Source organism: Adiantum capillus-veneris, unplaced genomic scaffold (assembly GCF_014529385.1).
Source record: "Adiantum capillus-veneris isolate H3 unplaced genomic scaffold, ASM1452938v2 Hic_scaffold_970, whole genome shotgun sequence".
Lineage (NCBI taxonomy): Eukaryota > Viridiplantae > Streptophyta > Polypodiopsida > Polypodiales > Pteridaceae > Adiantum > Adiantum capillus-veneris.
In genome coordinates this window covers 1,999-74,087 of record NW_028221925.1, presented here as the reverse complement: position 1 = coordinate 74,087, position 72,089 = coordinate 1,999, and the positions used below count along the sequence as shown (strand labels likewise).

Sequence of the window (72,089 nt, the reverse complement as noted above, 5' to 3'; positions counted from 1 at the left end):
TAAGGTCGACCACTTGTCCAACCTATAAGGGTATATCTTAAAGGGTATTCTTTCTCACCACTTGAAATGTCCATGATATGTTTTACATGGGGGTTTGGCTCCAATGTCCACCACTTGTCCAAGCTAACTCTATTGAAACAATAGAGAGAAGCAAAGGTCCACCACTTGTCCAAGCTAGGCTCCATTGAAACATGGAGAGAAGGATTCTACCATTTGTAGAGCTAACTCTATTGAAATCCATGGGGGTTTACATTCAAGGTCCACCACTTGTATTAACGCAAGTAGCATGAGTGGTTTGGTCTCAAGATTCACCACTTTTTCACTCTATGTCATTATATTAAGACTATTTGGGTGTTAAGGTCCACCACTTGTCCAAACTATAAGGCTATATCTTAAGGTTATTCTTTTCTCACCACTTGAGTGACCAGCATAGGTTTTACATGGGGGTTTGTTTCAAGGTCCACCACTTGTCCAAGCTAACTCTATTGAAACATAGAGAGAATCAAAGGTCCACCACTTGTCCAAGCTAGGGTCCATTGAAACATGGAGAGAAGGATGCTCCACCATTTGTCCAAGATACGCTCCATTGAAACATGAAGAGAAGCAAGCTACACCATGTCTCCAAGATGCTAGGCTCCATTGAAATACCTCAAACCCATGATATTTTGTACATGGGGGGTTTACATTCAAGGTCCACCACTTGTCCAACCTATTATCTTTAGTAGCATGAGTGGTTTGGTCTCAAGATTCACCATTTTTCCACTCTATGTAATTCTATTAAGAATATCTGGGTGCTAAGGTCCACCACTTGTCCAACCTATAAAGCTATATCTTAAACTTTATTCTTTCTCACCACTTGGAGTTACCAAGATAGGTTTTACATGGGAGTTTGGTTCCAAGGCCCACCACTTGTCCAAGCTAACTCTATTGAAACATAGAGAGAAGCAAAGGTCCACCACTTGTCCAAGCTAGGCTCCATTGAAACATGGAGACAAGGATGCTCCACCATTTGTCCAAGATAGGCTCCATTGAAACATGAAGGGAAGCAATATGCACCATGTCTCCAAGATTCTAGGATCCATTGAAATACCTTAAACCCACGATATTGTTTACATGTGGGGTTTAACGTCAAGGTCAGTCACTTTTCCAAGCTATTATCCCTAGTAGCATGAGTGGTTTGGTCTCAAGATTTACCACTTTTCCACTCTATGTCGTTATATTATGAAGATCTAGGTTTTAAGGTCGACCACTTGTCCAACCTATAAGGCTAGATCTTAAAGGGTATTATTTCTCACCACTTGGAATGACCATGATATGTTTTACATGGAGGTTTGGTTTCAAGGTCCACCACTTGTCCAAGCTAACTCTATGGAAACATAGAGAGAAGCAAAGGTCCACCACTTGTCCAAGCTAGGCTCCACTGAGACATTTAGAGAATGATGATCCCCCATTGGTGGAAGATAGGCTTCATTGAAACATGAAAAGAAGCAAGTTGCACCATGTCTCCAAGATTCTAGGATCCATTGAAATACCTTAAACCCACGATATTGTATACATGTGGGGTTTAACATCAAGGTCAGTCACTTTTCCAAGCTATTATCCCTAGTAGCATGAGTGGTTTGGTCTCAAGATTCACCACTTTTCCACTCTATGTCATTATATAAAGAAGATCTAGGTGTTAAGGTCGACCACTTGTCCAACCTATAAGCGTATATCTTAAAGAGTATTCTTTCTCACCACATGAAATGTCCATGATATGTTTTACATAGGGGTTTGGTTCCAAGGTCCACCACTTATCCAAGCTAACTTTATTCTTCTCATAGAGAGAAGCAAAAGGTCCACCACTTGTCCAAGCTAGGCTCCATTGAAACATGGAGAGAAGGATGCTCCACCATTTGTCGAAGCTAACTCTATTGAAACATGGAAGGTTTACATTCAAGGTCCACCAGTTGTCCAACCTATTAACGCTAGTAGCATGAGGGGTTTGGTCTCAAGATTCACCACTTTTTCACTCTGTGTCATTATATTAAGAATATTTGGGTATTAAGGTCCACCACTTGTCCAACCTATAAGACTATATCTTAATGGTTATTCTTTCTGACCACTTGGAGTGACCATGAAAGGTTTTACATGGGGGTTTGGTTCCAAGGTCCACCACTTGTCCAAGCTAACTCTATTGAAACATAGAGAGAAGCAAAGGTCCACCACTTGTCTAAGCTAGGGTCCATTGAAACATGGAGAGAAGGATGCTCCACCATTTGTCCAAGATAGGCTGCACCATGTCTCCAAGATGCTAGGCTCCATCGAAATACATTAAACCCACGATATTTCGTAGATGAGGGGTTTACATTCAAGGTCCACCACTTGTCCAAGCTATTATTGGTTATAGCCTGAGTGGTTTGGTCTCAAGATTCACCACTTTTATTAAGAATATGTGGGTGTTAAGGTCCACCACTTGTCCAACCTTTGAAGCTACATCTTAAGGGTTATTATTTCTTACTACTTGGAGTGATTATGATAGGTTTTACATGGGGGTTTGGTTCCAAGGTCCACTACTTGTCCAAGCTAACTCTAATGAAAGATAGAGAGAAGCAAAGGTCGACCCCTTGTCTAAGCTAGGGTCCATTGAAACATGGAGAGAAGGATGCTCCACCATTTGTCCAAGGTAGGCTCCATTGAAACATGAGGAGAAGCAAAGTGCACCATGTCTCCAAGATGCTAGGCTCCATCGAAAAACATTAACCCACGATATTCGTAGAGAGGGTTTACATTCAAGGTCCAACACTTGTCCAAGCTATTATTGGTAGTAGCCTGAGTGGTTTGGTCTCAAGATTCACCACTTTTCCACTCTATGTCATTATATTAAGAATATGCGCGTGTTAAGGTCCACCACTTGTCCAACCTATAAGGCTACATCTTAAAGGTTATTCTTTATTACCACTTGGAGTGACCATGATAGGTTTTACATGGGGGTTTGGTTCCAAGGTCCACCACTTGTCCAAGCTAACTCTATTGAAACATAGAGAGAAACAAAGGTCCACCACTTGTCCAAGCTAGGGTCCATTGAAACATGGAGAGAAGGATGCTCCACCATTTGTCCAAGATAGGCTCCATTGAAACATGACGAGAAGCAAGCTGCACCATGTCTCCAAGATGCTAGGCTCCATCGAAATACATTAAACCCACGATATTTCGTAGATGAGGGGTTTACATTCAAGGTCCACCACTTGTCCAAGCTATTATTGCTAGTAGCCTGAGTGGTTTGGTCTCAAGATTCACCACTTTTATAAAGAATATGTGGGTGTTAAGGTCCACCACTTGTCCAACCTATAAGGCTACATCTTAAAGGTTATTCTTTCTTACTACTTGGAGTGACCATGATAGGTTTTACATGGGGGTTTGGTTCCAAGGTCCACCACTTGTCCAAGCTAACTCTATTGAAACATAGAGAGAAGCAAAGGTCCACCCCTTGTCTAAGCTAGGGTCCATTGAAACATGGAGAGAAGAATGCTCCACCATTTATCCAAGGTAGGCTCCATTGAAACATGAGGAGAATCAAGGTGCACCATGTCTCCAAGATGCTAGGCTCCATCGAAAAACATTAAACCCACGATATGTCGTAGATGAGGGGTTTACATTCAAGGTCCAACACTTGTCCAAGCTGTTATTGGTAGTAGCCTGAGTGGTTTGGTCTCAAGATTCACCACTTTTCCACTCTATGTCATTATATTAAGAATATTAGGGTGTTAAGGTCCACCACTTGTCCAACCTATAAAGCTACATCTTAAAGGTTATTCTTTATTACCACTTGGAGTGACCATGATAGGTTTTACATGGGGGTTTGGTTCCAAGGTCCACCACTTGTCCAAGCTAACTCTATTGAAACATAGAGAGAAACAAAGGTCCACCACTTGTCCAAGCTAGGGTCCATTGAAACATGGAGAGAAGGATGCTCCACCATTTGTCCAAGATAGGCTCCATTGAAACATGACGAGAAGCAAGTTTCACCATGTCTCCAAGATGCTATGCTCCATCGAAATACATGAAACCCACGATATTTCGTAGATGAGGGGTTTACATTCAAGGTCCACCACTTGTCCAAGCTATTATTGCTAGTAGCCTGAGTGGTTTGGTCTCAAGATTCACCACTTTTATTAAGAATATGTGGGTGTTAAGGTCCACCACTTGTCCAACCTATAAGGCTACATCTTAAAGGTTATTCTTTCTTACTACTTGGAGTGACCATGATAGGTTTTACATGGGGGTTTGGTTCCAAGGTCCACCACTTGTCCAAGCTAACTCTATTGAAACATAGAGAGAAGCAAAGGTCCACCCCTTGTCTAAGCTAGGGTCCATTGAAACATGGAGAGAAGGATGCTCCACCATTTGTCCAAGGTAGGCTCCATTGAAACATGAGGAGAAGCAAGGTGCACCATGTCTCCAAGATGCTAGGCTCCATCGAAAAACATTAAACCCACGATATGTCGTAGATGAGGGGTTTACATTCAAGGTCCAACACTTGTCCAAGCTATTATGCTAGTAGCATGAGTGGTTTTGTCTCAAGATTCACCACTTTTTCCACTCTATGTCATTATATTAAGAATATTAGGGTGTTAAGGTCCACCACTTGTCCAACCTATAAGGCTATATCTTAAAGGTTATTCTTTCTCACCACTTGGAGTGACCATGATAGGTTTTACATGGGGGTTTGGTTCCAAGGTCCACCACTTGTCCAAGCTAACTCTATTGAAACATAGAGAGAAACAAAGGTCCACCACTTGTCCAAGCTAGGGTCCATTGAAACATGGAGAGAAGGATGCTCCACCATTTGTCCAAGATAGGCTCCATTGAAACATGACGAGAAGCAAGCTGCACCATGTCTCCAAGATGCTAGGCTCCATCGAAATACATTAAACCCACGATATTTCGTAGATGAGGGGTTTACATTCAAGGTCCACCACTTGTCCAAGCTATTATTGGCTATAGCCTGAGTGGTTTGGTCTCAAGATTCACCACTTTTATTAAGAATATGTGGGTGTTAAGGTCCACCACTTGTCCAACCTATAAGGCTACATCTTAAAGGTTATTCTTTCTTACTACTTGGAGTGACCATGATAGGTTTTACATGGGGGTTTGGTTCCAAGGTCCACCACTTGTCCAAGCTAACTCTATTGAAACATAGAGAGAAGCAAAGGTCCACACCCTTGTCTAAGCTAGGGTCCATTGAAACATGGAGAGAAGGATGCTCCACCATTTGTCCAAGGTAGGCTCCATTGAAACATGAGGAGAAGCAAGGTGCACCATGTCTCCAAGATGCTAGGCTCCATTGAAAAACATTAAACCCACGATATTTCGTAGATGAGGGGTTTACATTCAAGGTCCACCACTTGTCCAAGCTATTATCACTAGTAGCATGAGTGGTTTTGTCTCAAGATTCACCATTTTTCCACTCTATGTCATTATATTAAGAATATGTGGGTGTTAAGGTCCACCACTTGTCCAACCTATAAGGCTATATCTTAAAGGTTATTCTTTCTTACCACTTGGAGTGACCATGATAGGTTTTACATGGGGGTTTGGTTCCAAGGTCCACCACTTGTCCAAGCTAACTCTATTGAAACATAGAGAGAAGCAAAGGTCCACCACTTGTCCAAGCTAGGCTCCATTGAAACATGGAGAGAAGGATGCTCCACCATTTGTCGAAGCTAACTCTATTGAAACATGGGGGTTTACGTTCAAGGTCCAACACTTGTCCAAGCTATTAGTGCTAGTAGCATGAGTGGTTTTGTCTCAAGATTCACCACTTTTTCACTCTATGTCATTATATTAAGAATATTGGGTGTTAAGGTCCACCACTTGTCCAACCTATAAGGCTATATCTTAAAGGTTATTCTTTCTCTACCACTTGGAGTGACCATGATAAGTTTTACATGGGGGTTTGGTTCCAAGGTCCACCACTTGTCCAAGCTAACTCTATTGAAACATAGAGAGAAGCAAAGGTCCACCACTTGTCCAAGCTAGGGTCCATTGAAACATGGAGAGAAGGATGCTCCACCATTTGTCCAAGATAGGCTCCATTGAAACATGAGGAGAAGCAAGGTGCACCATGTCTCCAAGATGCTAGGCTCCATCGAAAAACATTAAACCCACGATTTGTCGTAGATGAGGGGTTTACATTCAAGGTCCACACTTGTCCAAGCTATTATTGCTAGTAGCATGAGTGGTTTGGTCTCAAGATTCACCACTTTTTCACTCTATGTCATTATATTAAGAATATTGGGTGTTAAGGTCCACCACTTGTCCAACCTATAAGGCTATATCTTAAAGGTTATTCTTTCTCACCACTTGGAGTGACCATGATAGGTTTTACATGGGGGTTTGGTACCAAGGTCCACCACTTGTCCAAGCTAACTCTATTGAAACATAGAGATAAACAAAGGTCCACCCCTTGTCTAAGCTAGGGTCCATTGAAACGTGGAGAGAAGGATGCTCCACCATTTGTCCAAGATACCCTCCATTGAAACATGACGAGAAGCAAGCTGCACCATGTCTCTAAGTTGCTAGGCTCCATCGAAATACATTAAACCCACGATATTTCGTAGATGAGGGGTTTACATTCAAGGTCCACCACTTGTCCAAGCTATTATTGGTTATAGCCTGAGTGGTTTGATCTCAAGATTCACCACTTCTATTAAGAATATGTGGGTGTTAAGGTCCACCACTTGTCCAACCTATAAGGCTATATCTTAAAGGTTATTATTTATTACCACTTGGAGTGACCATGATAGGTTTTACATGGGGGTTTGGTTCCAAGGTCCACCAGTTGTCCAAGCTAACTCTATTGAAACATAGAGAGAAACAAAGGTCCACCACTTGTCCAAGCTAGGGTCCCTTGAAACATGGAGAGAAGGATGCTCCACCATTTGTCCAAGATAGGCTCCATTGAAACATGAGGAGAAGCAAGGTGCACCATGTCTCCAAGATGCTAGGCTCCATGAAAAACATTAAACCCACGATATGTCGTAGATGAGGGGTTTACATTCAAGGTCCACCACTTGTCCAAGCTATTATCACTAGTAGCATGAGTGGTTTTGTCTCAAGATTCACCATTTTTCCACTCTATGTCATTATATTAAGAATATGCGGTGTTAAGGTCCACCACTTGTCCAACCTATAAGGCTACATCTTAAAGGTTATTCTTTCTTACCACTTGGAGTGACCATGATAGGTTTTACATGGGGTTTGGTTCCAAGGTCCACCACTTGTCCAAGCTAACTCTATTGAAACATAGAGAGAAGCAAAGGTCCACCACTTGTCCAAGCTAGGCTCCATTGAAACATGGAGAGAAGGATGCTCCACCATTTGTCGAAGCTAACTCTATTGAAACATGGGGGGGTTTACAGTTCAAGGTCCACCACTTGTCCAAGCTATTAGTGCTAGTAGCATGAGTGGTTTTGTCTCAAGATTCACCACTTTTTCACTCTATGTCATTATATTAAGAATATTAGGGTGTTAAGGTCCACCACTTGTCCAACCTATAAGGCTATATCTTAAAGGTTATTCTTTCTCACCACTTGGAGTGACCATGATAGGTTTACATGGTTTGGGTTCCAAGGTTCCACCACTTGTCCAAGCTAACTCTATTGAATAATAGAGAGAAGCAAAGGTCCACCACTTGTCCAAGCTAGGGTCCATTGAAACATGGAGAGAAGGATGCTCCACCATTTGTCCAAGATAGGCTCCATTGAAACATGAAGAGAAGCAAGATGCACGATGTCTCCAAGATGCTAGGCTCCATCGAAATACCTTAAACCCACGATATTTCGTAGATGGGGGGTTTACTTTCCAGGTCCACCACTTGTCCAAGCTATTATCGCTAGTAGCATGATTTGGTCTCAAGATTCACCACTTTTATTAAAAATTTGTGGGTGTTAAGGTCCACCACTTGTCCAACCTATAAGGCTACATCTTAAAGGTTATTCTTGCTTACTACTTGGAGTGACCATGATAGGTTTTACATGGGGGTTTGGTTCCAAGGTCCACCACTTGTCCAAGCTAACTCTATTGAAACATAGAGAGAAGCAAAGGTCCACCCCTTGTCTAAGCTAGGGTCCATTGAAACATGGAGAGAAGGATGCTCCAGCATTTGTCCAAGGTAGGCTCCATTGAAACATGAGGAGAAGCAAGGTGCACCATGTCTCCAAGATGCTAAGCTCCATCGAAAAACATTAAACCCACGATATGTCGTAGATGAGGGGTTTATATTCAAGGTCCAACACTTGTCCAAGTTATTAGTGCTAGTAGCATGAGTGGTTTTGTCTCAAGATTCACCACTTTTTCACTCTATGTCATTATATTAAGAATATTAGGGTATTAAGGTCCACCACTTGTCCAACCTATAAGGCTATATCTTAAAGGTTATTCTTTCTCACCACTTGGAGTGACCATGATAGATTTTACATGGGGGTTTGGATCCAAGGTCCACCACTTGTTCAAGCTAACTCTATTGAAACATAGAGAGAAGCAAAGGTCCACCCCTTGTCTAAGCTAGGGTCCATTGAAACATGGAGAGAAGGATGCTCCACCATTTGTCCAAGGTAGGCTCCATTGAAACATGAGGAAAAGCAAGGTGCACCATGTCTCCAAGATGCTAGGCTCCATCGAAAAACATTAAACCCACCATATGTCGTAGATGAGGGGTTTACATTCAAGGTCCAACACTTGTCCAAGCTATTAGTGCTAGTAGCATGAGTGGTTTTGTCTCAATATTCACCACTTTTTCACTCTATGTCATTATATTAGGAATATTAGGGTGTTAAGGTCCACCACTTGTCCAACCTATAAGGATATATCTTAAAGGTCATTCTTTCTCACCACTTGGAGTGACCATGATAGGTTTTACATGGGGGTTTGGTTCCAAGGTCCACCACTTGTCCAAGCTAACTCTATTGAAACATAGAGAGAAACAAAGGTCCACCACTTGTCCAAGCTAGGGTACATTGAAACATGGAGAGAAGGATGCTCCACCATTTATCCAAGATAGGCTGCATTGAAACATGACGAGAAGCAAGCTGCACCATGTCTCCAAGATGCTAGGCTCCATCGAAATACATTAAACCCACGATATTTCGTAGATGAGGGGTTTACATTCAAGATCCACCACCTGTCCAAGCTATTAAATTTTATAGCCTGAGTGGTTTGGTCTCAAGATTCACCACTTTTCTTAAGAATATGTGGGTGTTAAGGTCCACCACTTGTCCAACCTATAAGGCTACATCTTAAACTTTATTCTTTCTTACTACTTGGAGTGATTATGATAGGTTCTACATGGGGGTTTGGTTTCAAGGTCCACCACTTGTCCAAGCTAACTCTAATGAAAGATAGAGAGAAGCAAAGGTCGACCCCTTGTCTAAGCTAGGGTCCATTTAAACATGAAGAGAAGGATGCTCCACCATTTGTCCAAGGTAGGCTCCATTGAAACATGAGGAGAAGCAAGGTGCACCATGTCTCCAAGATGCTAGGCTCCATTGAAAAACATTAAACCCACGATATGTCGTAGATGAGGGGTTTACATTCAAGGTCCACCACTTGTCCAAGCTATTATCACTAGTAGCATGAGTGGTATTGTCTCAAGATTCACCATTTTTCCACTCTATGTCATTATGTTAAGAATATGCGCGTGTTAAGGTCCACCACTTGTCCAACCTATAAGGCTACATCTTTAAGGTTATTCTTTATTACCACTTGGAGTGACCATGATAGGTTTTACATGGAGCTTTGGTCCCAAGATCCACCACTTGTCCAAGCTAACTCTACTGAATCATAGAGAGAAGCAAAGGTCCACCACTTGTCTAAGCTAGGCTCCATTGAAACATGGAGGGAAGGATGCTCCACCATTTGTCGAAGCTAACTCTATTGAAACATGGGGTGTTTACGTTCAAGGTCCACCACTTGTCCAAACTATTAGTGCTAGTAGCATGAGTGGTTTTGTCTCAAGATTCACCACTTTTTCACTCTATGTCATTATATTAAGAATATTAGGGTGTTAAGGTCCACCACTTGTCCAACATATAAGGCTATATCTTAAAGGTTATTCTTTCTCACCACTTGGAGTGACCATGATAGGCTTTACATGGCGGTTTGGTTCCAAGGTCCACCACTTGTCCAAGCTAACTCTATTGAATAATAGAGAGAAGCAAAGGTCCACCACTTATCCAAGCTAGGGTCCATTGAAAAATGGAGAGAAGGATGCTCCACCATTTGTCCAAGATAGGCTCCATTGAAGCATGAAGAGAAGCAAGATGCACGATGTCTCCAAGATGTTAGGCTCCATCGAAATACCTTAAACCCACGATATTTCGTAGATGGGGGGTTTACCTTCAAGGTCCACCACTTGTCCAAGCTATTATCGCTAGTAGCATGGTTTGGTCTCAAGATTCACCACTTTTATTAAGAATATGTGGGTGTTAAGGTCCACCACTTGTCCAACCTATAAGGCTACATCTTAAAGGTTATTCTTTCTTACTACATGGAGTGACCATGATAGGTTTTACATGGGGGTTTGGTTCCAAGGTCCACCACTTGTCCAAGCTAACTCTATTGAAACATAGAGAGAAGCAAAGGTCCACCCCTTGTCTAAGCTAGGGTCCATTGAAACATGGAGAGAAGGATGCTCCACCATTTGTCCAAGGTAGGCTCCATTGAAACATGAGGAGAAGCAAGGTGCACCATGTCTCCAAGATGCTAGGCTCCATCGAAAAACATTAAACCCAAGATATGTCGTAGATAAGGGGTTTACATTCAATGTCCAAAACTTGTCCAAGCTATTAGTGCTAGTAGCATGAGTGGTTTTGTCTCAAGATTCACCACTTTTTCACTCTATGTCATTATATTAAGAATATTAGGGTGTTAAGGTCCACCACTTGTCCAACCTATAAGGCTATATCTTAAAGGTCATTCTTTCTCACCACTTGGAGTGACCATGAAAGGTTTTACATGGGGGTTTGGTTCCAAGGTCCACCACTTGTCCAAGCTAACTCTATTGAAACATAGAGAGAAACAAAGGTCCACCACTTGTCCAAGCTAGGGTCCATTGAAACATGGAGAGAAGGATGCTCCACCATTTGTCCAAGATAGGCTGCATTGAAACATGACGAGAAGCAAGCTGCACCATGTCTCAAGATGCTAGGCTCCATCGAAATACATTAAACCCACGATATTTCGTAGATGAGGGGTTTACATTCAAGGTCCACCACTTGTCCAAGCTATTATTTGTTATAGCCTGAGTGGTTTGGTCTCAAGATTCACCACTTTTATTAAGAATATGTGGGTGTTAAGGTCCACCACTTGTCCAACCTATAAAGCTACATCTTAAAGGTTATTCTTTCTTACTACTTGGAGTGATTATGATAGGTTCTACATGGGGGTTTGGTTCCAAGGTCCACCACTTGTCCAAGCTAACTCTAATGAATGATAGAGAGAAGCAAAGGTCGACCCCTTGTCTAAGATAGGGTCCATTGAAACATGGAGAGAAGGATGCTCCACCATTTGTCCAAGGTAGGCTCCATTGAAACGTGAGGAGAAGCAAGGTGCACCATGTCTCCAAGATGCTAGGCTCCATTGAAAAACATTAAACCCACGATATGTCGTAGATGAGGGGTTTACATTCAAGGTCCACCACTTGTCCAAGCTATTATCACTAGTAGCATGAGTGGTTTTGTCTCAAGATTCACCATTTTTCCACTCTATGTCATTATATTAAGAATATGTGCGTGTTAAGGTCCACCACTTGTCCAACCTATAAGGCTACATCTTAAAGGTTATTCTTTATTACCACTTGGAGTGACCATGATAGGTTTTACATGGGGCTTTGGTTCCAAGATCCACCACTTGTCCAAGCTAACTCTATTGAATCATAGAGAGAAGCAAAGGTCCACTACTTGTCTAAGCTAGGCTCCATTGAAACATGGAGGGAAGGATGCTCCACCATTTGTCGAAGCTAACTCTATTGAAACATGGGGGGTTTACGTTCAAGGTCCACCACTTGTCCAAGCTATTAGTGCTAGTAGCATGAGTGGTTTTGTCTCAAGATTCACCACTTTTTCACTCTATGTCATTATATTAAGAATATTAGGGTGTTAAGGTCCACCACTTGTCCAACCTATAAGGCTATATCTTAAAGGTTATTCTTTCTCACCACTTGGAGTGACCATGATAGGTTTTACATGGCGGTTTGGTTCCAAGGTCCACCACTTGTCCAAGCTAACTCTATTGAATAATAGAGAGAAGCAAAGGTCCACCACTTGTCCAAGCTAGGGTCCATTGAAACATGGAGAGAAGGATGCTCCACCATTTGTCCAAGATAGGCTCCATTGAAACATGAAGAGAAGCAAGATGCACGATGTCTCCAAGATGCTAGGCTCCATCGAAATACATTAAACCCACGATATTTCATAGATGAGGGGTTTACATTCAAGGTCCACCACTTGTCCAAGCTATTATTGGTTATAGCCTGAGTGGTTTGGTCTCAAGATTCACCACTTTCATTAAGAATATGTGGGTGTTAAGGGCCACCACTTGTCCAACCTATAAGGCTACATCTTAAAGGTTATTCTTTCTTACTACATGGAGTGACCATGATAGGTTTTACATGGGGGTTTGGTTCCAAGGTCCACCACTTGTCCAAGCTAACTCTATTGAAACATAGAGAGAAGCAAAGGTCCACCCCTTGTCTAAGCTAGGGTCCATTGAAACATGGAGAGAAGGATGCTCCACCATTTGTCCAAGGTAGGCTCCATTGAAACATGAGGAGAAGCAAGGTGCACCATGTCTAGAAGATTCTAGGCTCCATCGAAAAACATTAAACCCACGATATGTCGTAGATGAGGAGTTTACATTCAAGGTCCATTACTTGTCCAAGCTATTAGTGCTAGTAGCATGAGTGGTTTTGTCTCAAGATTCACCACTTTTTCACTCTATGTCATTATATTAAGAATATGAGGGTGTTAAGGTCTACCACTTGTCCAACCTATAAGGCTATATCTTAAAGGTCATTCTTTCTCACCACTTGGAGTCACCATGATAGGTTTTACATGGGGGTTTGGTTCCAAGGTCCACCACTTGTCCAAGCTAACTCTATTGAAACATAGAGAGAAACAAAGGTCCACCACTTGTCCAAGCTAGGGTCCATTGAAACATGGAGAGAAGGATGCTCCACCATTTGTCCAAGATAGGCTGCATTGAAACATGACGAGAAGCAAGCTGCACCATGTCTCCAAGATGCTAGGCTCCATCGAAATACATTAAACCCACGATATTTCGTAGATGAGGGGTTTACATTCAAGGTCCACCACTTGTCCAAGCTATTATTGGTTATAGCCTGAGTGGTTTGGTCTCAAGATTCACCACTTTTATTAAGAATATGTGGGTGTTAAGGTCCACCACTTGTCCAACCTATAAGGCTACATCTTAAAGGTTATTCTTTCTTACTACTTGGAGTGATTATGATAGGTTCTACATGGGGGTTTGGTTCCAAGGTCCACCACTTGTCCAAGCTAACTCTAATGAATGATAGAGAGAAGCAAAGGTCGACCCCTTGTCTAAGCTAGGGTCCATTGAAACATGGAGAGAAGGATGCTCCACCATTTGTCCAAGGTAGGCTCCATTGAAACATGAGAAGAAGCAAGGTGCACCATGTCTCCAAGATGCTAGGCTCCATTGAAAAACATTAAACCCACGATATGTCGTAGATGAGGGGTTTACATTCAAGGTCCACCACTTGTCCAAGCTATTATCACTATTAGCATGAGTGGTTTTGTCTCAAGATTCACCATTTTTTCACTCTATGTCATTATATTAAGAATATGCGCATGTTAAGGTCCACCACTTGTCCAACCTATAAGGCTACATCTTAAAGGTTATTCTTTATTACCACTTGGAGTGACCATGATAGGTTTTACATGGGGCTTTGGTTCCAAGATCCACCACTTGTCCAAGCTAACTCTATTGAATCATAGAGAGAAGCAAAGGTCCACCACTTGTCTAAGCTAGGCTCCATTGAAACATGGAGGGAAGGATGCTCCACCATTTGTCGAAGCTAACTCTATTGAAACATGGGGGGTTTACGTTCAAGGTCCACCACTTGTCCAAGCTATTAGTGCTAGTAGCATGAGTGGTTTTGTCTCAAGATTCACCACTTTTTCACTCTATGTCATTATATTAAGAATATTAGGGTGTTAAGGTCCACCACTTGTCCAACCTATAAGGCTATATCTTAAAGGTTATTCTTTCTCACCACTTGGAGTGACCATGATAGGTTTTACATGGCGGTTTGGTTCCAAGGTCCACCACTTGTCCAAGCTAACTCTATTGAATAATAGAGAGAAGCAAAGGTCCACCACTTGTCCAAGCTAGGGTCCATTGAAACATGGAGAGAAGGATGCTCCACCATTTGTCCAAGATAGGCTCCATTGAAACATGAAGAGAAGCAAGATGCACGATGTCTCCAAGATGCTAGGCTCCATCGAAATACCTTAAACCCACGATATTTCGTAGATGGGGGGTTTACTTTCAAGGTCCACCACTTGTCCAAGCTATTATCGCTAGTAGCATGGTTTGGTCTCAAGATTCACCACTTTTCCACTCTATGTCATTATATGAAGAATATCTGGGTGTTAAGGTCCACCACTTGTCCAACCTATAAGGCTATATCTTAAATGATATTGTTTTTTACCACTTGGAATGTGCATGATATGTTTTACATGGGGTTTTGTTCCAAGGTCCACCACTTGTCCAAGCTAGATCTATTACATATATATTATACATACAATATTCAACTAGATTCCCTACCTATCATGTCCAGTAGCATGGATGCTCTAGCTTGAAGGTCCACCACTTGTCCAACCTATACTCTCTTATGTAAGGGAGATCTCGCTATAAATTCAAAACCTTCCCGCCTAAATTTAAAATATCCCTCCCAAATCTTAAATATCCCGCCTAAATTTTAAAATATCCCGCCCAAATTTTAAAATTCAAACTTTTTTATAAAAATTTAAATTTTACTACTTAAATTTAAAATATTCCACGCGAAATTGATTTTAAATTCAAGTTTACCACAAAAAGATATCATTATACCACCTAAATTCAAATATGCAAACCTCAAATCATTATATTGTACATAAATTCAAATAAATTCAAATTAACAAGCCTAAACTGATATTAGTTTGCATAGATATGAATTTATCACACCTAAATTATGTCACCATGTTAGAGAGAGTGGTTAGAGAATTTGAACAAGGTCCACCACTTGTCCAACCTAGATACCAAGAAGGATTGAGTGTACAAGGTATTGTTTGGAGGTCCTTGTAGTCCACTGGTCTCAAGGTCCACCACTTGTGGTAAGGGTCACCAAAAAGTGTATATATTCATCCAAAGAAATACACGTATTTTTGGTCTACATGTCCTAGTTTAAACCATTTATGTCCATTAGGTGTATCACTAAACAACACTACTATTTTTGAGAAACAGAAGTTACAATCATATCTACAAATGGATTAGAGGAAAATCAACTCAGCATACATCCAGAACTCGCTACAAGAATCGACTTTAACAGATCACGCAAGTAAGTCTTCCATTCAATTTTACTAGTATTACAATGTGTTAGTTATTTGTGATATTTATGTATGTATATATACTATGTGTGCATATCGTAATTAAGTGTAATTGTGTATCTACATTATGTATGAGTATTACAATGAAATAACACAAATATACATACATACACATAGATAACACAGACGCACACATACATGAGCATGTATTTTCAAGAGAGAGATAGCAAGATACAGAGATAGATAGAGAGAGAGAGAGAGATAAATACCTGTTTTTTAGAGAGAGGAGAGAGAAAGATAACAGATTTCACTGTGTTTATGTATGTGGAAGAGAGGAAGACGATGTATGGGAATATGTGCACGTATTTTCAAGAGAGAGACAACAAGATAACAGATTTCATTGTGGTTATGTATGTGGAAGTGAGGAAGACGATGTGTGGGAATATGTGCATGTATTTTCAAGAGAGAGACAGCAAGATAACAGATTTCACTGTGGTTATGTATGTGGAAGAGAGGAAGACGATGTGTGGGAATATGTGTATGTGTGCGGAGATACTTTTAAACTATGTATCTCTGTCTTTTGACGAGAGAGTGTGTGTGCAAGAAGAGTTACAGAGAACCATCTTCTCTATATGGAGAAAGACAGAGAGTGAGAGAGAGAGAAATACCTATTTTTTCTCTATTCGTGAGGTGTGCAATGTCTCCTGAGAAGACTGCCCGATCCTGCCCTTCTGGAAAGCGTTGTGTACGCTGCTGTTTCTTTATCTTGTGCGCGAACTTTCAATCCTGTGCACTCCACCTGTGTGTTGTGTACGATGCCGAGCTTGCTCCTCTACGCGCGCGTATACTCCAACTGTGTGCGATCCGTGTGCGCTTTCTGTGTGTTTGTTGCTCGCCTGCTTTCTCTGTGTGCGTTGCTCGTGCGCTCTCTGTGTGCCTAATCTTGATAGGGTTTATTAGAATGCCACGTATGCTACAAGTCCATGTTTTATCATAGGATTAAAAAAAACAAAAGCAATATAAAAAATTAACCAATTCACACGGCCAAAATTAAAGAAATCATGGTTGAAAATATGAAAAACATGCGTAACTCTATACTAGGAATTCACTTTTAAAAAAAAAAAATCTTTGGGCGCTGCCCCTAGCCCCGCGGGGGCGCTGCCCCTCGACCCCGCCCGGCAGTCGCGCCGGGAGGCGACAAGGGGCTGCCGCCCCTTGACCCCGCCCGGGGCGCTGCCCTAGGACCCCGCCCAGAACAATATCCCAAAATCAACCTCCCAAGCCCCGCCATCGAGAGCGCTATATTCCACATCCCCATCAAGAGCGCTACCCCCAAACCTCACGTGGAAGCGCTGCCTTGTCACCCCATTGTGGCATTGCCCTAAGACCCCGCATCTGGAGTGCTAAATGGGAACATTCTTCATTAGTGAAATTTTGAACATAAATTATATTAGCATATACTTAAATATAATACAAATATTAACATATTAGCTATACTACTAATTTACTATAGCAGTTCTAGATTATGTCCCATACTATATTTAAGGTGCCAAAGGTTTGGCCTTATGGTCCTAGATTTAGCCAAGTGGTCAACACATATAGGACCAAGTGCACACTGTGCCACAAAACTTGGCCACCACTTCACTTGCCAAAGTTTAGGCCACATGGTCAATCCTAAGTTTCCAATGTTCTTATTATGTCACCTTTTGCCTCGTGGAAAACCTAGGCTTGTTTTCACATACTCAGGCACTTCAAGCCACAATAAATTGTCATTACTCTTCGACAACCCTTTTGTTCAAGTCTTTGAAAAAACATTGTTTAAGGCCACCCTAAACCATTTTCATTTAGGGGTGTCTAAAACTAGCTTTTTGGCAATTCGAGAAGAAAATGGTCAAAGTTTTATACTTAGTTTTAACCACTTGACCAATTCAAATATTGGAAAGCAAGGTCTTGTAATACTTTTCTTTGGACATCACACATTAAAACTAGGTCCCTCACTTGTCCAAGCTATGCTCTAATACAATAAAGGGCTTTTGGTTTCAAGATGCACCACTTTCCCAACCTTGATTCCATTAAAGAAGCTAGCTCTACTTAGACATTTAATAGCAAGGTCCTGCAGCAGTTCAGATTGAACATTTTCCATGGCAGCTAGGTCCACCACTTATCTAAGCTATGCTCTAATAGAGTAAGGGGGTTTTGGTTTCAAGATCCACCACTTGTCCAAACTTGATTTGGAAAGCAAGGTCCTATAATAGTTTGCTTTGGACATTCACCATTACAACTAAGTCCACCACTTCTCCAAGCTATGTTCTAATACACTAAGGAGGTTTTGGTTTCAAGGAGAACCACTTGTACGACTTTGTTTTTGGAAGTAAGGTCTTTACATAGTTCACCTTGGACCTTGGACATTGGATACTACAACTAAGCCCACCACTTGTCCAAGATATCCTCTATATATAGCCAAAGGGTTTGGGTTTCAAGATTCACCACTTTTCCAACCTTTCTTCCATTAAAGAAAGGAGGGGCATTATAACTAGGTCCACCACTTGTCCAAGCTATGCTCTGATATAGAAAGGGGATTTTGGTTTCAAGGTCCACCACGTGTTCAACCTTGCAAGACTCAAGGGATACTTGGACATTGGAAAGCATAGTCCTATAGTAGTTGATAGGTGGTAGTGGGTATTACAACTAGGTCCAACCTATGCTCTCATATAGCAAAGAGGCTTTGCTTTCAAGGTCCACCACTTGTCCAACCTTGCTTCCATTAAAGAAATGAGGGGCTACGTAAACATTGGCAAGCAAGGTAGCAAGGTCCTAAGGTGTTTCACCTTGGATATTGGGCATTATAACTAGGTCCACCACTTGTCCAAGCTATGCTCTGATAAAGAAAGGGGATTTTTGTTTCAAGGTCCACCATGTGTTCAACCTTTCTAATATAGAAAGGGGATTTTCGTTTCAAGGTCCACCACGTGTTCAACCTTGAAAGACTCAAGGGATACTTGGACATTGGAAAGCATAGTCCTATAGTAGTTGATAGGTGGCAGTGGGTATTAAAACTAGGTCCAACCTATGCTCTAATATAGCAAAGAGGCTTTGGTTTCAAGGTCCACCACTTGTCCAACCTTACTTCCATTAAAGAAATGAGGGGCTACGTAAACATTGGCAAGCAAGGTAGCAAAGTCCTAAGGTATTTCACCTTGGATATTGGGCATTATAACTAGGTCCACCACTTGTCCAAGCTATGCTCTGATATAGAAAGGGGATTTTTGTTTCAAGGTCCACCACGTGTTCAACCTTGAAAGACTCAAGGGATACTTGGACATTGGAAAGCATAGTCCTATAGTAGTTGATAGGTGGCAGTGGGTATTAAAACTAGGTCCAACCTATGCTCTAATATAGCAAAGAGGCTTTGGTTTCAAGGTCCACCACTTGTCCAACCTTACTTCCATTAAAGAAATGAGGGGCTACGTAAACATTGGCAAGCAAGGTAGCAAATTCCTAAGGTATTTCACCTTGTATATTGGGCATTATAACTAGGTCCACGACTTGTCCAAGCTATGCTCTGATATAGAAAGGGGATTTTTGTTTCAAGGTCCACCACGTGTTCAACCTTGAAAGACTCAAGGGATACTTGGACATTGGAAAGCATAGTCCTATAGTAGTTGATAGGTGGCAGTGGGTATTACAACTAGGTCCACCACTTGTCCAACCTATGCTCTCATATAGCAAAGAGGCTTTGGTTTCAAGGTCCACCACTTGTCCAACCTTGCTTCCATTAATATAGCAAGGAGGATTTGGTCTCAAGGTTCACCACTTGTCCAACCTATGCAAACCTTTTTCATGTTGTAGCATGATTTTTTGTTTGAAGAGTATTTTTCTATAACTATGGATTTAACAATGTAATCTTTTTACTTACAGGATGGACTTCGAATCTGGGGAGAAAGTACATATGATACTTGACAATGAAATCGTTGGTATTGGTTGTGTGTGTAGAACAGATCCAGATTCCACTTGTGGTGGTACAAAGATAGGGCTGGGAAATGTCTCCATACTAGTGGAGGAATGCTTGAAGGATGTGGTCCTACCTTTTCCTACAATGGATACTTCATCTCTCCAAGGCTCATTATGGAGTGTTGTTCGATGGTCAAAGCTTCTTTTGCAATCTTTTGTATTAAATGGGAACTTAATTGATCCACACGAAAGCTACAATGGTGATGAAGAACATGATCATTCTGATCCTCTAGTTACAGATGCAATACCTATGACAAGCCCAGAATTTGAAGCAATGATTCGAGAGTCTTGGAGAAATCAGAGGGTCCTTTTAAAAGATGACACAATGATGCAAACCATGAATGAAGGGACCATCTTATATGTATTTTCACATGATTATGTCAACTTTCAGGAACTTGGTCCTGATTGTGTGGGTGTGGGTATTGAAAGAGAAAATGCAAGCATTGATGATGTGGTTGAAGTGGGTAGCATCACTTTGCTAAAGTGGCCCATCAAGCAGACAACAATGTTGAATGGGAGCCCATTACAACGCTTTGTTCATGTTGATGGCATGCATGCTACATATGAGGATGTATCCAACGATGGCAATGTTGGAAAAAAACTTGATGGGAGTAATGTTGTCCAGTTGTCAAGGAAGAGACGATACACTTTCATGAACAGGACTCAAAAATCAAAAGCAGCACCAGCTTCGACTTTTTACCTTTCAAACAAATCAATTCAAAGGGTATCATGCATTGATTGTTGTGCACAAAAATGCTGCCAATTTGCAGATCGTGATATGGTGACAAGGTTATGACAACAATTTTGGGGAGAGTCTCAAAAATCACGCACTAATTATGTTTATGATGTTCTTTCTATATGTTATCAGAAAGATGAGAAGTCACGATACCAATTCAGGCTAAATGGCTCTATTGTTTGTTGTAGAGCATGGTATGAGCTACATGGAATACCAAAGACATCATTTTATCGATACAAGGAGAACTTTGAAAATGGTGTGCGCCAATATGTACATGGGAACACATGTACATTGAGAAGGGGACTTCAACATACTAGTTTAGCAAGAGCACTACTAAATGAGTTTGTGGAAAACAACTCTGAGAAGATGCCACATAGAAGTAGAACACTGCTAGATGGCTCAAGAGAGACTCAATTGGTGATTCCATCAACATACAAACAAGTGGATATTTTATGTGAAATCAACACGACACTTGACCAAATGGGCTATGAGAAGAAGCTATCCCAATCTTCTTTTGGTAGAATTTGGAACAAAGAGTACCCACATGTCACTTTAACAAAGACGAGTGAGTTCTCTAAGTGCAATATTTGTAGCTCATCAAGGCAAGGTTAGAAGCTAAACCTTCTCTTGAAGAGAGAGCTCTTCTCTTGAGGGAGAGAGAAGTTCACATGGCACAACAAAAGAGTTGCAGAAGCCTATATTATGCATGGCGCACGTATTCAGAAACTCAACCACAAAAATATGTATGCATAATCCATGATAAGATGGATCAAAAGAAGACTGCCATTCCTAGATTACGCATTGTTCCCAAGGGTGTGGATTCAGGATATAATCTGCAGGTGGCATTGATTGGCATGATCACTCATGGACATGGAGAAAGTCATTACGGACACTTTGTCTTGAATGGTTTGTGGCCAGCTGATCCAAATCTTACAATTGGCTCAATTGCTAATTGTTTACATAACCTTGAGAGGATAGATAAGCATCCTCTTGGTGATCTAGTAACAAATGGACTTCCAAGGAGCAATATTTCACTACTACATGCTTTGAACTCAAGGGATGCTTTGGACTACCATAACTTGAGTGATGGAAAAGAGCCCATTGTGCAGTCGTCAGAAATTGCAGAAGAGGAATTGGGGTCAACATTTCGCAGATTGCCAGAGAACTTGTTGCTACAATTGGATAATTGTGCAGGGGAAAACAAAAATCGATACTTATTTGCCTATTTGTCAATGCTTGTTGCAAGGGGTGTTTTCAAAACCATCCAGCTGGGATTTTTAATGGTTGGGCATACACATGAGGACATAGACGCCATGTTTAGTAGGTTTTCAGAGAAGTTGAGAGTTACACAAACCTATACTTTGCCACATTTGATGGATACATTACGAAACAGCTCATCTTCATCTCCAGCTCCATTTTTTCTCACAAAGATCCCCGATTTCAAGCAATATTGTGATGGCTATCTTTGTGATGGACAAGACATGCTTGTTGGACATTCCAAACCGCTTCAGTTCAGGTTCTTTATGCAGGATGAGACACCAATGATGCAATATAAGGCACATGTAGGTGTATCAAGTTGGAGTGGAAGTATTCGCCTTTGGAAAACAGACACAGAAGGCAAGCCAATGTTACCACATGGAGATCCACCTCTAGTACAAATGGCGGAGTATGTCAAGGCCCACGAAGAAGTCATTTTGGGGCTAAAGAACTATATAAAATTTTGGAAAAATTTAGGGAATGGTTCAAGTATTCCGCGATATTATAGACCCGTGATAGATTATTGGAGTAAGGTAATTGAAGAGATTGGAAAAGCAATCATATCAGAGGGAGTCTTGTATGAAATGTTTTGGCCAAAAACTCAAGAATATTCTCACCTACAAAGCACTACAATGAATTTGCAACAAGGAGCAGAAAGATTCCTAGGCCTTGAAGAGTTGAACGATCATTTTTGTGGGCCTCAACGAGATAGGCCAAGGGAAGAGTTTGACCCTATGTCTGATGTGCACCAAGGTGACTTTCTTATGCTTGTTCCGAGTGACACAGAAATCTATCCAGTGTGGCTTGCAATGGCTTTATCTGACATTGATAATGAGCCTACATCACCAAACTACAGAAAACTCTTGATTCAATATTGGGCACCTTGCGCGAGAAAAAGTGGGATGACAGATACTCAAGCTTACAGTAATTGTTGGAAGGGTTATTGGGCTGTCAACTATAAGGACCCACAAGTGTGGGAAACTATAGATGCAATTGTTTGGTCCTGGAGACCCAACAAAGAAGGACCATTTTCTAGAATAAAGATTCCAGAAAGACATGCTCTAAAAGCCAAAGAAGGCCTCACTCGTGCACATCAGCCACACTTGGATCAAAGTTCAGATATGGTATCAAATGTGGAGTAGAATTATGTGGAGCTTCTATTGTGACTATACTAGTCAATTTGTAAACAAAATCTTTTTTGTATCTTCCTTTGTTTTATGTAATTTATAGTTATTATTCAAATCCATGTGTTGTACATCCTCTTGACTTTTGGTGTTTATCAACACCACAATCCTATGAGATTTTCACTTTATTTACTAGCCACACACCTCAATTTTTCCCACTTTAAGTGGAAAATTCCCAAATTACATGAATTCGGTCGATTTGGAGATTCCCATAATGTGAGATTTTTACCAAAATACCTAATATCGTCTTTTCTATCTTGAATGAGGAAATCGGGAGGAAAGCAAGTGGAGAGAGGGAGGGAGGCAGCTCTGCCAACATGGTTAGAGGCAGGACAGAAAAGAAGAATGCTTATGCACAAAGGAGTAAGGGTAAAAGTAAGGAAAGGGGAAATTCCAGCAAAGGCAAGGGTGATGTGACTTGCTATCAATGTGGCAGGAAAGGTCACAAGAAACCCGATTGCAGGAATTACAAAGCCTAGTTAGAACGGAAAAAGAATGGCGGAGACAAAAAGAAAGAGAAGAAGGAAGTAAGACAGATGCACAGGATAGCTCAAAGGACAAAGAGAAGGCCAATGTGGCTTCTAGTGTTGTGATTGAGGAGATGTCAGATGTAGAGGACATATTGTGTGCCACTTTGTCAAATGATGATGCTTATGACTTTGATGCCTCTCTTAATGTTCATTCATAGGACATGCAGATCACCATGAGTGATCTTATTGATACTTTGTTGACTGTCAATGATGCATTATCCCAGACTTGGATTGTTGATTCCGGTGCTTCATTTCATGTGACTTCTATCAAGGAGTTTTTCTCTATTTTTGATGCAAACAAACGCGGCCATGTATACCTTGGAAACAATCATGCATGTTCCATTGAGGGTATTGGCATTGTGCATCTCTCCATAGATGGCACAAATGAGCTTGTCTTGCATGATGTTAGATATGTGCCGGGAATCAAGAAGAGTCTGTTTTCTGTTGGTCAGATGGATATGCATGGTTACAGCATCTTGTTTGAGAGAGGATCATGGAAAATGACTAAAGGCTCAAGGCTGATTGTAAAGGGCACAAACAAAGGGACACTTTACTGCATGCATGGAAAGGCCGTGTTGGGCAGGCTGAAATTAACTCTCACATGGAGTTGTGGCACAAGAGGCTTGGTCATATGAGCCAAAAGGACCTTTCTAAGCTTTGTACTTTGAACAAGCTTGATGCTAAAGGCACAAAGCTTGATTTTTGTAATGAATGTCAATATGGCAAGCAAGTAAAGTGTTCTTATTACTCTAGTGTCTCTCGTAAATCTTGTGTGCTTGATCTTGTACATTCTAATGTATGTAGCATGCCTACTAAGTCTATGGGAGGTGCATGCTATTTTTTCTCCTTTGTTGATGATCATTCTAGAAAAAATTGGATTTATTTGCTTAAATCTAAGGATGAAACCTTTGCTGCGTTTAAGAGATTTCATGCATTTGTGACCACCCAAACAGGTAGAAAGCTAAAATGCCTGCGTACAGACAATGGGGGGGAGTTCACAAGTGCTGAATTTAACAAGTTTTGTGAAAATTTGGGCATTAAGAGGGATCTTACTGTGCCATACATCCCCTCTTCTAATGGTGTGGCTAAAAGATTCAATAGGACACTTTGTGAGAGGGTGAGATGCATGCTGTCCACAGCTAATCTCTCTCATGGATTTGGGGAGAAGCTTTGAAAACTACAGTCCATATATGCAATCAATCCCCTCACATGTCTTTGAAAGGTGACATCCCTGAAGAGGTTTGGTCTAACAAGCCTGCTTCATATGATCACTTACGCATTTTTGGTTGCGAGGGTTTTGTGCATGTCAGACCCGCGTTCAAGAGTAAACTAGATGCCAAATCCACTAAAGGCCTTTCCATGGGATATGGTGAAGAAGGTGAAATGGGTTACAAGATTTGGTTACCTCACCTCAAAAGGGTTGTACGCAGCCATGATGTTGTTTTTAATGAGGCAAGGCTGCTTCAAAACAATTGTTCCTCAAAGCATGACCATAAAAGGGTCAAATTTCAACATGACCAGCCACTTGTTAGGCCTATTTTTGACCCTCAGAATGCACCACATATGGCTGAAAATGTAGATGATCCAGTGGTGTTTGAGCCAGATGATGTTGGACAACAAATTGAGGCTCCTAAAGGGCATCTGCAACTACGAAACAATGTTGAAAATGATGTACAGCAGCCCATTGTTGATGATTTTATTATGCCACCTGATGTAGACCCATTACCGGATAATGTGGATCATTGGGTGAGGCGGTCTACTCGTCCAAGACGGACTGTGAGTAGATATGATCCCTCTTTGCATTACATTATGTTGACAGATGAGGGAGAGCCTCTTATGTATAAAGAGGCAAAGACATGTGAGTCAAGCAGTAAGTGGGAGCTTGCAATGCAAGAGGAAATGAAATCCTTGTATGCAAATGATACTTGGGATCTTGTGCCATTACCTAAAGGGAGAAAGGCTCTTCCTAACAAATGGGTATACAAGATTAAGATTGTGGATGAAAAACCCAAGTACAAGGCAAGATTGGTTGCAAAAGGATATGCACAGAAAGAAGGAATTGATTTTCAAGAAATCTTTTCTCCCGTTGTAAAGCTTACAACTTTACTGTCCTTTTTGCTCTCGTTGCGGTGCTTGATTTGGAATTGAATCAAATGGATATAAAGACAGCGCTTTTGCATGGTGACATTGAAGAGGACATATACATGAAACAACCTGAAGGTTTTGTAGTTCCTACACGTGAGGAACTTGTATGCAAACTGAAAAGGGCTCTGTATGGTTTGAGACAATCATCACGGCAGTGGTATAAGAAGTTTGACACTTTTATGTTGTCTCAAGGTTTTAAACTCATCCATGCAGATCATTGTTTGTATATGAAAAGGGATGAAGATGGTAGTCCCATCATACTTGTTCTCTATGTTGATGACATGCTGCTTGCCGGAAAACATAAGACTAGTCTTGATGCTCTGAAACGTACGCTAAATTCAACATTTGCTATGAAGGATTTGGGTGATGGAGAGCATATTTTGGGCATGCATATTAAAAGAGATAGAAAGCTGAAATTGCTCTTTTTATCTCAATCAAGGTACATTGCAAAAGTACTTGACAGGTTTAATATGGTTGATCAATGCTAAGCCTCTTGGAGTACCTTTACCTCCATACACTAAGCTTAACAAAGCAGATTGTCCAAAGTATGAGGTGGCATTGAAAGCAATGAAGGGAATCCCTTATGCATCAGCTTGTGGTTCTCTTATGTGCTATGGTTGCCACTCGTCTCGACATTGCTTATGCAGTGGGAGTTGTTAGTCGATACATGTCAAATCCTGGCAAAGCGCATTGGGAAGCTGTCAAATGCATTCTGAGATATTTGAAAGGTACACAATCAAAGTGTATCTGTTATGGAAAAAGTGACTTAAAGTTGCAGGGATATTGTGATGCAGACATGGCAGGTGACATGGATACCAGGAAATCTACGAGTGGATATGTATTTTCCATTGTTGGTGGTGCAGTCTCTTGGTGTTCTAGGTTACAGAAAATTGTGGCATTGAGTACTACTGAGGCTGAATATATTTCAACCACAGAGGCTTCAAAAGAGGCCATTTGGTTGGGCAGACTTGCAAAAGAACTTGGCATGCCTGCTCATACACCCGTGTTGGGTTGTGATAGCCAGAGTGCTGTCTATTTAGCCAAAAATGCCATGTTTCTTGCGCGTACCAAACACATAGATGTGCGATACCACTTCATACGACAGGTATTGGAGGATGGTCTAGTCAGCTTAACTAAGATCCATACACAGGATAACCCTGCATATGTTCTCACCAAGGGTCCTGGCTAAGGCTCAACATGAGCATTGCATATAGCTGGTGGGAGTTGATTAACTTAAAGGCGTCATTTATGTCTTTAAGTGAGAGGTTGTTGGGTTAAAGGCCTAAATAACCCCTTTTTGTACATTTTTATACTTTGTCCAGGTAATATGAACCTGGACACATTTTTTAACGGTCACTTGTAATAAAAGTGGGAAAACCCAAAACTCACTTATTGAGTTTTTCCCAAAAACGTGAGCTCTCTCTCTCTCCCTCTTCGTTCTGCTAGCGCTTCCCTTCTCCAGCACAATGCCTCCGCTTCAAGCCTCAAGGCCTGCACATCTTCGCGTGCTCTATCACTTGCACACACCGCCGCGCCTTCAAGAGTATGACACACATGATTTGCATGATGATAAGCATGATGATTTGAATGATGATAAGCATGATGATTTGAATGATAATGATGAGCATGATGATTTGGATGACAATCACAAGCATGATGATTTGCATGATCACGATGTGATTTCGCACGAGCATGATGATTAGCAGGGACAAGATGTGATTGTTCACAAGGATGATGGGTTAGTTGATGCTTTTTCTAGTGAAGCTAACCTCATTGTAGATTCGATCAATCACGACGAATCGATCTTGGCTCTCGAGTCGAGGTCTATAGAACCCCCTCAGAAAGAAGCGATCTTGGCTCTCGAGCCTAGGTCCAGAGACCCCTCACAGGAAGTATTATGTGTCCACAGGATTAGTCAGCCAGCAATGTTCAAGTGTTTCATTCATGATTGTTTCCTGTATTTTAGTCAACGTCTTTATGCGATCCCTTTTCATAGGCATGCCATATTGTACATTGAGCACGATTCACTCATGAATGAGCACGGATGTATGCGGATTTCTCATGAAAAGTATGCATTCAAGCAAGTCACATTCCATGTCTCTTCCTTGGCACGACACAGCCGTAGAAAGAGCACAAGAAGGATAGAGCATATCAAGCATAGGAATTTCCATTGTGATTTGCCACAGTTGATTGATTAAAATCAAAAAGACAAGATCTGATCTCATTGTTTGCGTATGTTTGGTGAACAATTTGGCACTCCGTCTATTTGTTCATCTACATTGCATGCACGGTCTTTGAGGAAGACGAGTTTTGCTCCACTCACTTTACATGGAATGGATATGTTCATGTTTTTGTGTTGGAAGTGGTTTCAGGAATTTTCAGCCTTGGAGATTCTTGAAGAAGGTGGACTTACGTCGTGGAAGCATTGAAGCAGTCTCCGATGACTTTGTGTCGCTTTCGGCGCGGCCCATAGAAGCAAGTGTTGCAGACCTTTATGAAGTTCAAGCATCGCACGACCCACACATCAGAGTGGGCCGGCGAAGAGTCCTTTCAAGGATTCCGGATGTTGTTGGCGATCTCCCTCAACGCCATACAGTTCGGTTGCAGTACCTCACTTTGAAAAGGAGGAGATGTCACGTGACACATCCAACCCTATGTGTCCGTGGACAAGCTACAGCATGACCAGGGTTCAGTTCAGTCAAGTTAGTCTAGAATAGGAAGTGATTTGGCACTTTTGTGAGTCTGTTCGCAAACCGTGCATGTCCAAACACTTAGATTAGATGCATATCCTCCGGTTACACCCAGCATGATCATCAACATTCCCATCAGATTCCATCAGGATCGTTTTAAAGAGCAAAAATCTATTTTTCCTATTTTTGATATTTTTTACTTATAATTTTTAATTGACTTTTATTGGGAATTGTGTAGGACAATTTGCATAAGATAATATATAAGGAAACCAGAGCTAGCACTTTCTGGCAGAAGAGAAAGGAGAGCAACAGGCACCCAGTGCAGCAAGCCCTCTGGAGAACCTTCTCAAGCAAGAACCACACCTTCAAACTTGGCGTTTTTCAGCTTTATGAACAGCGTTTTTCAGCAGCCTTGTACCAGCGATTTCACCCCTTGAAGACCTGTGATTTCAACCCAATGAACCAGCAATTTACATCAGCATGAACCAGCAAATTGCAGCAGAGACATCGTTTTTTTGCAGTAGCATTTTCAGCGTTTTTGGCAGCAGATTTAGCAACCCTATCAGCGTTTTTCATGGGCTGATATTCAGCGTTTTAAAGGGCAGCAAACCAGCGTTTTTCCCCAATACCATAATAGCGCTCTTTTCTCCAGCAGTAAGACAGTAGCAAGGCAAGGAGACAGTGTTTTCAACCTTCAAACCACAGCCGTCGTCACCATCGTCTTTGAAGCATTCAGTTTTCAGCCATAGTCTCGTCATCGTCGGCACCACTGTCGACCTCGGCATAGCAGTACTTAGACTCATTGCAGATTTCAGCCCCTTAGCTTTCTCAGATTCAGCCCGTCTTGTCGTCGTTGTCGACATTGTCGGCAAGTCCAATCATTGTGGAGATTTGTGCAATCAATAGCATAGACCTCTCGTCGTCGAGAGAGGGGCCTTCGGAGGAGGGTTTGACAACATTCTAGTGTCGTATTCTTCTCTCTCTATCTCTCAGTCTCAACACCTTCATTCACAGTGTTCATCCACTTGTTTGTGTCCATTGCACTCTCTCACTAAAGGAACGAAAGGCTCTTCCTTCCGTAAGTGAAAGGAACCTTGAGCACAGTTTGGAGCACTCATCTTTAGCACAGTTCAACATTCACTTCCGTTGCACCTTACACTCATGTCCTCCGTGTATAAGATCCTTGCACGCATGATCAGCATGCACTTAAAACCCTTTATCCCTGATCTCATCCATACTTCACAAGCAGGTTTTGTGCAGGACCGCTATATTTGGATAACATCTTCACTTTCTATGAGGCAATTGAATGGGCTTATGATGGAGTAAATTGGGGTTTCTTAGAGGCCGGCACTATTCAGATGATGGGGTTCCCCTTGCGGTGGATCAAAGGTGTATCTGCATTTTACCGTGCTGCTTCTAGCAATGTCACGATTAGAGGCCACATTGGATGGTGCTTTCCTCTGTCTCGTACAGTTTGATAGGGATGTCCCCTGGTAGCCTACTTCTTTCTGTTTTTTGGTAGCCATATCTCTCTTCTTGCACAGCCAGAACTCCATAGCTAAGAGGCCTTGTTGTGCCTTTAGCAGACTCGCCAAATTTGCTGGATCAAGAGTATGCAAATGATACTATGCTCTTTGTAAGATATGGCACACCTACTTTGGACAATCTACCATGCTCTTGCTACCTTTTGATTGGCCAGTGGTGCTCCCATAAATTGGCACAAGTCTTTTAGTTTTCTTGTAGGAGTCGATGTAAATTGCCAATGGGGTGCGCATTATAATTTCACTTGGCTACCTAGAGGGCAGACTTGCAGATATTGGGTTTCCATGTCGGCATTCTGTGTCGGTTGAGCAACACTTTACACCCGTGTTGCAGTCTATCAAGAAGAAACTTTGTCGTTGGTCATCCTTGCATTTATCTCTGGCTGGTAGAGCTCTTGTGGTGAATCAGGTTCTTCCTGCACGGCTTGGTTCACGACATCCTACATGACTCTTCACTCAAGCATCATGGCGCGTTTGAAGCACCTTGTACACAACTTCTCGTGGGGTGGCCTAGATGGCTGACACTCGTCGACCACGAGTCCATTGGGACAAAATCATTTTGCCTAGGAAGGAGGGAGGATTGGGGATTATTGACCCAAAGTTGCAAAGCAAGGCATTGCTTGCAAAGTTAATAGTTCTCAGTATGTTTCCGAGAGCCAAGACTTGGCAACAGTTTTTGCACCATGCTTTCTCCAATACATCTCCATGCGCTGCTTGCAATAGATTTGGAAGGAATTACATCTTGCTTTGATTTGCCACCCACCTTCATGTGTCGAGGTGTCACCAGGATGTGTATTACCTATTGCCTTCTCTAAATATGTACTACATATTTTTATTTATTTATATTTTTACTTGTTTTCCTCGGAACCCTTGAAAAGGTGCAAGTGGACATTGCATGGCCTATGTGAAACGGCTACTGCCGAACAGGTTTCTCACATCGAGGGTCCAGGTCGGTTAGTCTGGGACTGGTCGGGCCAGTTAGCAATGAATCCTGATGAGTATGGAAGCCTGTGTGCGCCAAATGAAGTCTGGGCCACTCGAAAAGTCACTTACAACTTTATAAGTGAGTGAGAACTAGGGAATTGACTCAAAGGGGCAAACTGGACACTTGGCAGAAGGAGAGCCATCTACAAGATACCTCAGCAAGAGGGGGCGCCCATTTTGAGGGTGGGGCGTTCATTAAGTGCCCTACAGAGTGTGTATGAGTAGTGGGTGTTGGGTGCAAGTTGACAGCTTTAATGGAAAGCTTGCCTTCTCCTCTGTCTCATGTAGCACGATGATTTGCTCACGTGCATCTCTCTCCCCCCTTTGGCACATATGGTAATGCCCCACTAGTTGGGCTACTCAAATAAATATGTACAGTTCTGGGGGTTTATGCGCGTTTGCCAAGGCAAGAGCCTTCTGAACACGAACCGGAATAGCTAACTGCTAATCCCCCACAGGTACACACAATTCCATCACAGAAGATTGCGAGTTTGGAGAGTTTTCTCACGTGAAAACTCGTCCAATTCACAGGGGAACTGTCCCATTGCGTGCAAGAGCCCTTGGAGCGCGCATAGGCATGTTCGCTCCGCTAAAAACGATCTGAAACAGGCACCTAAACTGCAAGGGAACACCAAGGAAGCTACGTTAGAGCCTTGGGATGCATGTACAAGGTTTTGGAACCCGACAACAGAAAAACAAAAAATTACAGCACGCTGGAATTCTGTAACAGCTCAACCAGAAAGCTCCCAAATTGCAAGGGAATCCGTCCAAGACAAGTGTTTTTGACCTACAAGGGTTTTGCCCGTTGTGCTGCCGAAATCAGGTCAAAAACCTACGTTTTCAGCCCTCGCCAGGATTGGACAGCTTTGTGAGAGTTTCGTCTAAGTGTACGGATCATCTACTATTAATTGAATAAAGAAATACCGAAAGGGGCGCCAACTTTGGGGCTTACAAGGTGTCGGTCTCGTGTGCGCAGTGACATTCTAGTCGTTGGACGCAATTATGTTCTGTTTTCTTCACGGTGCTCTGTGTAAAGTTAACAGGTAATTGAAATAGTACTGCCCTCTACGTTGTACAAGCCGGTTACACAAGGAGATAGCGAGGTAGCCACTTGTATGGAATGCATATGTGACATACAAAGATGGCCGTCAGCAAGGCGAGAGGAGACACATTGATTGGGCTGGTTGGATGATGGGACAATAGACTCTTTACACCGTTGGTCAAATGTATCCTTGGTTGGGGCACAGGTGCTTGGAGCTACCTACGAGATCCACAAAGAACTTGCTGCCCGTATGAGAGAGAGTGATAAGGCTATTCCACCCGACTAGCACGCCCTCATTGAGGGACAGACTCTTTTACCTTCTCATCCCGGATGATGGGTGTACTTTCACTCAAGAGACGCAATTGTCTCTCATTAGGAGAATCTCTTCTTTAGCATTGCGGAGATTGGCAATCATGGAAATCACATCAGACTAGAGTTTCAAGGTGAGGTTTCGCTTGATCAACAGTTGACTGCCCATTGGCAACCTGTTAGAGTGATACGCTCTTTCCAGAGGAGGTCCTGTGTTGACCCTATTTTCACTACTAAGGAGGCACCACTTTGGAGACTGTGGATTTGGCCACTTGTTCAGTTGGAGTGGGATCCTAGTGAATGGAAGTGGCCTTCGTTGAGCGATGATGGATCCCCTCTATCCTTTTTTGAGTACTTTGTCTCTCTTGGGAGGAGACTTCTTTTGCTCAGCACCCTCCCCACCATACACGCTAGTCAAAAACCACACCCAAGCGATTCAATCGCTTCAAAATGCATAAAGACTCTGAAATATGAGATTTAAAATCTGACTAAAATAGCCTTATAACATAATCAAAGTAACCACCTATAGATCAAAATAAATCTTATTTTCTATATAAATAAGACTACATGAATCTTGATGTATGATGCTTACTAGCATACCTGCAGGCTACTAGCAATCCAATCCTAATAATACATAGGATAAGTTCCTAATTTTTGCCTTGCTAAAACAAGCCATAGGGAAGAAACCTCAAAGGTCATGCATCTCCCAGTGTTGGAAATGTGTCAGGCTTCGAAGTGATGAAGACTAGCCGTGATCTTTTCAATAATTTGAAGTGTGGGGCCTTGATTTTAAGAGCTCCCTCCCAAAGTTTCAAATACTTTTTTGATTTTTTGTCATCTGTTTTCTTTAGCTTAGCCATGGTAAAAAACATTTTCCAAAGCATGCACCCTTCCCTTTGAAATTTCTCCTTACAAGAAATTCAATTTTTTCTGTTTTGAAGTTTCTCCTTACATACCTCAGTTTGAAGTTTCTTCTTACCAGAATAACAATTTTTCAATCATTCTTTTTTGTAACCTCACACGTTTAAGGATTCACAAAGGGACCTTATATTCATTCTCTTTGCATCTAGGAATTTCACCTGCAGAGCCAGCAGAATTCCATGCATCACCACCTACAGAAACAACTGCACCTCAAATGCCACTGGACCTTACATTATGAGTTGCCAAGCACCCTCCAACAAACTGAGACCCCCGGAGTATGACAAAAATGTACATTCCCTCTTAAAGGAGGCTCCCCCATAGCTGCTGTCATCTAACGGTCGCCCTGCGGGGTCGCCTACTTAATGGGGAAAGGGCATTGTCCTTCCCCCGTGCCACAACTCTGCCGGGAACCATGGGGGAGCCTACTTCATGAGAATGGACACTGTGTCCTTTCTCTACTCCCATCTCCGCATCAAGATCCATTTAAAAAATCTCACTTGCTCATTTGTGTGAGTTAAGCTCATTTACTTTCATCTTCTGTTGAGCTATAGGCCTGTTGAGCTTTAAGTTCAGCAATGATACAAAGGCCCAGGCTCAATTCCCGAGGACACTCTAGTTATTTATTTCTTATTTTCTGAGGTATGACCTCGACTGTCCTAGGATTCCCACAGGCCCAAAGCAGTCGATCTCAAGCTTTGTCACTGGTGACACTTCAAGGGTATCTGGGAAGAACGCGGACTGTTTTTACAGCTTGATAGACACAAATCAAAGCATACTTAATAAGTAGCTGCTCACAGCTACACAAGATTCTACTTATTGCTTTATGACAATTTTGCTTTAAAACACTTGAATAGATAAAAAATCCAGTCAGGCCAAAAGGAGGCAGGTGAAGACAAAGACCCAACTGGATATAATGGCTCCTTCACTTTCGATTGGAAATCGCCCAATACAAAAATACCAGTGTTCTCTATTCCCCACCCTCTTCCCAATTTACAGCTATGTAAGCCTTGACAAAGAGCCGCTCAGCTGCCTGACAAAAATACTGGTTGTGGCACAACTTAGCCACGTACATTTGCGGGACATTTAATAATGGCAGCATTCTCTTCTAGATGTGCCAACTTTGACATTCCAGCGATGGTCGTCATGACACCTGGAGTTGTACGGGTAAACTGAAGAGCACATTGAGCTGGTGTTCTGGAGTCTCCAAGCTCCGGGAACTTCTCCCTCGCCTCAGGGGCAATACCTTTGACAAGCCCTCCCTGCATCAAAGAAATAGCAAGAATGTTACTTTTTTTAAGATAACTTCACCTTATCAGACATAGAAGTGTTCAAAAGAAAAAACTTGTCACCTGAAATAGTGGCGAAGAAATAAGCACGTTGAGGTTAAGATGGGCTGCAGCATGTAAGAGTGGGAGTCTTCTTCCCTTGATATTCTGAACCGGGTTATTAGCAACATCTTGCAAAGCCAAGTTAAAGGGTACCATGATAGCTTTGAAATGGTGATTGTCACTTCCTGCAACAGATAAGCAAAAAACAATATAATAATGCCGCTAGGAGCAAACCCATAAAAACACATACAAATGGTGGCATGCAAGGAAGTACCAGCGGCCTCTTTGGCAAAATTCACCATCTCTTCACATGAAATGAAGTTTTTTGATCCCGACGTTACTCTGAAAGCATTCCAAGTAGAGACGCCATACATTGATATCTTCCCATCTTTTGCAGCCTGCTCCAGAGCGGCAAACAAGTTTCTCAAACGAGAGAGCACTGTCTGCCGAGCTACAATGCCAAGCTCAATCTCTGGATTATGTATCAAGTATATGTCAATTGTCTGCAAACCGAGATTCCTTCTGCTGGTCTCCAGCTGAAAAACAAGTACTCTCTCTCTCTCTCTCTCTCTCTCTCTCTCTCTCTCTCTCTCTCTCTCTCTCCTTAGTATATTTATTTTGTTATGTTATGTTGTTATTGCTGTTATTTTTCTTACTTTGACTTTGTATCAAATCCACCACATTGTAACTTTCCGGTCTCATAGGTCACTTTGGCCTTTTGAAGACGTTAATATAACAATTCATATACCTAGATGAATCCAGGATAAGCCCAGATTCACCCTTGAAGGAAAGTGCAAGGTATAGACCCATGGTAGTCACCCACAAGACAATATAACCATCAGCTCCATCATGCATAGTATTGACTAAATACGTTAATATAACAATTCATTTCAACTCTCTCTCTCTCTCTCTCTCTCTCTCTCTCTCTCTCTCTCTCTCTCTCACACACACACACACACACACACACACTAGCAAAAGTCTAGTAAGAATCTCACAATGCATCAAGAACAGTCTGCACAAGTAAACTGTCATAAATGACTCAGTTTTAAAGTATTCATTCAATCAATCAACACACATTCAATCTCTTGAGTCTCAATTTGATCTTCAGTATGAAGTTTTAAGTCTTAATTATAGGATTAGCGTGTAAGAGGTAGGGCAGATTCTAGGTTTCCTAGCCGAGCTCGCTACTGCTGTACGTTTGCCCCCCCCCCCCCCCCCCCCCTCCCCCCCCCAACTCGCTGCCTTCAGCTCCCTATCCCGCTTCTCCCTCGCCCACCCCCCCTTGGGCCGTCGGTTTCTCCTTGCGCCTTGACCTTGAGGGCCTGTCCTTAGCAGTCAAAGCTCCTCATAAGTCATTTGGTTCTGGTCATTCGCCCCACTCACAGCAGCAGACACAGATGGAGGCTCATGCTCCGCCCCAGAGGGACTCTCCAGAAGCCCCCTCGCCCGACCCTGCAGAGCCCACCATCCGACTTCCTCCCTCGTCGACAGAGCAAGCGAGCCTACACGCAGAGGTGGAGTGCCTCCAAGCGACTTCTCTCATCTGCAAGATCAACGGCAGCCAACCTAGAAGAGGAGAGGTGTGTGATCTTCTCCAGGCCCGCCTTTTAGCAGAGGTGGGCAAGATTCTTGATCTTCAGTTTCTTGGGTGTGGCTACTACCAGAGTTTGGGACTCCCAAGATGGCGTCCAAGGTCATTGCGATGAGTCCCCCTGGCCATCTGAGCAATTCGGGCACACTTTTGACAATGGCGCCATGGTTTGGACCCAGCTACCGACGTTCTTGTCGACGAGGCAAACCTACCCATCTCAGTCTGCTTCCCCGGCTTGAGGAGGGAGTACCTTCCGTTCCTTTCAAGGATAGGCTTAGAGATTGGGACTGTCCTGAAGACACCTCGCACGGCAGCCTTTGTAGCTGCCAAGGCGGCTGGCATCCCCACAGTACGTGTTCTGGTTCGAGATACCCACACTCTCGCGAAGGTCATCCTACTACCTCGGGTGAGTGGCGGTTGGTTCGTCAGAGCGTGGAGTATTTGGGCCTCCCGAATCAGTGTTTTATTTGTCGTCAGATGGGCCATCTTGCGAAGGCCCGTTCACAGAGGAGACCCCGACCTTCACCGCAAGCTTAGCCGTAGCCTTCAAGGGCTGGCCAATTGCAACAGACAGTCACAAGGTACGCAAGCAGAGCCACCCTCCGAGCTTGGGGCTCAAGCGGAGGAGGGCTGGCAGCAGGTTCGTAGTCGGCGTCGACACGGGCCACCATGCCAGCCTGACACTCAGAGTGGTCCCCCGGCTCCAGTCCAACAACAGTGGGTTCCCATAGGAAACCGTTTCAACCCTCTTCAGCAAGACGAGGTCCCCGCTCCACCTCAGCCTCACCTTCGACAGCCCCTCCCCCCCCCCATCCCCATGTTCCTCTTTGCCTCCCCACCGCGCCCTTCTCCATCTACCGCTCCCCGCCCTCCCGCTCCTCCTCCTCCCGCTAGCCCCCCTGCCTCCACATCTCCTTCCCGCTCCTACCCTGCAGCTGACCGAGGGGGCAAGACCATCCTCGGCTGCTAGGAGATCTCTTGGCAGCACTTTTGCCACGAGTTGCTTAGCAAGAGAGAGATAGCCTTTCTTGCAAACCCCCGTTTTGGTGCAGATGTCTCTCTTTGCAACAGTTCCTCGTGGACTGAAGAGCTTCCACATGCATCGTCGTTGGGACTTCTTTGCCTACGACTTCACACGTTTGCTCGGCGACCATTCACCAAACTTTGAGGCAGCTTTCTTCAGAGTTCATGTATTGTTCCTTACACCTAGACAGATAGAGGCCCTGGACTCAGCAAGAGAGGATGAGAGGATGGGTTGGCCGCTCATTCGCAGCTCGCAACTCACTGATGTGCTGCAATGCCTGCATAACAGAGTCAGCAACCCAACTCGCACGGCCAAAAAACTGCAGGTAAAAAAAATTTGCCCCAAATTTTTTGTTGAGTACGGAATCACTTTCCATACTCGTTTTACGCAGGGCAACCACACGGGTACGAAAAAAACTATGACGTCAAGAGCTTCAGCGATGCCTTGTGGGAGGAGATATTGATCTTCTTATGCTACAAGAGCATCATCTGTGTGATAGTCGCATTAGACGATGTGGTCAGCTTTTGCGTGGGCGGTATGAGACATTCTAGTCAGCATCATTTGGACCTGGTGGCATCAGGGAGGGGTATGTATTTGTATTGCAGACTCTTGGCAGCATGCCATTGTGGACAGAGGTCTTATTGTGCCTGGCAGGGCTCACTGGATTACTATGCAGGTTCAGGGTTGCCTCTTGGGCTTCCTGAACATCTATGCACCCAATCTGGCGAGTGTACGTGCAGAGTTTTGGTCTCATGTTGTAGAGTCTCTGTCGCAATGGTGCATTGGGGGTGACTTCAACATGTTGGAGGACCCCTCTGACACGATTGGAGGTAGCCATGCTATTGTGCATTGAGTTGAGTTGATAGCTTGGGAGAGGCTATGTATGACTTTGTGGGTTTCAGATGTTTGGCAGCACTCTAGCTTTGTGAGGCTCCCAGATAGCCTGGCCTTCTCTCGTTTGGACCGCAGAGTGGGAGCAGTGAATCTATCTCGGATAGATCGCTTCTACACTAGTGACCATTTCTCTAACTTAGGTGGGACAGTTTCCATTCTAGCTGGGACATCTTTTTCGGACCATGCACCAATGATCCTCACAGTGACAGATAGACAGAGGAGGGAGAGCAACGATGATACGCATCCCTGAGAGTATCTTGCTAAACTCTGAGCTCAGAGAGCCAGTGGTGGCTCTTTGGACAGAGGGCTTAGACACGGAGGACTCTCCTGCTGACAGAGTGACCACTGGACTTGCTCAGCTTAGTCGGTTCTTTCTTCAAGAGTCTACGGCCCGCCTGGCTGCAGTGAGAGAGGAGCAGCAGCATCTCTGACAGGGCGTTGCTTCCTTGCAGAGGATGTAGGAGTAGCACCCAGACAATCCCTGGTTGAAGGAGCATTTGCAACAGACTCGCCAAGAGCTTGCCAGCACACAGGAGAGGCGTCATGAGTTTCCTTTCCATCGATAGGCATCTCAGTGGACCCAAGTCGATGACAAAGTGACGGGGGTGTTCTCAAAGCAGTGAGACCCCGACATGCGCATGCCAATGTCAGCCAGTTTAGGAGGCCTGACGGGTCAATTGCTTCAAAGCCAGAGGACATGCGTGCAATTGCTATTGACTTTTACCATGACGTGTTGTTAGGAGAGCCTCCGTCAGAGCGTCAGGATGCATGCAAAGAGCAGGTTTGGACACAGATGCCTTGTCTTGTGATTGAGGAAATGCACCAGAGGCTTGAGCTGCCTCTTCAGCTAGAGGAGCTTCACGCGGCCCTCAAAGCACTTCCCCGTGGTAGTTGTCGAGATGAGGATGGTTTGAAATTGACTCCAAGTTTTTTCTTAGAGTATTGGGACTTGCTTGGCTCAGACCTCTGCATCGCTTTTCAGTACATCTTACACACAAGAGAGATACCTGACAGCATGAGTGAGGGCTTCATCTACCTCATTCCCGAGGAGGGTGGCTCCTTATATGAGATTCGGCAATGGTGGCCCATCGCCATCCTCAACTCGGCCTACAACAATCTTGCCAAGGCTCTGAGTTTGAGGATTCAGCCACTTCTAGAGAGCATTATACATGGGACCCACACAGGTTTTGTCAAGGAGCGCAGTATCCTTGACAACACCTTTACCTTTTGGGAGGCATCAGCCCTCGCCCCCTTGGTGAGGATATGGTGATACTTCTTCTCGATTTTTGAGAGGGCCTACAATAGAGTTGGCTGAGACTTTTTGGAGGGCACTCTACGTAGGATGGGCTTCTCAGATGCCTTTATCAGAGGTGTGTCAGCTCTTTACAAAGGTGCACACAGTCAGGAGCTTTTGGCAGGAGGTAGAGGAGATCGTTCCATGCTTAGACGTTCGGTCAGACAGGGCTGCCCTCTTGCCCCCTTCCTCTTTCTGTTCCATGCATTGGCGATGAGCAGATTTTCGATTTCACAGCAGGTTGATTTGCGTGGCTTAGTGCTCCTTATTCGGGGTGATGAGCTACTGGATAGTTTGTAGACGACTCAGCTTTGTACTTGGAGGGCCAAGAGGCCAACCTGCACAAGTGTGAGCAAGCTCTTGATACATTTTGTTGTGCATCAGGTGCACTGATCAACTGGAGGAAGACAGTGCTCCTACGCCTAATTGGCTGTCACGTGAGGGTTTTAGATGGATCCCCCCAAGGACTACAGTTCGATACTTGGGTTGTCAAGTAGGCTTGGACTAGTCTCCTGAGCAGCACATTGCTCCCCTCCTCTTGTCCATCAGGAGGAACATTGGAGCTCGGCACGACTTTCTTTGGCAAGGAGGGTTGTAGTGGCCAACCAGGTATTGTTGGCTATTATACTTCTTGTTGGATCTTTTTGAGCTCCTCCATCAGCCAGGTAGAGAGGCTAATCAAGAACTTCCTTTGGTCATGGCGTGACACTCAGATAGTCCGGGCCAAAGTGGCCTGGCAGGTCATCACTCTACCTTGTTCTCAGGAGGGGTTGGGGATCATAGACCCAGCACAGCACAGCAGAGCCCTTCTTGGGAAGTTTGTTGTCAAAGGACTGCTTCCAAGGACGGAGTCCTAGAAGGAGTTTTTGCCTCAGTGGCTCAGAGCTAGAGTGCCTCAAGTAGGAGGCGAGTCAGCAACACCCAGATGGATGGGGGCCTTCACGAGACTACAGGTCCTCATCGCAGTTCTGGCTTGCTCAAAGAGTGTACCCTCCATGTTTTTCGAGCTACAGGGTGAGGGTCGATTACACAGTCTCAGTAGATGCCCCATTGGTTGCAGAGTGTTGTTTTCAGAGGATCCGAGTTGTGGGCATTTGTGGGAGGACTTGTGTCATAGATCCTAACCCAACAGCTCTTGAGACAGGCCACTGGAGGATGTGGGCTCGAGTGCAGTAAGATCCTGGAGAGTGGTTTTGGAGGGACCCTTTCTCCTCAGCCGACCGCCCAAGGGTCCCTTTCTTTCAGTACACTCTTCGATTGGGACGTCACATACTGGCAGCACGGAGAGAGGCTCGTCCTGCTGCAGCACCTCATTGGCAAGAGGAGGGTCTCACGCTAAGTTCTTGTCAGCTTTTTGGGCGAGGTTGTGAGACGCCAGACAACCGCAACGAGTCACATTGTTCCAGTGGTTGGTTGCACATAGAGCTACAACAGTATGGGGAGTTGGCTTATACATAGTGGCCTCTCGGCAGCATGTACAGCTTGTGCCCATCCTTTGGAGAGTCGGCGTTATTGTCTTTGGGACTGCCCTATGGCACAGTAGGTGTGGCTTCGGGTCCGTCGGCTGATGCCAGCTCTTTTCCACAGCACGACAGTACACCTGGGGGGCAGTTGCTTGGTCCACTCTCACGGGCCCTGCACTGCAGTTTGAGCTATCCTCCACCAACAAGATGATAGTGATACAGGGAGGTCGACCTAAATTCCAGCCTGCTACAGAGCTTACTCCACAGGAGTGGTGCAGTGAGAGAGAGGTGTCTTGGGAGCTAGTCTGTGGCTTAACACTCTGGTTCATATGGCGGGCCCACAGCTTCCGCATCTTTGAGCGGAGACTATTCGAGATTTTTGGCTTGAGCTAATCCATACACTCGGGGACAGTCGAGAGACTCCAGGGCAGCTTCGTCCGCATGCGGGAGCGTAGAGAGGTGTTGCTTCGACTCTGGCACCCTCGCCTTTCTTCACCATGGTGCAGGGTGTGCTCAGATGGCACTACCATCCACCTATCTCGCTTTTCCATCCTCCCATCTCCTGATTTATCCCTCATTATACATATGATGTTTTTCCATTGGGAGAGTCTCCTTGTATGATTGTTGTAGCCCTCTCTAGTAGAGGTAGTTGTAGCCCCATGGGCAGTTTCAGTAACTAATAGAAGGATCGTTTTCTCGGAAAAAAAAAATTATAGGATTAGCACCCCTAATCCTCACAAGCCCCAAGCCAAGTACATGCACTTCAACAAAGACGACCCTAGAAAACACATGAGATAGGAAAGATTGGTAGTGGGTGGCCAAATTTGGACAAACACTAGCCATACAAGCACCCTAAGTGGCCCGCGCCCTATGTACCATGCAAATTAAGTGGCCAACCAAGGACAAATCCTAGCATAAAGCATGCTTAGTGTTAGTCCCTCATCGGATCCATCCTGCACACATGACATGACACAAGGCAAACTCACACCTAGACACATGTAATGAGCGAACATCAAGCTCGCCTCCCAACCATAGAGCCAATACGGGCGCACCCTCGAGCCTAGGAGCCTGCAGCCAAGCGGGCTAGCCTCTACCACGAGGGTCGGTGGCCGGTGTCCCATACCACCGAGTCCAAACCAATACGGGTGTACGGGCAGAGCTGCCAAGGGCCAAGAGTCCAAGTGTGGTGATCACACAAGATGTCTCACAAATGAGACCCAAGTCCTACATATAGGACTTCATAACCTAAGGGTCAGATTCACATTGGCCGGACATACTACAGACACCCATCCTGATGTCTAGGGGCATAACACTTCCCCCTTATTTTTAATTGTTGTCCTCAGCAATGTCCTCGATTATGAAACAGGGAAAGAGATTCCTTAACGATCTAATTGATTCCCAAGTGGCTTGGGATTCACGACCATGCTTCCACTTGATCAAATATTTGGGGTAAGAAGTCTTGCGAGACTCGCGAACCCTTTGATCGAGAACCGATTCGAGTTCAAGTGGAACATAACGGGTGGTGTCTTCCAAGTTCGGGACTTGCTCGAGAGGAATCACTAAGTCATCCTGCCCTAGCCATTCCTTTAAACGGCTTACGTGAAACACAGGATGTACAGCAATGCCTTGAGGCAGGTCCAACTTATAAGAAACCCCAATTGTCTTCTTTGTAATATGAAATGGACCACAATAACGAGAAGATAATTTTGAGCATGGACCAATTCGAATCATTTCGGAATCCTTCGGTACCTTGGAGTACACCCACATGCCCTCCTGGAGTTCGCGGGGTTGTCGCTGCTGATTAGCATAAAAGTGGCACGATCTTGTACCATCTTTACTCTCTCTTTTGCGATTTGGAGCATTTCTTGCACATCGTGTAAGAAATCGGCTACTCATTGTATCTTGGTCCCTTTGAATCCGGTGGAGATTGGTGGTTTCGGCTCATAATTGTACATAGCATGAACGGGCTATAGCCAGTAGCTAAGTGCCTTGTACTCTTATAAGCAAACTCAATCTCTGTGAGGTAACATTCTCAATCAGATTGATGTCGAGAGACATGCTCGTAGCATGTCCTCCAAGGTTTGATTTGTGTGTTCGGTCTTTACTTCAGTTCAATTTGTGTGTTCGGTCTTTACATCAGTTTCAGGATAATCTGAGGACGACATGCATAGGTGGGTCTCTAATTTTTAGAAGACCGTTTGCCAAAAAATTGCCTGTGAATTTAGAATCACAATCACTGACAATTTCGTCGAGCAAAACATATAGTTTGTATAAATGTTCCACAAAGAGCTGGGCTAGCTCGTAGCCCTTTACGGTGGAACGTGAAGGAATAAATCACACCATCTTCGTGAGTCGATTGACGACGACACAAATGGCATCGTGACCAGGGTTGGTTTCGGGTGATCCAACTACAAAATCCATAGAAATGCTTGTCCATTTGCTATCACGAATTTGCAAAGGATGTAATAGCCCAACGCGTTTTTATCGTTCAGCTTTGTTGAGGTGACATTGCGAGCATTCTCGCACATACTTTTCAACAAAAGCTTTCATGTGCAACCAATAGAAATACCGGCCAACAAAGGCCAAAATACAATGTATACCAAGGTGTCCTGCACTTGGTGCATCATGACACTCCAACAAAATTTGATGATCTTAGAGATATTTCAAAGAGTGGGCCCCAAAGACGTAATGGCGCCAAACCTTCAAGGCATGAATGACCACCAACAATTCCTTCTTCTGTGTGGAATAATGTGTCTGCACATCTGTGAGCTGGCGACTCAAATGCTATTGGCCGTCCGTCCTCGTATAAGACAGCCCAGTTGCATAGTCATTGGCATCTATTTCCACCACAAAGGGTTTGTTTGGATCCACAATCTGCACCAGCTGTGCAATAGTAACAAGTCACTTCAATGTTCGAAAACATTGATCAAGCTCGTCGGTCCATCAAACCAACGAACTAACACTACGCTTTTTGCTTTGGACGCCCTTTAACAAATAAGTAAAGAATTCGGTAATACAAGCGTTATCCTTGATAACTTTTCGAAAGAAGCCCGTAAAACCCAAAAAGGAATTCACTTGCCTGATCATGCAAAGAATGCGTCAATCCAACACATCACGTACCTTCTCGGGTTCGATGCGAATGCCATCAGCCGAGATGACATGACCAAGATACAGCAACTCCGTGCGGAAAAATTCGCAGTTAGTTTGCTTGGCATACTACCAATGTAACATTTAATGGCCTAGTAACTTGTGTGTAGCGGGAAATAGCATGAACATAGTGAGCATTTCATTAGAACAGATTCCTAATGAGAATAACAAGAGTGCTTGGGTGGAGAGAGCAACAAAAAGTATAACACCTAGTTAGATAGCATGAACAATACTTCAAAAGAAAGAGAAATTAAGCAATTGAAATCAGTTGAGGACCGGATTTGCATGGAGCTGGTTCCCCCTCCAAAAGGCTTTGTATTATGGTTTCTCCCATCAAAGAGACATTTTACAATACAATTCTTTGTGTTCCTTCAATACTAGCTAGTGCAATGATCGTGGCAACTACATGCATTTACATGAAAAATCTCTGAATTAGAAAAAGACAAAATACCTGGATTGTTGAAGGCGTTTACCAAAGTATTCGTCGGATGCGGAGGTAGACGCCTTCTTCTTTTGCTTGGGGGACGCCTTATCACCGCGGAAGTGGCCGGTCTGGTGGCGAAACAATGATTCTTCTTTTGATCTTCCACATGAGCTGCCTTTGATTTGCTGACATTCATGGGTTTTTCCCCATAAGGTCCAATGATTGACTGGTGGCTGCTCAAGCGTTCAAGCGCTTGAATTTTGACGTGAAGGAACCACGGTGAGAAGTCTGCCCATCCGTCGGGCCACCTTCAGAAGCCGCCAAAGTATTATTATAATTTTTGGCGAACTTATAGATGTCCTCAATAGAAGTGGACGGATTGCGTAAAACCTCGTTCTGATATGCTGGCGGCAATCCGAAGAGGTACAACGTCTGCACAATGATCATAGGGTCATCGAGAGCCTTCGTTTTGTGGAGAAGATCCTTGAAGGCCTGTGAGTAAGCGTCCATAGTTCACTTTCCCGTCTCACAGCAAAATAGCTTCTTGAAACACTCAATCCTATCGACTTACACAAAGCGAGAGCGAAAGATCGATTGAAACTCTGCCCAAGTTGTGGGTTGTGGTCGTAGCGCAGCCCACCAAGAGTAGGCCTTCCCCTTTAGCATGAACGGAAGCTGCCCAAGACGTTGGGCATCCATAAAACGATGCATATCGAAGAAGGCGGTCCATTTCGCCAACCACGAGTCTAGCAATCTCTTCGCGCTCTTTCATTTCCCCTTTGAAGAGGTCAAGATAGAGCTGAAGAGGCAAAGTACCCATGGTGACGAGCGAAAATGAGACCTGCGTAGAGCACAATTCCACGAGTTGTCTCTGCATCTCTACAAACTGCTACTGCAGCATAGCAACGAGAGATGTTTCAAAGGCAAATGGCGGAAAAGAAGAACTCTCGAGACGAAGCCTATGCGTGTGTGTGGAATCAGGAGGAGAAAGAGGCCCTCCTCCATTAGTTGATGTGTGCTCACAGCGCCATTCTCGTGCGGAGAAGCGTCATGTGACGCCATGGCGCTTGGATGTGCGGGTAAATACGGGAGTATGCCGTAGAGACTCGCTTGGGGAACAGCGCCCAAGACATAAAGCAAATAAGTAAAATGGCACTAGCAAAAGAGAGAGAGGGAGCACAAGACCTTTGTGCGAGAGAGAGAGAGAGAGAGAGAGAGAGAGAGAGAGAGAGAGAGAGAGAGAAAGAAAGAAAGAAAGAAAGATTTTTAACGTCTATGTCAGGCCGAAATCGGCCTATGAGACAAATCAAATGTACATGGTGTGTATGTCATCCGTCTATCGGAAAGACAAATGAAACAAAACTGATACAAAACTGAACTGAATGTAGGTAGTGGGGTATCTGAGGAGGGATGGAGCTCTATCTATAGGGGTATATGCATGTCTATATGCTCAAGGTAGTACAATCATGAGAATGCATCAAGCTATCTAGCTCCATCCTGTACTAATGGGGGGATGTAAGATGTGGTACATGGGCGGGTCTGGTGCCAAGGCTGCCCGGATGAAAGCTGTCGGGTCGGCCCTCATCTGGGCCACTCGCTCCTCAGTGGCACGGCGCTCCCGGGCTCGGATCTCCTCGATCTGTCGGTGGTGGGAGCTCGCGCCCCTGTAGCCTGTGACTCGTGGTCGTCGTCTAGCTCGGCTCACCTCCACCTGTGGGAGTGTCACTCCCCTCTGAGTGTCTGGTGGGGGAGGGGCGGTAATCCTCTGAGAGAGAGAGAGAGAGAGAGAGAGAGAGAGAGAGAGCGATGATAATGAAGTAAACGCTCCTGCTCTACGGCGCATTAAATAGGAGAGGCGGGAAGGACTAACCACCCTACAGGGCTAACTGCCTCAAGCGGGGAACCTTCCCGAGTATTTACTCTGCATTTTACTCATTTCATGAATAATTTTCAGGTTTCTCACTTTGTCCGGCCTTTTAAGTGACTTGATTTTTAAAAAAGGGACAGTTTGTACCTATTTAAAAATAGGGCTGGTCACTTGAAAGAGTGGGCGGCCACTTTGGTAAGGAAGGGTAAAGAAAAACCCTTAATGCTCCTAAACTAACGAGCGCCGACTGAGAACTTTGCGGCCCTCGCATAACCAACCCTCTTGTGCCAACGCAGACTTGCCGCCGCAAGTGTAACCACCCATGTAGCTGCTTTCGCGTTGCCTTGCATGGCCGCCGTCGTGTCGCCCCTACTCTCCGCCCTCGAGCTGCACACCTGGCTGAGCTGACCGTTTGCGTGCCTGGCCGCCTTCGTGCGTGCTGACGTGGCATGTACAGCCAGCGGCCCAGCAGGCTACATACAGCAGTGCAGCCAACGGCTCTGCACACCACTGCACGTCTTGGGTTTTCGTCATTGACCTCATAGGGTGAGGAATAATGCCTATGAGACACAATGGTCGGAACACCATGATGCATGGAAGCTGAACTACCATGATGCACAAATGTAACATACTTTTTCCATCTCCGTTTCCTGGAAATGATATACTCCATGAGCAATAAAATTCTCTTACCGAGACGCGTTTACAGAAGGTGCTATCAAGTCCTTGGAGTGGCAGCTCCCGAGGACACCCTCAAACATACTCGGTTACGGAGAGATCAAAAGACACACCAAGCATCCATGTGACTGCCCCAGCAATCAGCATCCCACGCACGAGAATCTGTGAAAAAAATTCACCAGATTCCCACCACCGGCTAGCATGTGCCCCCCCTTGCCCTCCTCTCTCGCTAGTAGTGTCCCATACCACCCTATAGGAGAGTTGAGAGAACCTGTCAAGCTGGGCCATCACAGTCCAATGAGCTCTAGTGGTTTTGTGCACGTCTCCATGTCGTGCATACGAGCAGGAAGAAGCTCTGCTACCAATGTTAGTCTCTCGCCGGATCCATCTTGCACACATGACATGACACAAGCCAAACTCACAACTAGACACACGTAATGAGAGGACATCAGGCTCACCTCCCAGCCATAGAGCCAATACGGGCTCACCCTCGATCCTGCAGCCAGCGGGCTACCACAAGAGCCGGTGTCCCATACCACCAAGCCCACACCAGTACAGGTGTACGGGCAAAGCTGCCAAGGGCCAAGAGTCCAAGTGTGGTGATCACACAAGATGTCTCACAAATGAGACCCAAGTCCTATTTATAGGACTTCATAACCTAAGGGCCAGGTTCACACTGGAAGGACATACTGCAAGCTCCCATCCTGATGTTTGGGGACGAAACACTCAGCTACCTAAAGTGAAGCAATAGGAGAAACACAAGGCCCCACACGTGGCCTATACTCTGAAAGGATCCCTAAAAACTCTCTATAGCTCAAGACCCTCTACCAAGCCACTCAGATATACACCTTCATAGGTCAGAATAGTCTGAATTTACGAATTATAAGAGAGGCTAAAACACCCGCAAAAACACAAGGCACACAAGAAAACCGGAAAAGAAGAAAAACCAAATCACCTTATTTGCTTCTACACAAAAAAGAAAAGAAACAATTATTTACCATCTAGTAACAGCACCCTCTTGAAAAATCCTTACAAGAAAGTAGAGATTGATCAACGCCTAAATGTAATCCTACAAAGCCTATAAAGTCCAATCGAAGTATCTGCAACAACTAATGTTCTTGAAGAGCAATACTAAATAGTAGAAAGTTGAGTGCTCCGAAGCGACACAGAAGAGAATAGATACCAAGACCTTTGGTGTCATCCGAAGGTCTGACAATATCATTCATGAGGAAATAATCTCAGCACACTTACTCCAATCTTAGAACAGACGTCTGGTAGTGGGTTATACCCTGCCTAAGAAGGCAGACCACTCCTGTGCTTCCACTGAAGTCAAATCCTATAGCATCTGTCGGAACCAGATAGGGTATGCTAACTGCTGTGACCCCACGAATCTGCTCAGAAAAATCTTTCCATTCCAAAGTGGTAAACGATCTTGCCATCCCGCTCTCTCCAAGTTATTGATGCAACTTAAAAGGTGCACGTAAGTGGTGTGAGACAGGTCTTTCTCATATTTATCACTGCCTGTGAAATTGGTATTAGAACCAGCTATCTTATCACTCACAGATTTCTCTTGGGTTGTGTGTATGCTCTCAAAACTCAATGGTACCCCACAATGACTTCTTTTAACTCAAGGAGACAAGTTTACCACTTTCATTAACTTGAGTCCAGAGAAATCAAGCATTGTTGACGTAAGGTCGAAATCATGGTGCCCCTGCAACATGGGTAGAGAGTTCTTTGGAGTAGGGCTGAGGCCACCTTGACATTTTGGGGAACCATTGCATGGCTAAAACCCGTAGCTTTCTGAATGCTCCTCCAAAGACCGTACCACAAATGTCCCAGTTTCTCAGCTCTCAGCCCCTTCCTTTGTCTTCCAGCAAAGTGAATTATTTAATGAGATTACACAATGGCTGATGTGACAAGTTTCACCATTTCAGGGAGTGCTGTTGGAGTAGGGGTGAATCGTGCAGCTTCACATTCTCAGTGGCTTGAAAAGGAGGCACACCATCCTTACAACCATCTCAACATCCCAGGTACCACTTTACCCATGAGACTCTCGCAATTTATGTCAATACAATTTGTGATGACTTTCTTTTCAACCAATGGGTGAAGCAGACTATTACATGCTTTGGCAACAGTTGGCAATTGAGAGTTGTCACATAAAACAAGTAGTACCAAATTATTTGTAAGCAAAAATTGTTAAACCGTTTTTTCTCTCACCTGATTCATAACAAATGGTGTAGAGAGGCAGTGAACACCTCCTACAAATTCTTCCCACTGAAAAAGTCCAGCTTTGACATACTTATCTTCAATGTATGTGCGAGGATCGACGCTCTCTCTATAATCAAATGATAGAAACCCTCCCTTGGTGCAAACAACTATTTCGTTTCTCTTTATGATACCTTGATCAATAGCTTTTGCAATGCTTCGACCCACTGCTCGCTCACTATGCATACTACGATAATTACTTGCTCTGCAAAATCACAGATATACAGCAAAGTGAGCCAATCTGCTGAATAACTTAGCCACTTGGATAACAAGATAACTTACGTGTCTATAAAATTGATGCCAAGGTTAAATCCCCTTGTTATAGTTTTAATGTAATCTATGTCTACTTCTTCAGTCTCACTGCCCCCGAATGTTCCAATGCCAAGAGATGAAACAACTAGATCGCCAAGCTGCCCACCAGCTCTCAGCTGTCTAAAATGACCAGGCCCTACAAAAAATCAGAAAAACATAGTGAAGCACATTACTGCACACCTGATCCAGTCATACTATTTAACATTAATATGTGACTTCAAATTGCTATAGGGGAAGACAGTACTGCATACAAAAAGAAAGGATCTGAAGGCACCACTTTGAGTCTATCCCAATGCTCAGCATTTATGCTACAATTTGACACAATTCTGGGTTCATTCCTTAATTTCATATCATAGCAACAATTGAAACGCTATACAGTATCAACCCGGTAATATGCTGAGTATTCACTTTCCACGCAGACCTTCAGAAATAACTCAAGCTCCTCCCCACACCCTCACCCCCCCTCCCTTTGCCTCCCCTTTCAAAAGGGTGGTGCATCCATCCCTCAATCATAAACACGCTAAAAGACTCGTGAGAAATATCAGGCACTCAAGCCCTCCTTGAACATCGGAAACAAAGCAGTAACTAAACTAATTCCATACTATTAACACATTGGACAATGAATAAAATAGTCACAATGGAGCTAGGCGCATGCAGAAGTATTAAAGAACAAGCCAATAGCATACCTCCATATACAATGCACCAATCATAAATTGAGAAGGTGTAACACGCTTGGACACTCCAAGCAAGAAATCAATAGCAACACATTCAACAGAAACTTCAAAATCACTGAACTTTAAGAGAGAGAGAGAGAGAGAGAGAGACCGGCGGAGTTCCGTGCCCAGTGGAATAGGCCCCAAAGTCTAGCGTCCCTTTCGGTATTTCTTTATCATTAATCATTGCAAAGTACAACTCTCGAGGAACCTCTACTCTCAGACTCTGCGTCCAGATGCTCTGCAAAGTGAGGCTCCAAGGGCTCTTATAAACAGTATAAGGGATGCCAAAAGCAAAGTCTCAAAGGCAGTTCAAAAGCGTCAAGTCCCAATAGCATCTGGCCCAAAAACAGCCAGCGCGTTTAGTTGCCACGTCATGATGTCAACGCAAATTGTGGACATCCGTACAGCCTGCCACATCAGCGCAATTTGTGGAGATCTGCCACGTCAATAGTTGCACGCAATTTCTTTAATCTCTTTATGTCCCCATGGGCCCCATCGGACGAAACCCCCATAAGTTGGGATAACTTATAAAATAGTAATTTTATCCATCATATCCATCAATTGGACATGCCACGTCATCATTTTGTGACATACCCCCTCTAGAAAGAATTGTAATTGCCCTCAATTACGCCTGCAAAATCAAACATAAGCGAGAAACCAATTCAATAGACACCGACTCTAAGTACCGACGCACTAGACGACACAAATCCAACACTTACACAAAGACGACAGTCACTGAAGATTCAAATCACATTCAAATCAAATCACATAAAGTACATCGAGATATCGGACCATGATGTATCGGCAACGTGTTTAGCGATAGCATCTAGATCTATCCCAGATCTCACGAATGTCTGAATTGACTAATTCTTATTGCTATCACGTCCATCTCATCTAGAATCTCAAGACCCAAATGCTGCAGTCATTTCGTCTTTCAAACATGCACTCAAACACGACTCACATGAAAGAGCACAAGTAAATCAAATTCATTTCGGGGATTTACATGTCGAAGTACTTCTTTCATAAAGTCATCCAAAAGAATACTGTAAGTCCACCAGTATCCCTGAAATCCAAAGAAAAATCAGACTTTATTCCATCTGGGTAACCTGTGACAAAGAAGTAGAGTGACTGTTGCTAGATTGGCTTTATCTCACAAAAAAATAATTCTATATGAATTATTGGAATTTTAAGTGAGAGGGTTTTTCTCACTGAAGACATCCGAGTACAGATATTTCTAGTGTGTCATTCAGAGTGATGACGAGAGCACTGTAAAAGGGAATATTTGTAAGGCCACCAGGAATGGGTACTTCAGATGCGTCACATCGGATGGGTGACGGGGAGCATCGGGAAGAAGCATTCGACCATCCGGGAGCAGACATCTCTGATACGTCATAGGATGATTGACATAGAGCATCGCAAAGGAGATTGTACTGTAAGTTCAATAGGAAAGGACGCATCACAAGGTGGGTGACAAGTGCATCGGAAAGGGAATATCCATAGTCAGGAGGAAATTCTGAACTGGGTTAGATTTAAGCACAAGGATGAACAAGCACTTGAACGAAGATGGGTTCATAGGAAACTTTGAGGGAAAACGGGTGCTTTCTAAGAAAGCAGGTTGCTTTTTGGGAAAGCACATGCTTTCCTGCGAGGGAGTCTATGTCTGCATTGCAACTGTGCATGAGATTGCATCCACGGACGCCTAGGAAGTGCTATGTAAGCATTTTTTTTAACTTATAAGGTTTTATTGGTTTTTGGGCAGGTTCAGAAAATTCTTAAATAGACCCGTCGCCCACTTGATAAGTGGGCAGCCACCCTTAAAATAAATCACAAAAAAACCCAGCGCTGCCTTTCAGCAGCAGCGTACGATCTCTCTCTCTTTCTGGCGCAGCCCAAGTGATCTCTCTCTCCATCTCTTTGGCGCCCCGCTCCCTCCCCTATTCGTGCCAGGCGAGGTCGCCCCTATTCTTACCGGCTGCCAGGAGCACAAAAGCAGCCTCTCTCTCTCACACCGGGGGAAGAAAGCCAGCGCTAGCAAGGAGGATGGGCTGCTGCAGATCTCAGCAGTGGAGATGACGCCGCCGGTGAGTCCTATGGCTGCCCCAAGTGTACCAGATGTGGCCAGGACCCAATGCGCGAGTTCCCTCGCGAAGAAGTGCCTACGGAGCGTGTTTCCATCGCGACAAGCTGCTGCTTCTCTCTGTTTTCAGCCCATAAACTACGAGGACGGGGCTGATTTATGAGAAGGAACCCGAGAGCGCATTTCTTCTGTGTGTAGGATTGGAAGAGACACTTCCTCTGTGAGAACTCTCTCGGGGAATTGTTTTTCAAGAACCGAATTGCGTTTCAAGCGCCAAAGCTTTGAAGGTAATGTTTTTCTTGTTATGATCACTGAGTATTTGTTTGCAGGTGTACTTCCTCTTCGTGAGGGAGTAGGAGCAGAGGAAGGCATAAGCCTCTGCAGGAGAAAAGCGTTCTGAGGAGCTAGAGCCAGATCAGCCCAAGGGTTTTGTACCCGAGATTGGGAAGTAAATTCACGAATCTGATATTGATAGACTCTCGAGTTGGGATTAGGAACTTGAGACTCCCAAGGAGGACTTCGTGTCCAAGAAAGCAGAGTTGTTCTGCAGGAAGAAGACTCTGGAAGTAGAGTCAGAAAAAAGTTGCAAGGATGCCATGCCTTGAGTCTGGAAGGTGAAATCCCGAGGCTAGAACTTAGATTCTCGAGGACTCAGAATAAGGAACGGAAGTTCCTAGGAATAGGGCTTTGCCTTGAGGATGGAAGATGAGGCTTCCGGGAACCATAAGGTCTTATTCTAGAACGAACGTGGTAATACGTTCGGTTGAAGTGCTTGTATAGACTTCTCCTCAGTAATAAAGATACTACGAGGGGGGGTCTAGTCCCTGGTACCGTGTCGATCTCTCACTCTCTATCTCTCTCGCTCTCTCTATTTCTTTCTATATCCTCCGGCTTCAGTATTAAGTGATAAATTTCATTTATTTGAGAATACTTTATATTGTTATGCGCTCCCGTCTGTGACAGTGACTCTCCTCTTGTGCACTCCCGTCTGCACCAAATTCAACCCTGCTGATCTCCGAGATTTCTTGGAATAGTCAAAGCTAGACCAAAAGCCTCAAGGTAAAGTTCCAGTATCCGAGGAGTATCTGCTAGGTCCTCCTCCTCCATCCACTTTGCATCCAATGCCGAATACTTCTTGACTAAGAACCGCCGTTCACTTTACCTTGCTCTTTCCTTTCCTGGTAAGCTAGTATCTGTTCCAGAACGAGAATCTCCTCACTCTGTTCCACTTCAGGTTGCTCCTCAGGCTCCCTGTCAATTGGCACCTCCCCCTTGAAAGGTTTCAATAGACTCTGTCACAAGACGGGCACCACGTGCCAAACAGAAAAGAACAGATTGAACAGACTTTTAGCACTTCAATAACAACTGAACTGAAAGAGAGAGACGACACGTGACACGGAGTGGCAAAATGCCACCCCAGAAAGTATTGGCCCCAAACCTTGATGCCCCTTTCAATATTTCTTTATTTTGCATCAACAAAGTACAAGCCAGTACTCCATCCTCTGCACCTTCGTCCAGAAGCATGCCAGAGAATCAGCCCTAGCCTCATATTTAAAGGCCCTTGGCCATTAAAAGCAATTTACATGAAAAGCCTTCAAAGTCAAAAGCATCTCGTCCAAAAGCAGATGCCCAAAAACTGTCAGCGTGATTTACGAAAATCCGTACAATTGCCACGTCAATAGTGCAAATGTCACGTGACACATCCCAACCCTATGTGTCCGTGGACAAGCTACACAACAGCAGGGTTCACTCAAGTCAAGTCAAGTCTAGATTAGCACTGATCTGGCACTTTTGTGAGTCTATTCGTAGACCGTGCATGCCCAGTCACTTAGCATAGATGCATATCCTCCGGTTGCACACAGCATGATCATCGGAATTCCCATCAGAATCCATTAGCATCAGTTAGGGAAATTTTTCAGTGCATTTAGCCTATTTTCCTATTTATTGGTTATTTTCACTTATTATTTTTAAGTGACTTTCCAACAAAAGTAGGTAGGGCAATTTTGCTAAGTTAATATATAAGCAAACCCAAGTTAGCACTTTCTGGCAGAAGAGGCAGCAGGAGCTTCCCGCTCAACAGGTCACTTCTCAGCAGTACCCCCCAGAGCCTAGCGTTTTGGATAAAGAACTCCGTCGGTGTTTCCTCTTGCAGTTACCGCGGCAACACAAGATTCCCAGCATTCCTCCCAAGCAATCATCGCCATCATCACTCCCATCTTGGCGTTTTTCCCACGACTCCCAACCTCGGCCTGGGCGTTTTTACTAACGCCAGACATTGCTGCTCTTCCCAGCGTTTTCAGCCGAGCACTAACGCTAGCAAAACTCAGCCTTGGCAGCGTTTTTTGCAGCAAGTACAATCAGCCTAAAACGCAGCTTTATGGAGCAAGAACATCAGCGATTTCACCTTCAGCAAAGACCCCGGCAAAGCCCCAATTTTCAGCCATAAAAACGCAGCCAAAACAGTCATTTTCAGACACCGAAACAGTCCCCGAATTCAGCGATTAGAAGATCACAGATTTCAGCCATCAAGTCGCCGTCGACGTCATCGTCGTCATCATCGGCATAGTCCCATTGCATCGGTCCATTGCATCTGCATTGTACGCATTTGTGCAATCAAGTAGACCAATCTCACCGACGAGAGTGGGGCCTTCGGAGGAGGGTTTTACAACCTCGTATCTCTTCTCTCTCCTTCTCTCAGTCTCATTCATTTGCACGCACAACATCCACTCACTTTGTTCGTGACCACAGCACTCTACAAGACGGAAAGCTCTCTCTTTCCCTAAAGAACTAAAAGGAACCTTGAACGATAAAGATCACTAATCTTGAGAAAATACAACATTCATTCCGCTACACCTAACAGCAAATCAAGGAAATCTGTACAGTCTGCCACGTCAATAGTCAACGTGAAACGCGCGATTCCGTACAATCTACCACGTCAGCAATCAACGTGAAACATGGGATCCGGTCCAGTCTACCACGTCAACAGTCATCATGAAACGCAAGATTCTGTACAGGCTACCACGTCAGCAATTAGCGCAAAATCCAAGCAGTCTGTATAGCTGCCACGTCATCAGTTTCTGCTACTTCTGCTTCTTAGAGTTTAGGTCCCTCGGCCGGTGACATACACAGTGGCTCCGTTATTCAGTGGGTCAACACGTCAGCAGTTTGTGACAGACTCTCTTCTTAAAAGAGAGTAATTGTCACAAGACTCGCACCACGTGCCAATAGAAAAGAACAGACTTTTAACACTTCAATAACAACTGAAATGAAAGAGAGAGACGACACGCAAAACGGAGTGGCGGAATTCCACCTCGGAGAGTATTGGCCCCAAACCCTGGCGCCCCTTTCGGTGTTTCTTTATATTGCATCAACACAATACAAGCCGGTACTCCAAACTCTACACCTTCTCCAAGAAGCATGCCAAAGAATGAGCCCTAACCTCATATTTAAAGGCCCTAGGCCTGAAAAGCAGTTATAGTGAAAAGACTTTAAAACTCTAAAGCTTCTGGTCCAAAAGCAAAGCAAAAAAGCTGCCAACGCAATTTACAAAAATCCGTAGAACCTGCCACGTCATCAACAAGCACAAAATGTGGAATTCCGTACAACCTACCATGTCATAATGTCAGCGCAATTTTAGGAAATCTGCCACGTCATCAATTTTGGCGTGTGTTCGGATACTGCTTTATTAATTTTTTTTGTCACTTGGGGCCCCATCGAATGGGGTCCCCGTAAGTTGGTAGGACTTCTTCTTCTGTTACTTGCTCTTCTTAGGGTTTAGGCCCCTCGGCTAGCTTTTGTAAGTTGACTCCATTCTTTAGGCTTTGACACGTCAACAGTCTGTTACATCTCCCCTTCTTGAAAGAGAGCAATCGTCCGCGATTACAGCATATCTGCAAAACAATTCAAGTTAGCTCAAAAAAAATTCCGAGGGACGATACGAGCGACAATCAGTTTGCTCTTTTTATTAGGGAGTTAGCTTCTCCTTTCTGCTCTTTTGATCAAGGAGTTCGCTTCTCCTTTTCGGTCGTTTTGATCAAGGAATTAGCTTCTCCTTTCGTCCAGATCGAAACTCTTGATATTCCGACGTAGTAAAATTAGCCATCAATAAAACAATGTTTCTCGTGAAAAGGGACGAGAATTTCCTCAAGAAAACAATGTTTTATTGAGAAAATTAAAGAAATGAAGAGAAGAAACATTGTTTTATTGAGAAAATTGAAGGAATGGAGAGAGAGAGAGAGAGAGAGAGAGAGAGAGAGAGAGAGAGAGAGAGAGAGAGGGGTTCGTTGTTTATCACTAGAAGGCTTGTCACTTGAGCTTGGGAACTTGGGCATGAAAGGTGGTACTTGAGTGTCACTTGCGCTTGGGGTGCTTGGGCTTGAGACAGAAAGGGAGCTTGAGCCTTGAACTTGCAAGGTGACCATCATTTCAAACTTGGGCTTGCTTTGAGCGTGAATCTTGAGAGCTTGAGGCTTGTGAAGGGCAAGAGACTGCTTCTAAGGCCCCAAAATAAATTGCCTTTAGCCAATTTTTCTCAAAGATTAGGCTGTTGGCACATCTCCTAGCCGTCCCCCATTTTTGGGACGCCAACCCCAAGACGCCCATTACGACCACCCCATTGTCTGGACCATCCCCTCCTTGTGACCCTGCTGTGTGCAGCCAGCCACCCAATGGACCTTGCATGTCCCTTCCCGCTCTAGAAACAGAAAGGCTGCTTTTAATCCCTCCACCAATCCATTCTATCCCCTTTGTAGCTTTCCATGGGCATGAAATAAAAACATTATTACGCAACACTACTCACATGGTAAATGTAGAAAAGGCAAAGCATCAGTCTATACAAAAAGCCATATCCATGAGAAAAACGCTTTGATGTTGCCCAAAGCTGACAGCTGAGGTCCCCTCATGGAGCGTGCTATAATCATGGGTGTTAAGAGCTCAAATGAGGAATAAGCAAATAGCTACAATAGTCATGAGAATGCAAGATAACCTATTACAAAAATCACAAAACTATCAGAGCTTCGACAAATAAATCCATTTGCTGATATCTGCAGAGGCACAGAAACTTCCCTGGTCATAAATGCAGGCAGCTGACAGTGAGTAGAGAATAACTTACAATGTTCCTCAATCCTAATAAAATCCACTTAGTTTTTTCCTCTACGCATTACACTCAGCTTGTAGGGGAAGACACGTCGTAATGTAAGCCTCCTCTTATCATCTTGTAAAGACAACTGCAGCCAGATGCTAAAGGGCTTCCAATTGAGAGATACCCGCAACTGTGCAACCCCTTGCGCCAACATCATCTCTCACTCATATAAAACATCTATGATCATATATACACCCTGCAGGTGTAACCCCTTTTGTCTTGATGAACATGGGCCTAGACCATATAGCGCCCACATACTATTACAAGAATCACATTTGCCAACATAGTGAGCAATTACAATAGACTCGTAACAAGTTGACCCAAACAACAGGCAACAACACCACTATTACATGAATCACATTTTCCAACATAGTGAGCATTTACAGTAGACTTCGTAACAAGTTGAGCCAAATAACAGGTAACAACACCACTATTACAAGAATCACATTTGCCTACATAGTGAGCATTCACAGTAGACTTCATAACAAGTTGACCCAAACAACAGGCAACAACACCACTAAAATTTTAAGAGGTTCTGTGAGGCACTCCTGTTAGCTTTCTAAAAGCTCTGCAAACACTCATTGCCCCGTTCCAAAGCCCAGGGGGTTTAATAAAAGTGTTATTAAACACAAATTCTTGCTAGCATAGAATCCTGCAGTTTGGTCGGACATCAGATGTCCTGCAATGCAGAAAATTTCATCTGAGAGTAAAGATGCTAGCTCCTTAGAGCCCCCACAGGCGAGCTTTGGCCCCCACCTCCAACCCTTGACCCATTCCTACCTCGAAGAAGTAATGCAATTGCACTCAGTTCCTGACCTCTGAGTGGGCCCATTTTAGTTAGACCCTGTGTGTTGGCCTTCTAAAAGACTCTATCATTGGCAATCATGTACAAGGCCAAAGTTTGAACGTATGAAATGGGAAGTATACCTGCAGCAGAGCCGATTCGCTGGGCGTATTGGGCGGTTCCAGAACTGTCAGCATGGCCGGCTATGAGGTTTGCGGCAATGTCTGGGACGGGCTGTGCGGCATCGGATTCTGCAGCGGGAGTGGCGGCCGAGCACAGGCCACGCAAGAAAAGAGGATATCCGTTGTCTTGAGAACTTTGAAAGGCCGCTGACGAGCAAAAAGAACGATGCGCTCGCAGAAGCAGAGCTCTCGCCATAGACATTCCCCTCCCCCCTCGCCTAAACCCCTACCAAAACCTTTCCTGTACACGTCATTAAGTGGGTGCTGTAGACGGTGCAAGTTCAAATCTTATCGACCCTCACGGGGTCAGCCACGAGGGATCTAGGGTCCAAATTCAAGCGCGTGGAACGACCTTGATCGCAGTCGTCCGATCGTGCGGTGAACTAGAGGGTGAACTCGAGGCAAAAATGGCACCCCAAGTTCACCCGCCTCGCAGGGTGTGGGTCGAACCCAAGACCTCCCAGGTGCCACACGAATGCCCTACCATCACTCTAGCGTGTGCCGTTGTCCCATGTTGGCATGGCACATGATCACACCCTAGTTTACCCGCCCCTAGTTCACCCCTAGTTCACTGCATGATAAGACGCTTGAGATTAAAGCCGCCTCGGCCCCCCCCCCCCCCCCCCCCCCCCCCCCCCCAATTTGGGCCCTAGATCCCCTATGAACCATATGGCCATGCCATATAGTGACGAGGGTCCATCCCCTTTAATAATTAAGCGATTGTTTGGAGCAATAAAAACCCCTTTACAAATTAAGTGATTGTTTAGAGGAATAAAACAAAAAAGAATAGTCCCCTTCACGTTTCACAAAAATCAAGCAGCTTGTTTTTTGAACCCCACGGTAGAAGGAACTAAGTGAACACAAGATGGGAGTCCTCATGCTTGATATTTTAAAGGCAACCTTAAAGTTTACTACCATTATTGCTCCAATGTTAGTCAAGAAAAATTTGTTACTAAGTATCATATACGAATCACTCAACAAATGTGGCCTACAGAACGTAAATATTGAAAACATGTAGTTCAAGCAATCACAATGTGAAAAGGTTTTAAGAGGATGACACCTATCAAAATTGGGATGGTAGTGGGGAGAAATGGAGATTCTCAAATAGTGGTAGAAAGCAATGATACGATCGATTTGCAGTTATAAGAGGTCACATTGTTGGAGTTAGTCTTGTGGGAAATGGTTGATCATAGGAAGGAGGCAAAGGAAAAAACCTCCCTTCTTCTACCCTTTGCTCACACACATCCATTATGCCTCTCAAACTTAATACGAGACTTCCAACAATGCACTCATACAACAATCCTCTCATTGCCTCCTAATGAACTAAAATAAAAGAGTTGGGCTGGGTATCGAAGTCCTTCTCAATTTGAACATCTTTACCCTTATCCATCTGTGCTAACTCCATTTGGTTTTTGTTTTGATTGTCCTAGGCATTTGAGTCTAATCAAGTTGGTCTTCTTAGTTGTCTGTAGTTTGTTATTACTGCTCCTTGGTTGATCTGGGGTTTGCTCTGTATGACCACAGTTGCCCTTTTTTTATCAGGAGAATCATTATCGTCATCGTCGTCATTTGTTGGAATTAGGGTTGCAAGGAAACGCACACAGCTTGGAGAAGACGAAGGAAGCTCAATGCACACAACAAAGAGTGTATTACTTAGTGTGCAATGGAAAGATAGATAGCCCTAGAATGAATGGGCGTATATACAATGCATGGGGGAAAAAACCTTCTAAAGAGGAAAAAAATGTCACGGCAGTCCTAGTGTTTTCACACACATCACTACCACATGTATATGGTAACAAATCCCCCTTGGGGTGATGCGGTGAACGAGAGCTGGCACATGAGTAAAGGGAAGTGCCATGCAGTGAGGGCATGATCAGTCCACAAAGGGGAGTAAGCGCAAAGCTTTGTGGAAAGCTTCAAACTTCTCACAAGACAATGCCTTTGTGAAAATATATGCAAGGTTGTCATATGTTGGCACATAAGCCAAGCTAATCTCTCCTACTGAGAGCCTCTCCCTCACATAGTGGTAATGCACCTCAATGTGCTTTGTGCAAGCATGAAAAACTGGGTTCCTCGCAACTGGCAATGCGCTCTGATTGTCAGTGTAGATAGTGTTGGCAGTGTCCTGTCCAACACCCAAATCAGTCATAAGGCGTCTGAGCCATACACACTCAACCGTAGCTGTGAAGACTGCCCTGTACTCAGCCTCACAACTCGAAGTGGCCACAGTAGGTTGCTTCTTGCTCAACCATGATATACATGAACTACCAAATATGAAACAAAAACCACTTGTGGACACTCTCGTGTCAAAACAACCAGCCCAATCTGAGTCCGAAAAAGCATGTAAGTATGGCAGCAATGATCCCCCCTTGGGATAAAACAAGCCAAGATGTAAAGTGCCACTAAGGTAGCGGAAAATCCTCTTGATAGCTTGCCAATGCTTAGACCCTGGGCTATGCATAAATCTGATGACCTCTGAGACTGCAGATTGAATATCCAGCCTCGTGTTGCATACGTAAATGAGGTAGCCAACAGCAGTTTGATAAAGAGTGACATCAGCAGGATCACTAGCATCATGTAGACTCAATTTCAAACCTGTTTCCATGGGAGTGGCAATAGGTTTGCAATCCTCAAGTCCAAACTTACATAGCAATGTGTCTATGTAACTTTTCTGACACAAGGCAATACCACCATCACACTGCTTAAATTGTATACCCAAGTAATGATGCAACAGCCCCAAATCTTTCATCTTGAAAGTAGCATTCAAATCAGCCTTAAATTCAGCAATATGTCTCTCATTTGGTCCAGTGATCAGCAGATCATCGACATAAAGACCCACAATGAGAAGTACATCACCCTCACGCTTTACATACAATGTGCTTTTTGTTGGACTGTTATTACGAAAGCCTCGTTTGACCAAATGAGTGTCAGCTTTCTCATACCAAGCACGAGGAGATTGCTTCAACCCATACAAAGCCTTCTTACATATGCACACTTTGTCCTCTTGTCCTTTTATGACAAAACCGTGAGGCTGCGTTACATAAACTTCCTCAAATATGTCACCATTCAAGAAAGCAGTAACAATGTCTGATTGATGTACATCCCAACCAAAATGAGCTGCCAATGCACATAGAAAACGCACAGTAGTCATACAACCAGTGGGAGCAAAGGTCTCTTCATAATCTGCCTTTTTGCTATGCATATCCCTTTGCAACAAGTCGAGCCTTATGGCGATCGATCTCACCATCCGGCTTGCGTTTCAACTTGTAAACCCACTTCGTACCAATGGCCTTTTTGCCAGGAGGCAAATCACATAAAGTCCATGTGTCATTTTCTATAAGTGCATCATATTCTGATTGCATGGCAGCCATCCAATTTTCTCAATTCTGTGCTTCATCCAAAGACAGAGGTTCCTCAACATCATGTAAGCTAGACACGGCCAAAGCATAACAATCTGATGCATAAGATGCATGGCGAGAGCCTGAACGATTACGACTAGACAAAGGTGCATCCAATTTACTATCACGCAAAGTGTGCACCAGCCATTTTGGCATACCTCTAGCCTGCTCATTTTCAGCCCTGTCCTCATCAAGTACATCTGCATCAGTAATAGGCTGATCTATAACATTTTCAGAAACCCCCATAATCTGTATATTTGCCTCATTGGAACTTACATTCGTATTTCCACCACTGAAAAGAGGCAACAAAGTGTCATAAATGTCCTGTGAGCTTACATTACTGTCTCTAGTACATGACAGCAAGGGTTGAACAGAATCTTTCACAAACACTACATCCCGTGAAACCAGAATACGTTTTGTTTGCGGATGATACAACCTATAACCTTTGCTTTCAGCACTATACCCAACAAAAATACATTTGACAGCCTTATCATCCAATTTTCTGCTCTGTGTTTGTGGCACCAAAGCATATGCCAAACAGCCAAAAACACACATGTGCTCAATAGAAGGCTTTCTATCATGCCATGCTTCATATGGAGTAATAGACTGCAAAGCTTTCGTAGGACACATGTTTAGTACATAAGTGGCACACATGATGGCCTCAAGCCAAAAAGAATGCGGCAAAGCTTGACTTTTGACCATACATCGTGCCATTTCTGTAAGTGACATGTTTTTCCTCTCAGCAACACCATTGTGTTGAGGTGTATAACGCACTATACATTGGTGTTTTATCCCAGGACTAGCTAGAAATGCATTGAATTCATGAGACATATACTCCCCCCCTCGATGGGAACTGAGGGTGCCATAGTAAATTTCGAGACATTTTCAGCCATAGCGAGAAATTGTTTGAAGCACATAAAAACTGCGGACTTTGCTTTAAGCGGAAATACCCATGCATGCCTGGAGTAATCATCAATGAAAGTCACGAAGTAAAGGTAATTGCCCAAGGATGGAGTTTGCATGGGCCCACAAACATCACTATGCACAAGCTGCAACCTGCATGTGGCACGAAGTGAACCATCCTTTGGAAACTTCGAACGCTGCATCTTACCCAAAATACAACCTTCACAAACATGTTTGACAGGTGCTTCTAGAGGCGGCAAAGAAGCAACCATATTTGCAGAAAACTGGCAAAATTCAGATGACCAAAACGTGCATGCCAAAGTTTTGCATCTAAAATAGCCCTTGAATCGGCAAGTGCATTTGCAAAATTTTGTCCACACTTGTCATACAAAGTGAGCTTATACAGCCCACGGCACAAAAGGCCAGATGCAACAATTCCATCACCAAAACTGAGATCATGAACTGTACATCTGTCATCCACAAATTTGACTACAAGTCCAAGTCTAGCAAGTGCGGATACAAACAAGAGATTCTTCTTGATCCCAGGTACATAAAGTGCATCAACAAGTGTGAAGGAATTGCCATTTGCAGCAGTAAGCACAATCCTTCCAACTCCCTGAACCGGATAAGAGGCATTGTTGGCACAAGTGACTGAATTCCCATGAGGGACAAACTCGAGAGAGGTGAACAATTCACGATGTGAGGTAATGTGCTTTGTAGCACCACTGTCGAAATACCACACATGTGAATCTGTAGCAACTGACAAGCATGCATCATGGACAGCAGGATTGTAAGCGCACTCTGCACTAAAAGCCCATTCTGCATCAACATTAGCATTACAGTCTCCTTTCACAAAAGACTCAACAATGGCTGCATTTGAAGTGGAACTAGCATTTGCAGTGGAACCACCCTCTTTCTTCTTAGCCTCTTTGGCCTTCAACTTAGGACATGACTTGATCAAGTGATCATTAGCTTTACAATAATGGCAACACATCCTCTTTTTGCCCTTATCACCAGAATTGCCAGACGAAGTGCTGCCAGCAGAAGCATTGGGAACAGAATTTTTGCCACTCGCAGAAGAACCATAAGAAGTGGCTGCATTGTTGTTACCACTGTATCTTTGAGAAGCAATAAAAGCCTGTTCAACTGCAGGCTATCTAGTCCTGTTTTTTCTAGAAAGTAACTCTTGCAACAGCAATGTGTATAATGCATCAAACTTGACAATTTCTAGATTTCCTTGGGTCATAAGTCTCCAAGTACTAGCAAAAGTCTAGTAAGAATCTAGTAAGGCATCAAGAACAGTCTGCACAAGGGAACTGTCTGAAATGACCACCTGTAGAAATAAGTTGCTCATTGATATCCTTGACACTAGCAAGGAAAGTGTCCATATCATCTTCCTCATGCATAATCTTCGACTCCAACTCTTTACGCAGCAAAGAAATTTTAGCCTCATTGCGACTTGCATAAAGACCAACCAAAATATCCCAAGCCTGTTTTGCAGATTTTGCTAAACGGATGTGAGGAACAATGGTGCGCTTCACAGACAACGCAATCACTGCATGAGCCTGCGCATCCTTTACATCCCAACGAGCTTGTTCTATCGTAGGCAAAACAACTCTAATAGCAGCAATCCTTGCAGCAAGACCTGCAACATCCTCAACATCGCCTCCATCCTCAGAACCAGGACGTACATCAATGCCCTGCACAATATTCTAGACGCCCTTTGACACAAGAACATGTTGCATCATGTAAGCCCACATAGGGTAATTGTCCCCATCCAACCTGTCCTCAGTAGCAAACATCTTGAACACATCTGTGTTGTTGTCAGCCATGGTAAATGTTGCACCTGATGTGAAAAATGTCCGAAAAGAGGAGAAACGCAGCGGGAACAACACGTGCTATATAGCACAAACCGTAGAAGACTATAAGGCACTTGTTATATAGAAAATGGCACTGACATAAATTCTGCACAAAATGACGAAATAGCATGTGCATACCTACTTGTAATGGAAACGGAGGCCGAAATGAGACCGAATAAAAAATCTGAGTAGACCGAGCTCTACGAGCTCACCCAAAATATTTGTTGAACAACGAACGCTCGCCAAAGCTCAGCAGGTGTGTGTTGGAGCAGCTAGCGACTAAGCCCGAGAGGATGCAACCTTCTCTGATACCAATTGTTGGAATTAGGGTTACAAGGAAACGCACACAGCTTGGAGAAGACGAAGGAAGCTCAAGGCACACAACAGAGAGTGTGTTACTCAATGTGCAATAGAAAGATCGATAGCCCTAGAGTGATGGGCGTATATACAATGCTCGGGGGAAAAAACCTCCTAAAGAGGGAAAAAATGCCCCGGTGGTCCTAGTGTGTTCACACACATCACTACCACATGTATATGGTAACAGTAATGATGCAACAGCCCCAAATCTTTCATCTTGAAAGTAGCATTCAAATCAACCTTAAATTCTGCAGTATGTGTCTCATTGGGACGAGTGATCAACAAATCATCCACATAAAGAACAACAATGAGAAGTACATCACCCTCACGCTTGACATACAATGTGCTTTTTGTTGGACTGTTACGAAAGCCTCGTTTGACCAAATGAGTGTCAGCTTTCTCATACCAAGCACGAGGAGATTGCTTCAACCCATATAAAGCCTTCTTACATCTGCACACTTTGTCCTCTTGTCCTTTCTTGACAAAACCGCGAGGTTGCGTTACATAAACTTCCTCAAATATGTCACCCTTCAAGAAAGCAGTAACAATGTCTGATTGATGTACATCCCAACCAAAATGAGCTACCAATGCACATAGAAAATGAGCAGTAGTCATACGACAAGTGGGAGAAAAAGTTTCTTCATAATTCATATCTTTTTGATGTGCGTAGCCTTTTGCAACAAGTCGAGCCTTATGGCGACCAATCTCACCATCCGGCTTGCGTTTCAACTATAAACCCACTTTGTACCAATGGCCTTTTTGCTAGGAGGCAAATCACATAAAGTCCATGCGTCATTTTGTATAAGTGCATCATATTCTGATTCCATGGCACGCATCCAATTTTCTGAATTCTGTGCTTCATCAAAAGACAGAGGTTCCTCAACATCATGTAGGCTAGACACAGCCAAAGCATAACAATCTGTCGATGCATAAGATGCATGGCGAGAACCTGAATGAGTACGACTAGACAAAGGTGCATCCAATTTACTGTCACGCAAAATATGCACTAGTCATTTTGGCATACCTCTAGCCTGCTCATTTTTAGCCCTTTCCTCACCAAGTACGTCATGTACATCTGCATCAGTAATAGGTTGATCTGTAACATTTTCAGAAACCTCCATAGGTTGTACATTTGCCTCATTGGAATTTACATTCATTTTCCACCACTGAAAAGAGGCAACAAAGTGTCATAAATGTCGCGTGAGCTTACATTATTGTCTCTAGTACATGAGAGCAAGGGTTGAACAGAATCTTCCACAAACACTACATCCCATGAAACCAAAATACACTTTGTTTGTGGATGATACAACCTATAACCTTTGCTTTCAGCATTATACCCAACAAAAATACATTTGACAGCCTTATCATCCAATTTTTTGCATTGTGTTTGTGGCACCAAAGCATATGCCAAACATCCAAAAACACGCATGTGCTCAATGGAAGGCTTTCTATCATGCCATGCTTCATATGGAGTAATAGACTGCAAAGCTTTCGTAGGGCACATGTTTAGTACATAAGTGGCACACATGATGGCCTCAAGCCAAAAAGAATGCGGCAAAGCTTGACTTTTGACCATACATCGTGCCATTCCGAAAAGTGACCTGTTTTTTCTCTCAGCAACACCATTGATTAATAATCAATGAAAGTCACGAAGTAAAGGTAATTTCCCAAGGACGGAGTTTGCATGGGCCCATAAACATCACTATGCACAATCTGCAACCTGCATGTGGCCCTAGCTGAACCATCCTTTGGAAACTTAGAATGCTGCATCTAACCCAAAATACAGCCTTCACAAACGTGTTTGATAGGTGCTTCAAGAGGCGGCAAAGAAGCAACCATATTAGATTTTTGCAAACGCAGCAAACTGGTAAAATTCAGATGCCCAAAACGTGCATGGCACAATTTTGCATCAGAAACAACCCTTGAATCTGCAATTGCATTTGCAAAATTTTGTCCACACTTTTCATACAAAGTGATCTTATACAGCCCACGACACAAAAGGCAAGATGCAACAGTTTCATCACACCAAAACTGAGATCATGAGATGTACATCTGTCATCCACAAATTTGACTACAAGTCCAAGTCTAGCAAGTGCAAATACAGACAGACAAAAGATTCTTCTTGATCCCAGGTACATAAAGTGCATCAACAAGTGTGTAAGAATTGCAGTAAGCACAATCTTTCCAACTCCCTGAATCCGATAAAAGGCATTGTTGGCACAAGTGACTGAATTCCCATGAGGGACAGACTCGAGAGAGGTGAACAATTCATGATGTGAGGTAACGTGCTTTGTAGCACCACTATCGAAATACCACACATGTGAATCTGTAGTAATTGGCATGCATGCATCATGGATAGCAGGATTGTAAGTGCACTTTGCACTAAAAGCCCATTCTGCATCAACATCAGCATCACAGTTTCCTTTCGCAAAAGACTCAAGAATGGCTACATTTGTAGTGGAGCCACTCTCTTTCTTCTTTGCCTCTTTGGCCTTCAACTTAGGACACTGCTTGATCAAGTGATCATTCATAATAATGGCAACGCATCTTCTTTTTTCCCTTATCACCAAAATTCTAGACGAATTGCTATATACAGAAGCATTAGGAACATGTGATTGTTTACTCATAGAAGAACCATAAGAAGTGGTTACATTGCTGTTAACACCCTTTCTTTGAGCAGCAATAAAAGTCTGTTCAACTGCACTTTGTCTAGTCCTGTTTTTTTTGGAAAGTGACTCTTCCAACAATAATGTGCATAATGCATCAAACTTGACAACTTCAGGATTTCCTTGGGTCATAAGTCTCCAATGACTAGCAAAAGTCTGGTAAGAATGTGGTAAGGCATCAAGAACAGTCTGCACAAGGGAACTCTCTGAAATGAGTTCACCTGTAGAAATAAGTTGCTCATTAATATCGTTGACACCAGCAAGGAAAGTGTCCATATCATCTTCCTCATGCATAATCTTTGACTCTAGCTCCTTACGCAGCAATGCAATTTTTGCCTCATTGTGGGCATAAAGACCAACTAGAATATCCCAAGCATGTTTTACAGACAATGCAATCAACGCATGAGCCTGCGCATCCTTTGCATCCCAACGAGCTTGTTCTACCGTAGTAGGAAAAACAACTCTAACAACAGCAATCCTTGTAGCAAGACCTGCAACATCCTCAACATCGCCTACATCCTTAGAACCACGACGTACATCAATGCCTTGCACAATATTCCATTCGCCCTTTGACACAAGAACATGTTACATCATGTAAGCCCACATAGGTTAATTGTCCCCATCCAATCCGTCCTCAGCCAGCAAACATCTTGAACACATCTCTGTTGTTGTCAACCATGGAAAATGACTGCACTTGATGTGAAAACTGCCCAAAATGAGGAGAAACTGAGTGAGACCAGCACGGGCTATGTAGCACAACCTGCAGGAGACTGTAGGGGACCTGTTATGCAGAAAATGGCACTGAGAAAATTTTTGCACAAAATGACAAAATAGCCTGTGCAGTATTGCCTGTAGTGCAAATGGAGGCCGAAATGAGCCCGAATAAAAAATCTGAGCAAACTCATCTCTATGAGCTTACCCAAAAAAAAATTAGACCAAGGAATGCTCGCCAAATCTCAACAGGCGTGCGTTGGAGCTGCTGGTGACTAAGCCCAAGAGGATGCAACCTTCTTTGATACCAATTGTTGGAATTAGGGTTGCAAGGAAACGCACATAGCTTGGAGAAGACGAAGGAAGCTCAAGGCACACAACAGAGAGTGTATTACTTAGTGTGCAATGGAAAGATAGATAGCCCTAGAATGAATGGGTGTATATACAATGCACGGGGGAAAAAACCTCCTAAAGAGGGAAAAACTGCCCCCGCGGTCCTAGTGTGTTCACACACATCAGTACCACATGTATATGGTAACATCATCATCATCGTCCTTCTTTGGGAATAAATGTGGGTCTGGATTTTTGGTGTAATCCTCTCTCTCATCTTCATCTTCCATGTCAACTTCATCCTCTTCTTCTTAATCATATTTACCTTCTTTTTCATTTGACGCATTGTTAGCATCTTGACCTATTTGGAGGGGCTGAATGATCAACTGATTGGTGAGTGTAATAGTGTACTCTGAAGTAGCAGCATTCAGATTATCCTTCATGCTAGCAACAAGTTGTTGTTAATCCTCAAAGTTCAAGGTCAAGTTACCCTTTGAATTAGTGAATGATAGATATATTTATCAATTATGTGTTTTCTCATCACATTGTTGGTAGCTCTTAAACTATCAATGATGGCTTGTTTCTAACTCAGAAGTGACTCAGATTCTTCACTTTCATGTTGGATCTCTTTTGGCAAACTTTTGTTCTGCGCTACCAGTCTAGAGTTCTTAGTCTCCAATTCTACAGATTCTTATTGCATCTCCTTAATTATTTTATTGTATTGATATCCTACTTTTTGTTCTTCCTTAAGCAAGCCTTGTGGTTGTTGAGCCTCCTATTTCCATTGTGCTAGTACCGATTTCATGTGCAGTTGTTTCTTCAAGCAGGTAAGTTCACCAAATTCCTAATGGGCTTGAGCTTCAGTTAGCTGGGCTACTGCATTATCTACAGTGTTCCATTATGTCTGTTTGGTAGAAATGTAGCTAAGCTGTCATTAAATCAACAACATTTTGATCATTGTTGAACTGCATTACAGGGACATCTTAGGGTAGATGGTGAAAATCAATAAAGGTGTCAATATGAAACTTTCTGTGGGGTTGTTTTTTCCATAGAGCTTGTAGATTGTCAAGTAATCTTCTTAAAATAGTGGTAGTGTTGGTGGCCATTGTATTGCTCCACCCTGCATTGTGACTTTAGTTTGAGATTGTTTGCTAGGGTCCTGATGTATTTTCATTTTAGTTTCTAGAGTTTGACCGGCCAATGGAAATATAGTAGCACCATCTTTGCTAACCCTTCAGTCTATGGGCCTTCAGACTTGTTTGATGTGCCCTTATCTTTGCCTTTGATCAGTTTCCAAATGTCTTTTTGGTCAGACGTCGTGCCCTGCTTCTTTGTGGCTGGTTCAAATGGATCTTCCTGCTCTTCTTTTCTTTTCAATGAACATGTTGCAACCATAGTGTGATTTGGTTCAAATGTTTGTCAGTATGCAAGCTGCCATACATAACAGGCTTTGAATAGATTGTAGTGTTTGATTTTGCACGGTTGTGCTACCACACTCTGATACAGAACAATGCTCAAACCATTGTGGGTAGGTTTCTTTGCCCTTGCTAGCAACATATTGAATATCTTCTTAGACACATAAGTTGGGTTATTTTCAGACTATGGGCCTCTGTAGTAAATTTATATGTTGCTTTGTGAGGTAAATCTCCAACTGGAATGCCTTTTTCCCTAGCCTTCCTTTTTTGCTTCACCTCTGCAGACTCCTACAAAAAAGTGCTTACTTTTTTGGGGGTTCACGCCTTAGTTCTTTTGTTATGGGGTAGCTTGAACACATTGGCAATCAATGCCAGGGTGAGTTATACCTCATGCTTGTTAATGGTGATTGTTGCTATCTATGCATCAAATGTGTCTACCACCTATTGGATATAGACATCTCTATGGGCACTTTAGAGACCTCCATTAGCTTAATCATACCCCACCTTGTCAACGTAGCTTTCTCCTAGTCTTTGAATACATATTTTCCAATGGGTTGATAAGATGTGATAAAATTTTACGTCCTATATGACAAGCTTCATAGCCTTGGAACCTTTTTCCCTTATTCATAGGAGGAGACTGATGTGTACCTTGATTAGAGAATGATGACTGGCTTGAACTACTTGAGGTTGAAGCAAGGCGATAAAAAAACATAATCTTCTATGTGGTTGTGGAAGCAGGTACTAGCTCTTGAGTAAATGATGTAGTGTGGATTGAATGTGTGATTGTAGAGGTTTGGAAGAATAGTGAGTTAGGGTTGCCAACACATCGCACATTAGTTCCAATTCCAACCATTAAGACACCACTTCATTTGTGTCTTAGGAAAAGTGTATTCCTTATTGCGTGCCAGACATGCATTGGTTGATCATATTAATGATTACAATTTTACCCTCCCCAATAAATCTTACATTCATTGCACACCAATGATCGTTAAAAGTATGGCTTTGTTTGATTACTTAAGATGCTCTCTGAATAACATGGTTGACTCTTTTTATTTTTGTTACCATATACATGTGGTAGTGATGTGTGTGAACACACTTAGACCGCCGTGGCATTTTTTTTCTCACTAGGAGGTTTTTCCCCCCGTGCATTGTATATACACCCATCACTCTAGGGCTATCTTATCTTCCATTGCACACTAAGTAATATACTCTTTGTTGTGTGCCTTGAGCTTCCTTTATCTTCTCCAAACTTTGTGTGTTTTTTGCAACCCTAATTCCAACAATTAGTATCAGAGCAGGTTGCATCCTCTCGGGCTTAGTCGCCAGCAGCTCCAGCACACGCCTGCTCACTTTCTCTCCAATTTTTTGTGAGATTTGGCGAGCGTCAGCAGGTTGACAAATAGTTTGGGAACACTTATAGAGCTCCGTCTGCTCATAATTTTCATTTGGGCTCATTTCGCTCTGCGTCCCCACTATAGGCAGTACTACGTAGTCTATTTCGTCATTTTGTGCAAAATTTTTGTCAGTGCTTTTTTCTATAACAGGTCCCTTATAGTCTTCTAAACGGTTTTTGTCTATAAGCACGTGTTGTTTTCGCTTTGTTTCTCCTCTTTTCGAGCAATTTTCACATCAGGTGCAAACATTTACCAGGGATGACAGTAACACAAATGTGTATAAGATGTTTGTTGCTGAGGATAGATTGGATGTGGACAATTACCCTATGTGGGCTTATATGATGCAACATGTCCTTGTGTCAAAGGGTGTTTGGAATATTGTGCAGGGCATTGATGTACGTCTTGGTTCTAAGGATGTAGATGATGTTGAGGATGTTGCAGGTTTTGGTGGCATGGGTACTGCTGCCAGAGATTGTTTTGCCTATGGATGAGCAAGCTCGTTGGGATGTAAAAGAATGCACAGGCTCATGCATTGATTGTGTTGTCTGTCAAGCACCATTGCTCCTCACATTCGTTCAGTAAAATCTGCAAAACAGGTTTGGGATACTCTGGTTGGTCTTTATGCAAGTCGCCATGAGGCAAAAATTGCATTGCTGCATAAAGAGTTGGAGTCAAACTCTTGGCTCTCAACCTCCAACTCTCAAGCAAGCTTGGAGAAGGAGATGGAGTTGTTGCACTTTCACCATGTGAGAATGAGCATGTGAGTGTGTGTGTGAGAGAGAGTATACCCCCCCAAGCGCTAGCCCCCCAAGTTGCATGGTCGACCCCCTCTTTTTGGCCTTGCTTGAAGCTCATTGGCTCTCTCAAGAGCCTAGCCAACCACAAGCCTGAGTCATATCAAACAACCTTGCTAGC

The 72,089-nt window shown here is 43.6% G+C and overlaps 1 protein-coding gene and 1 pseudogene across 1 annotated transcript; both read right to left on the bottom strand.

Moving 5' to 3' along the window:
- Window positions 1–33,715: 33,715 nt before the first annotated feature.
- On the bottom strand, window positions 33,716–58,382 carry LOC147416444 (uncharacterized). The gene is made up of 6 exons (XM_086508357.1): window positions 58,103–58,382; window positions 49,213–49,378; window positions 48,883–49,135; window positions 34,561–34,822; window positions 34,308–34,471; window positions 33,716–34,217 (listed from the first exon to the last, which is right to left on the bottom strand). The coding sequence occupies exons 1-6, from the start codon at window positions 58,341–58,343 to the stop codon at window positions 34,017–34,019; spliced, it is 1,287 nt and encodes a 428-aa protein (XP_086364483.1). The 5' UTR covers window positions 58,344–58,382; the 3' UTR covers window positions 33,716–34,016.
- Window positions 36,782–48,104, bottom strand: LOC147416445 (uncharacterized; annotated as a pseudogene).
- Window positions 58,383–72,089: the final 13,707 nt, after the last annotated feature.

Coding starts and splice junctions, on each gene's coding strand:
- LOC147416444 (XM_086508357.1), bottom strand. CDS start 58,343: ATGTCTATGGCGAGAGCTCTGCTTCTGCGAGCGCATCGTTCTTTTTGC. Junction 49,136..49,212: donor GGCATCAATTTTATAGACAC/GTAAGTTATCTT, acceptor GTGATTTTGCAG/AGCAAGTAATTATCGTAGTA. Junction 34,823..48,882: donor CACCATTTGTTATGAATCAG/GTGAGAGAAAAA, acceptor CTTGTTTTTCAG/CTGGAGACCAGCAGAAGGAA.